This window comes from Triticum aestivum, chromosome 4A (genome assembly GCF_018294505.1).
Source record: "Triticum aestivum cultivar Chinese Spring chromosome 4A, IWGSC CS RefSeq v2.1, whole genome shotgun sequence".
Taxonomy (NCBI): domain Eukaryota; kingdom Viridiplantae; phylum Streptophyta; class Magnoliopsida; order Poales; family Poaceae; genus Triticum; species Triticum aestivum.
Genome location: NC_057803.1, coordinates 236,371,736 through 236,443,824, shown reverse-complemented (window position 1 = coordinate 236,443,824; position 72,089 = coordinate 236,371,736).

Here is a 72,089-nt window from a genome sequence, read left to right as displayed (position 1 = left end):
CTCCAACGTATCTATAATTTATGAAGTATTCATGCTATATTATAATTCTTGGGTGTTTTACAATCATTTTGTAGCAACTTAATATCATTTTTTGGGACTAACATATTGAACCAGTGCCCAGTGCTAGTTGCTATTTTTTGCTTGTTTTTTACATCGCAGGAAATCAATATCAAACGGAGTCTAAACATGGAGAAACTTTATGGAGATTTTTTTGGGACCATAAGGAACCAAATGGGCCAGAGCTGCACCTGGGGGGTGCCCCGAGGGGGGCACAACCCACCAGGGCGCGCCAGGGCCCCTTGGCGCACCCAGGTGGGTTGTGCCCACCTCGGTGGCCTCCCGTACCCCTTCTTTGCACTATAAATTCCCAAACATTCCGAAACCCTTCGGGCTTAACCTATATCAGAAGTTCCGCCGCCACAGGGCTCCGTAGCCACCGAAAACCAATCTAGACCCGTTCGGGCACCCTTCCGGAGGGGGGAATCATTTCTGGCGGCCATCGTCATCATCCCAGCGGCCACCATGATGAGGAGGGAGTAGTCCACCCTCGGGGCTGAGGGTTTGTACCAATAGCTACGTGATTAATCTCTCTCTCTCTCTCTCTCTCTCTCTCTCTCTCGTGATCTATATCATGGGCTTTGTTAATATAGTCGGATCATATGATGTTTCTCCCCTCTATACTCTTGTTGTGATGAATTGAATCTTTACCCCTTGAAGTTTTGTCTTGTCATATTGAATATTTAGATATGAGAACACATGATACATGTCTTGTAGTATGAATACTTGAGGTGACAATTGGGGTACCTTATTTAATCACTTGATATATTTTATGGCATTCAACTCGCGGATTCCCACGATGATATTGGGGTAATCTATGCATAGGGGTTGATGCACGTTTTTATTATCTTTTCTCCGACGAAAACTTTGGGGTCTCTTTATAGTTCTTTGTGTGGATTGAGTATTATGAATATGAATTTGCTTTGGTGTTATTCTAGTATGAACTCTAGGATAGATCGAACGGAAACAATAGCTTTGTGTTATTAGTACGAACTCTTGAATAGATTGAACGGAAAGAATAGCTTTGAGGTGGTTTAGTACCCTACAAACAATTTCTATCTTTGTTCTCCGCTATTAGGAACCTGGGAGTGTTTCTTTGTTGCACTTTGAGGGATAATCATATGATCCAACTATGTTAGCCCTGTTGGGAGATTTCACTAGTGAAAGTACGAACCCTAGGCCTTGGTTGTAAGCATTGAAACACCATTTTTGTGCCCGTTTAATATTTGCTACCTTGCTGTTTTTATTTATTCAGATTATAAAAATATATTTCTACCATCCATATAACACTTTTATCACCCTCTCTTTGCCGAACCAGTACACCTATACAATTTGCCATTGTATTGGGTGTGTTGGGGACAAAAGAGATTTCTTGTATTTGGTTGCAGGGTCGTTTGAGGGAGACCATCTTCATCCTTCACCTCTCATGTATTGATAAACCTTAGGTCATCCACTTGAGGGAAAATTGCTACTGTCCTACAAAACTCTAGGCTTGGAGGCCAACACGTGTCTACAAAAATAAAGTTGCGTAGTAGACATCAAGCTCTTTTCTGGCGCCGTTGCCGGGGAGGTGAGTTCTTGAAGGTATATCTTTAGATATTGCAATTGAATCTTTTAGTTTCGTATTTTATCACTGGTTTGGTTTATAAACGAAAACTACATAAAAAATGGAATTTAGGTTGCATCATATTATTTATCATTTTTATAATGTCTTTATTGAAAATGATGGTTCGGAAAATTGTGCTCAATTGTTAGAAGAAGAAGTCAATAAAATGCTTGGCACAAAAAATTTGAATGATGAGCATGATTGCAATGTTGTTAGTGTGAATTCCTTGAATATCTAAAATACTAATGATGATTGCACAAGTCACGACAAAAATATTTGTTATAAGTATGTCACTTTTTGTGGAGTGAATTGGGAGTGCCTTTGCACACCAAAAAGGGAAGATATATTTTGTAAGAAGCATAAATACTTAGAAACAAAAAGGTTGCAATAGAGGTTAGATGATTATGCTGAAAGATGTAATTTTTTCACCATCCTTGTGAACTTTGCAATGAACATGGTAATTTAAATCTTCAATGTAATTTATTTCATGATCAAATCGTGTCTAAAAATTGTGATAACTTGATTACCCTTGAGCATCATAAAGATCTTAGCCTTCTTTTGAGGTATGAAGAAATGAAATGTATAACTAAGGGTTTTCCAAATCCCGAGAGATTTCTTGGTTTTGATCTAGAGGAAATTTATATGTTTTGTACGGTAAATTGCATTGAGAATCCTTATATTGCCAACTATCTAAAGTCAAGAAAACAAATGGAATATGAAGAGAGTACTAGTGAAAGGTAAAATGTTTCCCAATACCCTCCTAGTGTTTATTATGATGAATCGGGTAACGGGGAGGAGCTTCCTATTCAATCAATCTCTTCAACAAGAAGCTTGAAAAAATTGATTAAACCCACACATGGTGTGGTGAAGAAGAAGAAAATAAGAAAGAACAGAGGTAAAAATGTATCTCTCCCAAATAATGTTTCTCCCATCACCGTCATGCCTCATGAAAGTGAATCAAATATGTTGATGGAGCATGATGATATTGATGGTGATTTTGTTATGCCTATTGCTTGTTGTGATGACTATGATTGGTAAGACAACAATGTCAATTATGATCTTGAAAATACTTTTAGCACTTGCTTGGAAGAATATGATAATAATGTTTGCTATACTATGGGTGCCATTCATGCTATTGATAAGAATGATTGTGATGATATGCAAAACCACAAGCTTGGGGATGCTATGTTTGATGAGTATGATATGTTTGAAGATTTATTTGGTGTAAATAATGCTTGTCCTAAGCTTGGGGATGCTTTGCTTAATGAATACGATCCTTTGATTCCTTCTACTTTCGATAAGAAAATTTATTATGATGATATCATGCCTCCTATTTATGATGATTAAATTGATGAAAGTGGGTTTGGAAGTGTCAACTTTAGGTAGTGGTGATCCCACTATTTTAGAGGGTGTTGAATCTTATTAAAATATTGATGAAAGTGGATTTGGAGAGGTCATGACTTTATTTAGTGATACATCCACTATTTTGGAAGAGGTTTCAATTGATTATGACAATGAAGTTGCTATCTATGATGATTATTATCATGACATCTATGCCATAAAGAGTGATATATCTTCTATGCTTGTGCATCATGAAAAGAGTGATGTATGTTATGGTTATATTGTTGAATTCATTCATGATGCCTCTGAAAATTATTATGAGAAAGGAACTTATGCCCTTACATATCTCAATAATATCAAGTTTCTTCTCTATGTGTTGATTGTTTTGAAGTTACACTTGTTTTGCCTTCCTATGCAAGTTGATTCTTCCCCATAAGTTGTTTGCTCACAAAATCCCTGTGCATAGGAAGTGGTTTAGACCTAAATGTGCTAGTCATATGCTTCATGATGCTCTCTTCATGTTTCAATTCTTATCTTTTATGCGAGGATCATCGAAATCATCATGCCTAGCTTAAAAGGCTTAAAAGAAAAGCGCTTGTTGGGAGACAACCCAACACTTCTACCTACTGTTTTTGTGAGTTCACATGATTAGGCTACTGTAGTAATCATGTTTTATTGTTTTTGTTTCAATAAAGCTCCAAATAAGACCTTTGGGATGGCCTACGGTGATAGTTGATTTGATCTTGCTGAAAAACAGAAACTTTTGCACTAAGGAAAACAATTCTCATTTTTCACAGAAGCGTGATAAAATGTTGATTCTTTTTTAGAATTTGTGGAGTAGCAGAAGTGTGGTTTGAGTACAGATTACTACAGACTGTTCTGTTTTTGACAGATTCTGTTTTCAATGGATCGTTTGCTTGTTTTCTAGTTTCTATGGCTTATATTGCTCAATATAAATTTTGGAAATGATATGATTCAGTAGGAATTTTGTGAGAACAATTATGAATCTTGTCTTTGGCAATACCAAAAGTGGAATGGTTTGCTCTTTATCATACTAACCTATCTCATAAAGTTCCGTTAAGTTTTGTGTGATTGAAGTTTTCATGTTTTGAGTGAGATATCGATATGAGGAGAATAAGGACTGACAAGAACCTAAGCTTGGGGATACCCAAGGCACCCCCGATGAAATATTCAAGGAAGATCCAAGCAACTAAGCTTGGGGATGCCCCGGAAGGCATCCCCTCTTTCGTCTCCAACATTACCTGTAACCTCACTTGGAGCTATGTTTTCATTCGTCACATGATATGTGTTTTTCTTGGAGCATCATTTATTTTGTTAGTATTTGCTTTCTGTTATTTATAATAATGTTTAGCATATTTTATTTCAATAAAAGTGGCAATGATAGCCTTTGCCATGCTTATTAGAAGTCTACATGTTGCTGTTTGAAAACAAAAAGTTTACCGTTGTTGCAAAAATTCCCTAGAAAAGTCAGAATATGATAAAAGGTTGAAACTTTTTGCAAAATGAGCTCTGAATATTTTTATTCAGTGTATTAAATTTTAACAACATTTGTATTTAGGGAAGTATTGATGCTCTTGCATTCTTTACAGACTGTACTGTTTTTGCAGATTGCTGTTATGGTTGCATTGTTTGCATATGTTTGCTTGTTTAGTGATCCTATTTGAGGATACAAGTATTAAATATGCAGAGGCATTTAGTATGCAATGTTGAATAATAATTTTAGTGATTTTCTACAGTAGAGAATAAGGTTTTTGCATTGGTTTATACTAACTTATCTCATGACTTCTTGTTGAGTTTTGTGTGGATGAAGTTTTTGAGATTTAGGAAAACCGCGATATGAAAGGAATTAAGGAGACACAAAATCTCAAGCTTGGGGATGCCCAAGGCACCCAAAGATAATATTTCAAGAAGTCTAAAGCATCTAAGCTTGGGAATGCCCCAGTAGGCATCCCGCCTTTCTTCTTCAACAATTATCGGTTAGTATCGGTTGAGCCTAAGTTTTTGCTTCTTCACATGATTTGTGCTATTGTTGGAATGTCATTTTTTTTGTTTTGCTTGATGTTTTAATAAAGTACTTGGATCTGAAAGTTTTTAAATAAAATAGATTCCTCAAATAGTTGCCACAGAGGCTAAGTGAGCGGCATTCACATCCCGTCAACAAAGTTGTTTTCTATGTCATTTACTCTTGTGCTTCACTTATATCCTACGAGTAAATTGTTGAATAAATTGAATTTCTTGAAGTTGAAATCATATCATGCCTAGTGGTAACTTCACATTGGGTTTAGAAAGTGAAATCTTTTGAGGCTTGACAATCACAATATTGGTCATACAAGCAATTCATGAATAATTAGTATAAGGAAGAGAACTTTCACATGCAAATACACTCTCATGGAAATCTTTTGTGATTGTGAGCCCCATCAAAATATTATATGCCAAAATTGTTGACGTTGGACAAGGAAGACAACGTAATGATTTATGTTCATATTCACATAGTAGTTATATTGTCATAGATCCTTCAACATGTGGTGCTTGCCCCCCATCTTCGCTAGCCAAAAATTCCGCACCAAGTAGAGATACTACTTGTGCATCCAAAAACCCTTAAACCCAAATCTTATTTTCAAGAGTCCACCATACCTACCTATATGCAACATTCTCTTTCTGTTCTAACCAAATTTGTATGTGCCATCTCTAATTTTCAAAATAAATTTCTCTTTTGTGTGCTCGTACCGCTCGCGAAGTGGTGAGGGGTGGCCAATATTTTCCATGCTAGATGTGTTATCCTCACGATGATTGTTTATTCACTTTTCATTGAAAAAGAGTAAGGCAAAGGTATTAGGGATGCCTAGTCCCAAAATGAAAAATGAATTTACTTTATGTTGTGAAATAATAAATTCCTTGGAAGGTGTTGGTATGGAGGGCACCCGTGGATACGGTTAGCCATGGAAAGTGAAAGTATGGTGTAAAAAGGAATACACTTTATTTTCTTTTTGTGAACCGCCTATGATATATCTAGCTTGGAAAGTGTTGGGAGCTCTAAGTCATTTTCATTGGTGGGAAAAGTATGCCTCTCAAAATGTTTTTATCTCTCAATTTTCGCTTTGAGCTCTGGCACCTCTACAAATCCCTACTTCCCTCTGCGAAGGGCCTATCTTTTACTTTTCAGTATTTACTTTTATGCAAAGAGTCAAATTTTTTCTCTCTATTCCTTTTTATTTTTCTCTTTTGGCAAGCATCATGTGGTGAGGGAAGATATAGGCACATATGTCCAGTTGAATATGGGTAGCATGAGTTATTATTGTTGATATCACCCTTGAGGTGAATACATTGGGAGGTGAAATTATAAGCACCTATCTTTCTATGTGTCCGGTTGAAACATTTTTCTCATGTGTACAAGGTGAGTGTTAGCAATCTAAGAAGACTATATGATGTTTGAGTATGTGGAGCTCTTACTTAAACTCCGTTGAATAAGTTGAATTGCAATTGCTTGGTGACTAAGAACAAAGGTTGTTGAGTTTCAAGAGAATTCATTGTTTGAACCTTAACATGTGAATTGGTGGCTACTATACCATAAGAAGTTTCATAAGAAAGAATTGATGTTATGATGCTAGGAACAGTGATTGAAATTATCGTTGATCAAACTTATGTACTTTGCTAGCATTCACACATCATAAATTATTTATTTTATCATTTACCTACTCGAGGACGAGTAGGAATTAAGCTTGGGGATGCTGATACGTCTCCAACGTATCTATAATTTATGAAGTATTCATGCTATTATATTATCATTCTTGGGTGTTTTACAATCATTTTATAGCAACTTTATATCATTTTTTGGGACTAACCTATTAACCCAGTGCCCAGTGCCAGTTGTTGTTTTTTTCTTGTTTTCTACATCGCATGAAATCAATAGAAAACGGAGTCTAAACACCGTGAAACTTTACGGAGATTTTTTTGGACCAGAAGAAACCCAATGGGCCAGACCTGCACCTAGGGAGTGCCCCGAGGGGGCACAATCCACCAGGACGTGCCAGGGGCCCCTGGCGCGCCCAGGTGGATTGTGCCCACCTCGGTGGCCTCTGGTACCCCTTCTTTGCACTATAAATTCCCAAATATTCCGAAACCATTCGGGGTTAACCTAGATCAGAAGTTCCGTCGCCGTAGGGCTCCATAGCCACCGAAAACCAATCTAGACCCGTTCGGGCACCCTGCAGGAGGGGGGAATCATCTTCGGCGGCCATCTTCATCATCCCGATGACCACCATGATGAGGAGGGAGTAGCCCACCCTCGAGGCCGAGGGTTTGTACCAATAGCTATGTGATTAATCTCTCTCTCTCTCTCGTGATCTATATCATGGGCTTTATTAATATAGTCGGATCATATGATGTTTCTCCCCTCTATACTCTTGTTGTGATGAATTGAATCTTTACCCTTTGAACTTTTGTCTTGTCAGATTGAATATTCAGAGATGAGAACACATGATATATGTCTTGCGGTGTGAATACTTGAGGTGACAATTGGGGTATCTTATTGATTCACTTGATATATGTTATGGCAATCAACTCGCGGATTCCCGCGGTGATATTGGGGTGATCTATGCATAGGGGTTGATGCACGTTTTATTATCTTTCTTCGAAGGAAACTTTGGTGTCTCTTTATAGTTCTTTGTGTGGATTGAGTATTAATATGAATTTTCTTTGGTGTTATTCTAGTACAAACTCTAGGATAGGTCGAATGGAAACAATAGCTTTGTGTTATTTTATTACTAACTCTTAAATAGATCGAACGGAAAGAATAGCTTTGAGGTGGTTTAGTACCCTACAAACAATTTCTATCTTTGTTCTCCGCTATTAGGAACATGTGAGTGATTCTTTGTTACACTTTGAGGCATAATCATATGATCCAACTATGTTAGCACTGTTGGGAGATTGCACTAGTGAAAGTACGGACCCTAGGCCTTGTTTTTAAGCATTGAAACACCGTTTTGTTCCTGTTTACTATTTTCTACCTTGCTGTTTTTATTTATTCAGATTAAAAAATATATTTTTAACACCCATATTACACTTCTATCACCATCTCTTCGCCGAACTAGTGCACCTATACAATTTTACATTGTATTGGGTGTGTTGGGGACACAAGAGATTTCTTGTATTTGGTTGTAGGGTCGTTTGAGAGATACCATCTTCATCGTACACCTCTCACGGATTGATAAAACTTAGGTCATCCACTTGAGGGAAAATTGCTACTATCCTACAAAACTCTGCGCTTGGAGGCCCAACACGTGTCTTCAAGAATAAAGTTGCCTAGTAGACATCACATGCCGAATTTCCTTAGTACATCCTTGAGGTATTTCTCTTGAGAAATGAAGATGCCATTGCGTTGTTGACGAATTTGAAGACCTAAGAATAATTTCAGTTCTCCCATCATAGACATTTGATATTCCTCACTCATCATATAGGCAAATTCGTCACTGTAACGTTGGTTAGTACAACCAAAGATAATATCATCAACATATATTTGGCACACGAATAATTCATCATCATAGGTTTTGGTGAAAAGAGTTGGGTAAAGTGAACCGGGTTTGAAGCCTTTATTCATGAGGAATTCCTTCAAAGTATCATACCATGCCCAAGGGGCCTGCTTGAGGCCATAGAGGGCCTTGTTGAGTCTAAAGACTTTGTCAAGATGCTTAGGATCTTCAAAACCTGGGGGAACATATAATTCTTCCTCAAGCTTACCATTGAGGAATGCACTTTTCACATCCATTTGATATAAGATGATATTATGATGATTAGCATAAGCAAGCAATATGCAAATTGCTTCAAGTCTAGCAACAGGTGCAAAAGTTTCATCGAAATCAATTCCTTCAACCTGTGTGTGGCCTTGAGCTACAAGACGAGCCTTGTTCCTCACCACTAGGCCATTTCGTATTGTTTGTTTTGGTAGATCCATTTGGTACCGATGATATTGTTCTTGAGTGGGTCTGGTCGCTTGAAAAGTTCCCAGACATTGTTGAGCTCGAATTGATGTAATTCCTCTTACATCACTTGAATCCACTCAGGCTCTAGAAATGCCTCATCAACTTTGGTGGGCTCTGTGATAGAGACAAAATCAAAGTGCCCACAAAATTTAGACAAATGTGAAGCTTTTGAGCATGTGAGAGGACCTAGTGCGTTGATATCGTTGATGATTCTCTCATTTGCACTTAATTTGCAACATGAGGATGAGCAGGTTAACGACTTTGAGTGGCTCAACATTTTCTTCAGAGCCATTTTCCTCAGATGCACTAGCATGATTTTCTTCACATCCTGGAATGACTTTTCAGCAGATTCTTCAGTAGGTATGACATCCTCAGCAGCCTTGAACTTGATGGATTCCTCAGGAGACATTTCATTTAGCATAGGAGGTAGGTTCTCTTCTTGTGAGTCATTAGTTTCATCGAACCGCACATCTACAGTTTCAATAACCATGTGGTGATAGGTGTTGAAGACTCTGTAGGTGTGCGATTCCTTTCCGTAACCAAGCATAAAACCTTCATGTGCTTTCAGTGCAAATTGGAATTGTGATGAGGATCTCTAATCCAACATTTAGCACCGAAGACTTTGAAATAGCTCACATTAGGGTTTCTTGTCAGTGAGGGGTTCATATGAGGTCTTCTTGAAGAATTTGTGAAGATATACCCTGTTGATGATGTGGCACGTAGTATCAATAGCCTCAGGCCAGAAGTGAGGAGGTGTCTTGTATTCATCAAGCATAGTGCGAGCTATCTCAACAAGAGTCATGTTCTTGCGCTCCATGACGCCATTCTGCGAGGAGTGTATGGGGCAGATAAGTCATGAGTAATACCAAGTTCATCAAGATAGTCATCAAGACCAGTATTCTTGAACTCGGTCTCATTGTCACTCCAGATGTGCTTGATCTTCATGCTTAAATTTGTCGAGGCCCTTGAGGAAAAACATTTGAAGAGTTCCTGCACTTCAGTTTTGTAAGTGATGATATGCACCCAGGTGTGACGATAATAGTCATTAACAATAACAAAGCTATATAGAGATGTTGCATTTGTTAGTGTGGCATAATGAGTAGGACCAAAGAGATCCATGTGAAGCAATTCAAAAGGACGAGTTGTAGTCATGATAGTCTTCGAGAGGTGCTTGGACTTGGTCATCTTTCCATCTTCACAAGCCCCGCAAAGATGGTCTTTGAAGAATTTGACACCCTCGATGCCAATGACGTGCTTCTTCATTGCGAGTGTATGTAAGTTCCTCATGCCAGCATGACCTAGTCATTGATGCCATAACCAGCCTTCTGAAGCTTTTGCAAGTAGACATGTGGCATGTTGTGGTCATGTAGAAAAATCAACAATATGCAAGTCTCCTCTTCTAAAGCCTTTGAAGACTTTGGAATTGTCAGATTCCACGAGCACAATGAAATGATATTTGCCAAAGACGACAACCATATCAAGATCACAAAGCATTGAGACAGACATGAGGTTGAATCCTAAGGACTCGACAAGCATGACTTTGTCCATTTGTTGATCCTTTGAGATCGCAACCCTACCTAGACCCAATACCTTGCTTTTGTCTTTGCCAGCGTAGGTGATATGCTTCAGACATGATGGATATAAAGCAGTGTCCATTAATAAGTTCTTATGACCGGTCATGTGATTTGTACATCCACTGTCGAGGATCCACTCAGTAGCTTTGGGTTGATCATCCTGCAGATGAATTATTGCATGTTACGAACCCATATACTTCATCAGTGAAGAATATGACAACAAATTCACCAGATAGAATTTCGTCAAGTAGTACAACGGATATAGCAGTATAGGGTCCTGGGAAATGAGTAATCATTTCATCATGATTAGCTTGCGTCCTTTCAAGCATATTCAGGTCTCAATTAAATTCTTCAGACGTTCAAGTTCGTATGGAGACCTGACCCTGCATAAAAGATTAGTTCTTTTCCACACCACCCACATCTGGAGGGCTGGCAAAGAGTTCATCATTCTACAAGCTCCATAAGAGAATGGTGGCATTGAAGCCAGTGCACTTTGTTTCATAGAAGAGGGGTTAGAGTATGCATATGAATAAGCAGAGAAATTCTTCAAGGAGTTATGAACATAATGATTTGAAGAATAATGCACATATTCACAACTGTTAGATTTTCCCTGCAAAATAGAAGCATTAGCGCATTCATATGAGGATTTGGATCCATGTGAGGAATTTTATCCATATGAGGAATCTGGTCTGTATGAGGACTTGGATCCATATGAAGCCTTTGGTCCATATGAAGAATTTGATTTGGGGTTCCTATTCTTCATAGGTGGTGTCATGAGGACATTCACCTGAAGACATTCAAGGCACCTTTTGGGAACCCAGATTTTCTTCATAGGAGGATCATTCCTGTAGTTAGTTCCAATATATCTAGCAAATAGTTCACCATTCTGATTTTTGAACAGTTTATAGTTGGAGTTAAATGACTCATTAGATGAATATGAAGATTCACATGTAAAGCCAGATAAAGTGGATGGATCTATGGGAGGTCCTTTTGCAGCAACCCATGAGGTTTTGGGAAACTGCTTAGGTTTCCGGTAGGTCCCATCAGCATTGAGTTTCCTCTCAAAGGCAATACCCTCTTTCCTAGGGTTCTTATTGAGGATCTGCTTTTTAAGCACATCACAAAGAGCCTGATGCCCTTTGAGGCTTTTGTACATGCCTGTCACATACAATTCCTTCAACCCTGCATTATCATCAGTGATACTTGTGGTATCCTCAGATGAGGAAGTTGTGACCACAGAGACAGTTGAAGAATTTGCAGCAATAGAAGCATCTGAACTTTCAGGTGAAAAATTAGCAGATTCACATTCAATGCATTTCAAACATGATGGAATGAATTCTTCCTGAGTGGAACTGGTCTGTTGAGAAAGCAATGAATCATTTTCATTCTGAAGATCTTCATGACTCACCCTTAGCTTCTCAAGATCTTGCTTTCTTTGACGAAATTCATAGGAAAGCTTCTCATGATTGGCTAAGAGACTATTATGATGACTTTGAAGGTTATCAAACTTAGACTGTAGTTGCTGAAGATTATCAGTTTGAGTTCGATCCATTTCCTCACCCAACAGGTCATCGCTTTTATCTAGCAGATTTTGAACCCTTTCCAAAGCTTTTTCTGTTTAGTGGTAATAGTAGCAAGCTTGGAATAGCTATGTCTGGAATCATCAGTAGAGTCAGATGAGGAATATTCGGGTACCTTTGCACCTTTTGCCATGAGGCATGGTGCTGAAGATGATGGTTCAGGTTCGAAAGTCATCGTTTTGAGTGATTCCTTGAACTCATCAAACCAGGGATCATGATGAGTTCGATGACCTTCATAGACGTCAGAGATTCGTTCCCAGATAAGCTTCGCATTGCAGAGTTGCATAATGAGCTAGAACTGATTTCTGGATAGGCAGGAGCAGATGATGTCCTTCGCCATAGTGTCCAACCATGTGTACATGCCAATGTCATCATCATGCACCATCTTGCATAGATCAGTAAGACCAATCTCAGTGATGGTCCACATGTCGCTGTTCATCGCCATGGGATGCTTCCTCATCATAGCCTTCTACTTGGGATAATCATGACCGTCAAAGATTGGGCATGACACTCACTTCATACCTGCGGTAGACATAACTAAAACTCGACATGGTTAAAACAAAATCACATAGAACAAGGGAGTACCTTGCTCTGATACCAATTGAAAGTGTGTTATATCGACTAGAGGGGGTGAATAGTGATTTTATGGATTCATCACTGAGGAAATTCTAAGTGAGGAATTTCCTAAGACCGAACTACAAGAAGTGGAATAAGGACTCAGGTGCATGCATAATAAAGAAGTAGCATAGTCATCATGATGAAATGAAACATACACAGAGCACGAGTAGCGTGAAAACAGGATAAGCAGGCTGAAGATAAGATGAGTGAAGAATTAGGATTGAGGAAATTGATAAAGTCTTCAGTCAAAGTCTTCAAACATTATAGTAAAAAAAGTCTTCAAACATTAACTATCAAGTTCATCAACACATGAATGAGGAAATGAAAGGCTTGAGGAAATAGAACCAGTAGCTCGATGAAGACAGTGATTTGGTAGACCAGTTCCAACTGTTGTGACAGTTATGCGTCTGGTTGTAGCGGCTAGGTATTTAAACCCGAGGATACACAGTCCTAGACACATAGTCCTCACCGTATTCTCCTTAAGCTAAAGTCATACAGACCTTGCCCAATCACTCGTGGTAAGTCTTCAGGTGACTTCCAAACCTTCACAAACTCAGTCACTCGGTGATCCACAATTCCTATTGAATGCTCTAGACCATGACGCCTAACCATCTGGAGGATACACAGTCCTCAAAGGTAACAAGTGTCGGTTCCACACAGCAACAATCTCTTCAGTGATGCTCAATCTCTTTGGGTTGTAGGTGTTTGGGTTTTCCTCACTGATGATTTTTGCTCAAAGTCCATAGAGGATGGGATGCTCTCAATGACAAGTGTCAGTTTCTGTCGGAGCAGCCAACTGATACGTCTCCAACGTATCTATAATTTATGAAGTATTCATGCTATTATATTATCATTCTAGGGTGTTTTACAATCATTCTATAGCAACTTTATATCAGTTTTTGGGACTAGCCTATGGACCCAGTGCCCAGTGCCAGTTGCTATTTTTGCTTGTTTTTTACATCGCAGGAAATAAATATCAAACGGAGTCTAAACACTGTGAAGCTTTACGGAGATTTTTTTTGGACTAGAAGGAACCCAATGGGCCAGATCTACACCTGGGGGTGCCCCGAGGGGGGCACAACTCACCAGGGCGCGCCAGGGCCCCCTGGCACGCCCAGGTGGGTTGTGTGATACGTCTCCAATGTATCTATAATTTTTGATTGCTCCACGCTATATTATCTACTGTTTTGGGCAATATTGAGCTTTATTGTCCACTTTTATATTATTTTTGGGACTAACCTATTAACCGGAGGCCCAGCCCAGATTTGCTGTTTTATGCCTATTTCAGTATTTCGAGGAAAAGAAATATCAGACGGAGTCGAAACGGAACGAAATCAACTGGAGAAGTTATTTTTGCAACGAAAGCCACCCGATGGACTTGGACCCCACGTCAAGGAAGGAAGGAGGAGCTCACGAGGGTAGGGGGCGTGCCAACCCCCTGCCTCGTGGGGCCCTCGTGGCTCCCCTGACGTGCTTCTTCTGCCTATGTAACTCCATATACCCTGAAACTTCCAGAACGCAACATAGATCGGGAGTTCCGCCGCCAGAAGCCTCCGTAGCCACCGAAAACCAATCTAGACCCGTTTCGGCACCCTTCTGGAGGGGGCAATCCTTCTCCGGTGGCCATCTTCATCATCCCGGTGCTCTCCATGACGAGGAGGGAGTAGTTCTCCCTCGGGGCTGAGGGTATGTACCAGTAGCTATGTGTTTGATCTCTCTCTCTCTCGTGTTCTTGATTTGGCACGATCTTGATGTATCGCGAGCTTTGCTATTATAGTTGGATCTTATCTTTCTCCTCCCCCTATTCTCTCTTGTAATGAATCGAGTTTCCCCTTTGAAGTAATCTTATCGGATTGAGTCTTTAAAGATTTGAGAACACTTGATGTATGTCTTGTCATGGATATCTATGGTGACAATGGGATATCACGTGATTCACTTTATGTATGTTTTGGTGACCAACTTGCGGGTTCCGCCCATGAACCTATGCATAGAGGTTGGCACACATTTTCGTCGTGATTCTCCTGTAGAAACTTTGGGGCACTCTTTGAGGTTCTATGTGTTGGTTGAATAGATGAATCTGAGAGTGTGTGATGCATATCGTATAAGCATACCCATGGATACTTTAGGTGACATTGGAGTATCTAGGTGACATTAGGGTTTTGGTTGATTTGTGTCTTAAGGTGTTATTCTAGTACGAACTCTAGGGCTGTTTGTGACACTTATAGGAATAGCCCAACGGATATATTGGAAAGAATAACTTTGAGGTGGTTTCGTACCCTACCATAATCTCTTCGTTCGTTCTCCGCTATTAGTGACTTTGGAGTGACTCTTTGTTGCATGTTGAGGGATAGTTATGTGATCCAATTATGTTAGTATTGTTGAGGGAACTTACACTAGCGAAAGTATGAACCCTAGGCCTTGTTTCCACACATTGCAATACCGTTTACGCTCACTTTTGTCACTTGCTACCTTGCTGTTTTTATTATTTTGGATTACAAATACCTTTTTCTACTATCCATATACCACTTGTTTCACCATCTCTTCGCCGAACTAGTGCACCTATACAATTTACCATTGTATCGGGTGTGTTGGGGACACAAGAGACTCTTTGTTATTTGGTTGCAGGGTTGCTTGGGAGAGAGACCATCTTCATCCTACGCCTCCTACGGATTGATAAACCTTAGGTCATCCACTTGAGGGAAATTTGCTACTGTCCTACAAATCTCTGCACTTGGAGGCCCAACAACGTCTACAAGAAGAAGGTTGTGTAGTAGACATCATTGTGCCCACCTAGGTGGCCTCCCGTACCCCTTCTTTGCACTATAAATTCCCAAATATTCCAAAACCCTTAGGGGTTAACCTAGATCAGAAGTTCCGCCGCCGCAGGGCTCCGTAGCCATCGAAAACCAATCTAGACCCGTTCGGGCACCCTGCCGGAGGGGGGAATCATCTCCGGCGGCCATCTTCATCATCCCAGCGGCCACTACGATGAGGAGGGAGTAGTCCACCCTCGGGGCTGAGGGTTTGTATGTTGGAAATATGCCCTAGAGGCAATAATAAATTAGTTATTATTATGTTTCCTTGTTCATGATAATCATTTATTATCCATGCTAGAATTGTATTGATAGGAAACTCATATACATGTGTGGATACATAGACAACACCATGTCCCTAGTAAGCCTCTAGTTGACTAGCTCATTGGTCAATAGATGGTTACGGTTTCCTGACCATGGACACTGGATGTCATTGATAACGGGATCACATCATTAGGAGAATGATGTGATGGACAAGACCCAATCCTAAGCCTAGCACAAGATCATGTAGTTCATATGCTAAAGCTTTTCTAATGTCAAGTATCATTTCCTTAGACCATGAGATTGTGCAACTCCCGGATACCGTAGGAGTGCTTTGGGTGTGCCAAACGTCACAACGTAACTGGGTGGAAATAAAGGTACACTACAGGTATCTCCGAAAGTGTCTGTTGGATTGGCATGAATCGAGACTGGGATTTGTCACTCCGTGTGACGGAGAGGTATCTCTGGGCCCACTCGGTAGGACATCATCATAATGTGCACAATGTGATCAAGGAGTTGATCACGGGATGATGTGTTACGGAACGAGTAAAGAGACTTGCTGGTAACGAGATTGAACAAGGTATCGGGATACCGACGATCGAATCTCGGGCAAGTATCGTACCGATAGACAAAGGGAATTGTATACGGGATTGATTAAGTCCTTGACATCGTGGTTCATCCGATGAGATCATCGTGGAGCATGTGGGAGCCAACATGGGTATCCAGATCCCGCTGTTGGTTATTGACCGGAGAACCTCTCGGTCATGTCTGCATGGTTCCCGAACCCATAGGGTCTACACACTTAAGGTTCGGTGACGCTAGGGTTATAGAGATATTAGTATGCGGTAACCCAAAAGTTGTTCGGAGTCTCGGATGAGATCCCGGACATCACGAGGAGTTCCGGAATGGTCCAGAGGTAAAGAATTATATATAGGAAGTGCTATTTCAGCCATCGGGACAAGTTTCGGGGTCACCGGTATTGTACCGGGACCACCGAAAGGGTCCCGGGGGTCCACCGGGTGGGGCCACCTGCCCCGGGGGGGCACATGGGCTGTAGGGGGTGCGCCTTGGCCTATATGGGCCAAGGGCACCAGCCCCAAGAGGCCCATGCGCCAAGAGAAGAGGGAAAGGAAGAGTCCTAAAGGGGGAAGGCACCTCCTAGGTGCCTTGGGGAGGATGGACTCCTCCCTTGGCCGCACCCTTCCTTGGAGGAAGGGCCAAGGCTGCGCCCCCCCTCTCCCTTGGCCCTATATATAGTGGGGGAAGGGAGGGCAGCAATACCTAAGCCCTGGCGCCTCCCTCTCCCTCCCATGACACATCTCCTTCCTCCCGCGGCGCTTGGCGAAGCCCTGTTGGAATCCCGCTACTTTCACCACCACGCCATCGTGCTGCTGGATCTCCATCAACCTCTCCTTCCCCCTTGCTGGATCAAGAAGGAGGAGACGTTGCTGCTCCGTACGTGTGTTGAACACGGAGGTGCCGTCTGTTCGGCGCTAGGATCATCGGTGATTTGGATCACGACGAGTACGACTCCATCAACCCCGTTCTCTTGAACGCTTCCGCGCGCGATCTACAAGGGTATGTAGATCCACTCCTCCCTCGTTGCTAGATGACTCCATAGATTGATCTTGGTGTTACGTAGAAAATTTTGAATTATTGCTACGTTCCCCAACAGTGGCATCATGAGCTAGGTCTATGCGTAGTTTCTATGCACGAGTAGAACACAAAGTAGTTGTGGGCGTTGATTTTGTTCAATATGCTTACCGTTACTAGTCCAATCTTGATTCGGTGGCATTGTGGGATGAAGTGGCCCGGACCAACCTTACACGTACGCTTACGTGAGAACGGTTCCACCGACTAACATGCACTAGTTGCATAAGGTGGCTGGCGGGTGTCTGTCTCTCCCACTTTAGTCGGATCGGATTCGATGAAAAGGGTCCTTATGAAGCGTAAATAGCAATTGGCATATCACATTGTGGCTTTTGCGTAGGTAAGATTTGTTCTTGCTAGAAACCCATAGCAGCCACGTAAAACATGCAAACAATAATTAGAGGACGTCTAACTTGTTTTTGCAGGGTATGCTATGTGATGTGATATGGCCAAAAGGATGTGATGAATGATATATGTGATGTATGAGATTGATCATGTTCTTGTAATAGGAATCACGACTTGCATGTCGATGAGTATGACAACCGGCAGGAGCCATAGGAGTTGTCTTTATTTATTTATGACCTGCGTGTTAACATAAACGTCATGTAATTACTTTACTTTATTGCTAACCGTTAGCCATAGTAGTAGAAGTAATAGTTGGCGAGCAACTTCATGGAGACACAATGATGGAGATCATGATGATGGAGATCATGGTGTCATGCCGGTGACAAGATGATCATGGAGCCCCAAGATGGAGATCAAAGGAGCTATATGATATTGGCCATATCATGTCACTATTATTTGATTGCATGTGATGTTTATCATGTTTTTGCATCTTGTTTACTTAGAACGACGGTAGTAAATAAGATGATCCCTCATAATAATTTCAAGAAAGTGTTCCCCCTAACTTTGCACCGTTGCAAAAGTTCGTCGTTTCGAAGCACCACGTGATGATCGGGTGTGATAGATTCTTACGTACGAATACAACGGGTGTTGACGAGCCTAGCATGTACAGACATGGCCTCGGAACACATGCAAAACACTTAGGTTGACTTGACGAGCCTAGCATGTACAGACATGGCCTCGGAACAAAAGAGACCGAAAGGTCGAGCATGAGTCGTATGGTAGATACGATCAACATGAATATGTTCACCGATGTTGACTAGTCCGTCTCACGTGATGATCGGACACGGCCTAGTTGACTCGGATCATGTAATCACTTAGATGACTAGAGGGATGTCTATCTGAGTGGGAGTTCATAAGATGAACTTAATTATCCTGAACATAGTCAAAAGGTCTTCGCAAATTATGTCGTAGCTCGCGCTTCAGTTCTACTGTTTAGTTATGTTCCTAGAGAAAATTTAGTTGAAAGTTGATAGTAGCAATTATGTGGACTAGGTCCGTAAACTAAGGATTGTCCTCATTGCTTCATAGAAGGCTTATGTCCTTAATGCACCGCTCAGTGTGTTGAACCTCGAACGTTGTCTGTGGATGTTGCGAACATCTGACATACACATTTTGATAACTACGTGACAGTTTAGTTAAATGGTTTAGAGTTGAGGCACCGAAGACGTTTTGAAACATCGCGAAACATATGAGATGTTTCAAGGGCTGAAATTGGGATTTCAGGCTCGTGCCCACGTCAAGAGGTATAAGACCTCCGATGATTTTCTTAACCAACAAACTAAGGGAGAAAAGCTCAATTGTTGAGCTTGTGCTTAGATTGTCTGAGTACAACAATCATTTGAATCAAGTGGGAGTTGATCTTCCAAATGAGATAGTGATGTTTCTCCGAAGTCATTACCACCAAGCTGCTAGAGCTTCGTGATGAACTATAATGTATCGGGGACATATATGATGATCCTTGAGATATTCGCGATGTTTGACACCACAAAAGTAGAAATCAAGAAGGAGCATCAATTGTTGATGGTTTGGGAAACCACTAGTTTCAAGGAGGGCAAGGGCAAAAAGGGATGCTTCATGAAACGGCAAATCAGTTGCTGCTCTAGTGAAGAAACCCAAGGTTGAACCCAAACTCGAGACTAAGTGCTTCTATAATAAGGGGAACAACCACTGGAGCAGAATTACCCTACATACTTGGTAGATGAGAAGGCTGGCAAGGTCGATAGAAGTATATTGGGTATACATTGTCTTGATGTGTACTTTACTAGTACTCCTAGTAGCACCAGGGTATTAGATACCGGTTCGGTTGCTAAGTGTGAGTAACTCGAAATAAAAGCTACGGAATAAACGGAGAGTAGCTAAAGGTGAGCTGACGATATGTGTTGGAAGTGTTTCCAATGTTGATATGATCAAGCATCGCACGCTCCCTCTACCATCGAGATTGGTGTTCGCGTTGACCATAGACATGATTGGATTGTGTCTAGTGCAATACGGTTATTCATTTAAGGAGAATAACGGTTACTCTGTTTATTTGAATAATACCTTCAATGGTCTTGCACCTAAAATGAATGGTTCGTTGAATCTCGATCATAGTGATACACATGTTCATGCCAAAAGATATAAGATAGTAATGATAGTACCACCTACTTGTGGCACTGCCACTTAAGTCATATCGGTATAAAACGCATGAAGAGGCTCCATGTTGATGGATCTTTGGACTCACTCATTTTTGAAAAGTTTGAGACATGCGAACCATGTCTATTGGTGTATATGCATAAAGAAACCCCATGCAAATGGACCGTTTGGACTCACTCGATTTTGAATCACTTGAGACATGCAAATCATACCACATGGGCAAGATGACTGAAAGCCTCATTTTCAGTAAAATGAAACTAGAAAGCAACTTGTTGAAGTAATACATCTTGATGTGTGCAATCCAATGAGTGCTGAGGCATGTAGTGGATATCATTATGTTCTTACTTCACAGATGATTTGAGTAGATGTTTAGTATATTTACTTGATGAATCACGAGTCTGAATTATTGAAAGGTTCAAGTAATTTCAGGGTGAAGTTGAAAGATCGTCGTGACAAGAGGATAAAATATCTATGATATGATCATAGAGATGAATATCTGAATTACGAGTTTGGCATAGAATTAAGACATTGTGGAAATTGTTTCACAAATAATACAGCCTAGAACACCATAGAGTGATGGTGTGTCCGAACATCATAACTGCACCCTATTGGATATGATGCATGCCATGATGTCTCTTATCGAATTACCACGATAGTTTATGGGTTAGGCATTAGAGACAACCACATTCACTTTAAATAGGGCACCACGTAATTCCGATGAGATGACACCGTATGAACTAATGTTTAGAGAAACCTAAGCTGTCATTTCTTAAAAGTTTGGGGCTGCGACGCTTATGTGAAAAAGTTTCAGGCTGATAAGCTCGAACCCAAAGCGGATAAATGCATCTTCATAGGACACCCAAAACAATTGGGTATACCTCCTATCTCAGAACCGAAAGCAATAAGGTATTGTTTCTAGAATCGGGTCCTTTCTCGAGGAAAAGTTTCTCTCGAAAGAATTGAGTGGGAGGATGGTGGAGACTTGATGAGGTTATTGAACCGTCTCTTCAACTAGTGTGTGGCAGGGCACAGGAAGTTGTTCCTGTGGCACCTACACCAATTGAAGTGGAAGCTTATGATAGTGATCATGAAACTTCAGATCAAGTCACTACCAAACCTCGTGGGATGACAAGGATGCGTACTACTTCAGAGTGGTACGTGATCCTGTCTTGGAAGTCATGTTGCTAGACAACAATGAACCTACGAGCCATGGAGAAGCGATGGTGGGCCCAGATTCCGATAAATGGCTCGAGGCCATAAAATCCGAGATAGGATCCATGTATGAAAACAAAGTGTAGACTCTGGAAGAACTACTTGATGGTCGTAAGGCTGTTAGGTACATATGGATTTTAAAAGAAAGACGGACAATGATGGTAAGTATCACCATTAAGAAAGCTCGACTTGTCGTTAAGATGTTTTCCGACAAGTTCAAGGAGTTGACTACGATGAGACTTTCTCACTCGTAGCGATGCTAAGAGTCTGTTGGAATTATATTAGCGATTACTGCATTATTTATGAAATCTTGCAGATAGGATGTCAAAACATTGTTTCCTCGACGATTTTCTTGAGGAAAGGTTGTATGTGATACAACCGGAAGGTTTTGACAATCCTGAAAGATGCTAATAAGTATGCAAAGCTCCAGCAATCCTTCTAAGGACTGGAGTAAGCATCTCAGAGTTGGAATGTACGCTTTGATGAGATGATCAAAGATTTTGGGTTTATATAAAGTTTATGAGAAACTTGTATTTCCAAAGAAGTGAGTGGGAGCACTATAGAATTTCTGATGAGTGTATGTTGTTGACATATTATGGATCAGAAATGATGTAGAATTTCTGGAAAGCATATAGGGTTATTTGGAAAGTGTTTTTCAATGGAAAGCCTGGATTAAGCTACTTGAACATTGAGCATCAAGATCTATAAGGATAGATCAAAACGCTTAATGGTACTTTCAAATGAGCACATACCTTGACATGATCTTGAAGGGGTTCAAGATGGATCAGTCAAAGAAGGAGTACTTGCCTGAGTTGTAAGGTATGAAGTTAAGACTTAAAGCTCGACCACGGCAGAAGAAAGAGAAAGGACGAATGTCGTCCCCTATGCTTTTGTCATAGGCTCTATACGGTATGCCATGATGAGTACCGCACCTGATGTGTGCCTTGCCACATATCTGGCAAGAGGGTACAAAGGTAATCTAGGAGTAGATCACCAGATAGCGGTCTAAATTATCCTTAGAGGAATAAGGATATGTTTCTCGGTTGTGGAGGTGATAAAGAGTTCGACGTAAAGAGTTACGTCGATGCAAGCTTAACACCTATCCGGATAGCTTTGAGTAGAGATACCGGATACGTATAATGGATCAACAATTTAGAATAGCTCCAAGTAGAACAATTATTTGAAATGGCTCCAAATATAGCATAGTAGCTGCATCTACAAGATGACATAGAGATTTGCGAAGTACATACGGATCTGAAAGATTCAGACCCGTTGACTATAACATCTCTCACAAGCATAACATGATCAAACCCAGAACTCATCGAGTGTTAATCACATGATAATATGAACTAGATTGTTGACTCTAGTAAACTCTTTGGGTGTTAGTCACATGGGGATGTGACCTTGAGTGTTAATCACATATCGATGTGAACTGGATTATTGACTCTAGTGCAAGTGGGAGACTGTTGGAAATATGCCCTAGAGGCAATAATAAATTAGTTATTATTATATTTCCTTGTTCATGATAATCTTTTATTATCCATGCTAGAATTGTATTGATAGGAAACTCATATACATGTGTGGATACATAGACAACACCATGTCCCTAGTAAGCCTCTAGTTGACTAGCTCGTTGATCAATAGATGGTTACGGTTTCCTGACCATGGACATTGGATGTCATTGATAACGGGATCACATCATTAGGAGAATGATGTGATGGACAAGACCCAATCCTAAGCCTAGCACAAGATCATATAGTTCGTATGCTAAAGCTTTTCTAATGTCAAGTATCATTTCCTTAGACCATGAGATTGTGCAACTCCCGGATACCGTAGGAGTGCTTTGGGTGTGCCAAACGTCACAACGTAACTGGGTGGCTATAAAGGTACACTACAGGTATCTCCGAAAGTGTCTGTTGGGTTGGCATGAATCGAGACTGGGATTTGTCACTCCGTGTGACGGAGAGGTATCTCTGGGCCCACTCGGTAGGACATCATCATAATGTGCACAATGTGATCAAGGAGTTGATCACAGGATGATGTGTTACGGAACGAGTAAAGAGACTTGCCGGTAACGAGATTGAACAAGGTATCGGGATACCGACGATCGAATCTCGGGCAAGTATCATACCGATAGACAAAGGGAATTGTATACGGGATTGATTAAGTCCTTGACATCGTGGTTCATCCGATGAGATCATCGTGGAGCATGTGGGAGCCAACATGGGTATCCAGATCCCGCTGTTGGTTATTGACCGGAGAACGTCTCGGTCATGTCTGCATGGTTCCCGAACCCGTAGGGTCTACACACTTAAGGTTTGGTGACGCTAGGGTTATAGAGATATTAGTATGTGGTAACCCGAAAGTTGTTCGGAGTCCTGGATGAGATCTCGAACGTCACGAGGAGTTCCGGAATGGTCCGGAGGTAAATAATTATATATAGGAAGTGCTATTTCGGCCACCGGGACAAGTTTCGGGGTCGCCGGTATTGTACCGGGACCACCGGAAGGGTCCCGGGGGTCCACCAGGTGGGGCCACCTGCCCCGGGGGGGCACATGGGCTGTAGGGGGTGCGCCTTGGCCTATATGGGCCAAGGGCACCAGCCCCAAGAGGCCCATGTGCCAAGAGAAGAGGGAAAGGAAGAGTCCTAAAGGGGGAAGGCACCTCCTAGGTGCCTTGGGGAGGATGGACTCCTCCCTTGGCCGCACCCTTCCTTGGAGGAAGGGCCAAGGCTGCGCCCCCCCTCTCCCTTGGCCCTATATATAGTGGGGGAAGGGAGCGCAACAATACCTAAGCCCTGGCGCCTCCCTCTCCCTCCCATGACACATCTCCTTCCTCCCGCAGCGCTTGGCGAAGCCCTGTTGGAATCCCACTACTTTCACCACCACGCCGTCGTGCTGCTGGATCTCCATCAACCTCTCCTTCCCCCTTGCTGGATCAAGAAGGAGGAGATGTCGCTGCTCGGTACGTGTGTTGAACGCGGAGGTGCCGTCCGTTCGGCGCTAGGATCATCGGTGATTTGGATCACGACGAGTACGACTCCATCAACCCCGTTCTCTTGAACGCTTCCGCGCGCGATCTACAAGGGTATGTCGATCCACTCCTCCCTCGTTGCTAGATGACTCCATAGATTGATCTTGGTGTTACGTAGAAAATTTTGAATTATTGCTACGTTCCCCAACATTGTACTAGTAGCTCTGTGATTAATCTCTCTCTCTCTCTCTCTCTCTCTCTCTCCCTCTCTCTCTCTCTCGTGATCTATTTCACGGGCTTTGTTAACATAGTCGGATCATATGATGGTTCTCCCCTCCATACTCTTGTTGTGATGAATTGAATCTTTACCCTTTGAAGTTTTGTCTTGTTGGATTGAGTATTTAGAGATAGAACACATGGCATATGTCTTGCAGTATGAATACTTGAGGTGACAATTGGGGTATCTTATTGATTCACTTGATAAATGTTATGGCATTCAACTCGCGGATTCCGGCGGTGATATTGTGGTAATCTTTGCATAGGGGTTGATGCACATTTTTATTATCTTTTCTCTGATGGAAACTTTGGGGTCGCTTTATAGTTCTTTTTGTGGATTGAGTATTTTGAATATGAATTTGCTTTGGTGTTATTCTAGTATGAACTCTAGGATAGATCAAACAGAAACAATAGCTTTGTGTTATTGTAGTACGAACTCTTGAATAGATTGAACAAAAAGAATAGCTTTGAGGTGGTTTAGTACCCTACAAACAATTTCTTTCTTTGTTCTTCGCTATTAGGATCTCGGGAGTGATTCTTTGTTGCACTTCGAGGGATAATCATATGACCCAACTATGTTAGCTCTGTTGGGAGATTGCACTAGTGAAAGTACGAACCCTAGGCCTTGTTTTTAAGCATTGAAACACCATTTTTGTGTGTAACATCCCAAATTTTCAATTTGGAATGGTATACATTAGCTCATCATTGCATATCATATTTTATTGCATTTTGGTTGATCCTAGAAATTCTACGCAACTCAAGGACCCTCGGAGAGAGTTGGGGATTTCGTTATTTTCACATTTGAGTTTTCTCAAAGTTTGAAAATAGGATCATTTGATTTGATTTATTTTATCTTCAATTATTTCGATCACAAAAATATGAGAGAGGGAATAAAATGACTTTCCCAAAATAAAGAAATATTGAGGATTTAATAATAAAATCAAATAAGATTTTATTTTGGTTTTATTTTCTATTTTATTTGAATTTAGGAAAAATGCGTGTTTTTCAAATTTTCATTTAGGCCCTAAATAAATGTTCATCCCATGCGGCTTGATTTTAGAAGCCAGGGAAAATTTATTTCGGGATTTTTGGAGTCCGTTTAGTATTTCTTTTGTTTGTTTTTCTGCGCGTAATTATTTTAAAAAAAGTGCCAACCGACTTAGAGCCGGTTTCGGCCTGGACTCCTCAGGTCAGGCTTTATATAGCGCCAACCCGGGTGCCCGATTAGCCCAAGCCACCGCCGCCCCGCAAACCCTAACCCTAGCCGCTGCGCCCCAGCCGCCGCCGCCACCGGACCTGCCTGCCGAGGTTGCCCCGCCGCCGTTTTTTTTAGAAAAACCATTCGGTTTTTCCGTCGGTTTTTTTAGATTCGTTTTTTTAGTTAGATCGGGTTTTTTCCTATTTAGTTTATTTAGCGAGTGTCCGCTCGTTCGTTCGTTTTAATGAACGCGTTCATCATTTAGATCCAGATAACGAACGTTCGTTCGTTAATCTGTTCGTCATTTTTCTTTTTCTCGGATTTTCTACGATTATTTCTGATCGCGATTTCTGATCCGATTTTCGTTTTAGTATAACTTTTCGCTCGTTTTTGGGAATCAGGCGATTCAAGCGCCTAGAGTTTCGTCTCGAAACCCTCTTTCCGTTTAACCAACTCAAACAAGTTTTTGCCTCTGTAAAATTTGACTTAGATCCAGAATAGTAAATGAAGCTTGTTTCTTTTGCCATTTGTCTTTTGTTGCTTCGTTCGATTTGATCCTTTTTGCCAACCGGAGTTCTTAAGTTGAACTATCTGGTTAGATCTCTTATTTGAGTTTTACCTGTGCATTAGATGAGTGCTTATTGTATGCTTGTTTGTTTGCGATAGAGTACCCGGAGTGCGCCGCTTGCTACTTCGAATCGCTAGGTTTTGCGGATCATCAGCAAGGCAAGTAACACTTTGATCATACCTCCTACTACCATTAGAATCCTCACACATTGCATGATTAGGATCTAATTAAATTGTGGGTTTTGGGGAGTAGATGAGGTAGTACCTATTACCTGTTTTATTATCAAACCTTTGGGAGTTACTTCTATGTTTGCTTATTATGCCATGCTATGCTAGTAGATGTGGATTGGGTGAGTGTATCCATGACAGATGTGAGATTGTTAAAAATTAATGGTCTATCTAAGGTGGCAACTTAAACACACATCTGGGTGGATTGAGGCACCTGGGTATTCCAGCGATTGCCTCTTTTCTTTTGGACCGCCACCTAGGCTCAAAGGGATCATGAGATTATTCATACTAGAAACATCTGTGTGCAGCCACAAGCTACTATGGGCTCTAGCATAGTTGACTAAGTCGTGCGAACTCTTACAGTGGTAGACTAGCAAATGTAGGGGATGTAGGTTGGTACGGTCTAGCCGTTCGTAAGGTGCAAGCGCTTCTGAAAGACTATGTCTCGGTCATCCGTTTCTCAAACACCATGTAGTGCGAGAATCTCAACGGAGGAGATCGAGTCTTGTGGGGAAAAGTGCGCAAACCTCTGCAGAGTGTATAAACTAATCATGGTTAGCCGTGTCCCCGGTTATGGACAACTTGAGTATCTAGTACTTGGATTATCATGTGAATCTCATCATGTTACTCTAATTAATTTTGTTGGGTTAATGATGATACTTAATTGGGATTGAGAGGGTGTCTACACTCTCAATGTTTAACAACTACCATGATAGTTAAATAAAATTTATTCCTTTGCAGTAGGGAAAAATTGGCTTTACGCAAAAACTGTAACCATAGAGCTTTCCACCAGCCAAATATGCATGTAGTATAGCCTTATTCTTTCATTGCTCTCTATGTGTTACTTTGCCAGCATATTCCATGTGCTGACCCCTTTCGGGCTGCAACGTTCATGTTGTAGACTTTTCAGACGACGCGTAAGGTGCCTTTAGGTCATGGTTCTATACTCAGTGATGTCGTTGGAGTTGATGGACTCACTTATCTTCCAAGCCTTCTGCTATTATTGTTTTTAGATGGCCTTAAGCCATATTTTATTTTAATAAGTTCTCTTTTGAGACATTTGATGTAATAAGTGTGTGATTGCTACTCTGTTATAAATCCTTCAAGTACTGTGCAGTGTTAGCATTACTGATCCAGGGATGACACTGGAGCACAGAGATTGGACCGTTTGAGGTCTGGTCGCTACAAGATGGTATCAGAGCACACGCTGACTGTAGGACACGACCACTAAGCTAAAGCGTTAGATCACTACTCACTCTTCTCATTCTGACTCCTCATCTTTTCTACTCTTTTAGGATGGCAGATGCAAGGAACAAGTTCACACAACCGGATGAAGATACACCCTTTGGACATCACTTGAAGGAAGTCACTAAGTACCTGAACATCGAAGTACGAAGCTTCGTTGGAACCTACAACGCCACTTTACCGGAAGAGGAGCGCTGGATGATTCAAGTTCAAGTTCCCGGAAGGACGTTCATGCCAGTCACTAAGCCCATAGAGTTTTCCTTTGATGCACCAACCTGGAGTCTAGGAAAGAGCATGGCAGCTCACATCACCATGGGACATATTGGAGAAGTTTACCGCAATGATCTCAAGGATACTATCTACCAGATTTGTGGGTGCCGAGATGAGCACTGGGAGATAACCAGCACCAAGAAGGAGTTAAACCAGCACATTCGACGTCAGGAGAACGAGATGTGCGCAGACATGATAGATCTGAAGAAGGCGAGGACAAGGATCAAGGAACTGGAGGAAGAACTCAAGGCTACACGTGAAGATTATGAAGAGGAAATCTAAGTACTAGTAGATAATAATGCCGTCCTAACAATGAAGATCAGAATATTTATGGGAGGCCCTACACCAGTAGAAGAAGACGAAGAACCCAAGGAGATTCGCCCGAAAGACTACATCATCATCGACGACACCGACTCGGATCCAGATGATAGTGATGATGACTATGTTGATGAAGCTGGAGCAGATATCATGGAGTCTACAACCGAAGAATATTTCTAGTAGACCACCCCAATAGTAGTAGTAGTCCACCATGTAAATATAGTAGTCCGAGCACTTTTGCGATAGTTAGACTGATTGTATGCCCTTGTTTGATTGAATGAAGTGAATTGTTTGCTTTTGCCTCATGTGCATATGGGTAGTGTTTTCTCTTTAGACCCCTCCCTATTCTTAAATCTCATCTTTTCTAAACCCATCAGATGCCTCCGAGACGTGACCCCGGATTTACCTTCCCACCGGAGCTCACTCAGTTGATCCAGTAGCAGAACACATTGATGCAGTTGCTAGTCCAGAATCAGAATCAGGGAAACAACAACAACAACAACAACCCACCACCACCACCTGTTGATCACTTAGCCCGTTTTCTTGGGCTGAATCCGCCGGTGTTCTCCAGTAGCACCGAGCCTATAGTAGCAGATGATTGGCTCCGCAAAACATCAAGGGAGTTGACCACGGCAGGATGCACAGATGCGGAAAAGGTGAAGTTTGCCGCACATCAGCTTGACGGACCCGCAGCATCATGGTGGGAGAACTTCACAGCCACTTTCCCTATTGACACTGTCACATGGGACCAGTTTCAGCAGGCTTTCCGTACTGCCCATGTTTCAACAGGAGCTATGGCCATGAAGAAGCGTGAGTTTCGCAACTTGCGCCAAGGAGGACGGACAGTTGGCCAGTATGTGGATGATTTTAGTAAGCTAGCACGTTATGCCCCAGATGACGTTGCTACGGATGCAGCTAAGTAGGAGAAGTTTCTGAAGGACCGAATGATGAGTTGAGCATGCAATTGATGGTAGCAACCTTCAACAACTACCGGGAGTTGGTAGATCATGCTCTTATGATTGAAGAGAAGCAGCAACAGATTGAGAACCGCAAGAGGAAGTATGGACAAGGGAAGTACAATCCTGGAGCTCAGCAGAAGCCACGTTTTACCCCTAGATTGGGAGGACATTTTCAGCATACCCATGGAGGAGGTAGCTCGCACAATCACAATGGCCCCAAGAATGGTAATGGGAATGGAGGAAGCAACGGCCAGAACCGTACCAACCCATCAACCCCAGCCAAGAGAGACCTGAGCCAAGTCACTTGCTTTAAGTGCTAGAAGACCGGACATTATGCAAATGAATCTCCTGAATCCCAGAATGGAAATGGCAATGGAAGCTCTGGGAAGAAGCCGAACCCTTTCAATAGGGGACAGGTGAACCACGTAAACATGGAGGAGGTTGAAGAGCAGCCGGATGTAGTAATAGGTAAGTTTTTGCTTAAGTCTTTTACTGCAATCGTCCTTTTTGATACTGGTGCATCGCATTCATACATCTCAAGGGGATTTATGGATAAGTATAAACTGCCAACCCAAGCCCTTAGGTCACCCATGTTAGTAACCTCACCTGGAGCAGAGTATATGGCTAGTCTATGGTGTGATCGGTTACCATTAAGGATTGGTAACTATGTATTTCCCTCAGACCTAATAGTATTGGAATCGCAAGGATTGGATGTGATATTAGGCATGGATTGGTTATCGAAGTATGAAGGGAACATTGAATGCGCCAGTAAGTTAATTTTGCTTACAACGCCAGAAGGAAGAAGGATCAAGTATGTATCCCGGCATGTGCCGAAGAGGACTCAAGTAAAATCCCTAACAGGAGTTGTGCAGGAGGAAGTACCAGTGGTGAAGGATTTCCCTGACGTATTTCCAGAGGAGTTGCCAGGCATGCCACCAGATAGAGATATTGAGTTTTTGATTGAGCTTTTGCCAGGCACAGGTCCAATATCTAAGAGACCATATAGGATGCCCGCAAAGGATTTGGAGGAAATTAAGAAGCAGATTAAGGAGTTATTGGATAAAGGTTATATTCGCCCAAGTTCTTCGCCTTGGGGATCGCCAGTACTTCTAGTGGAGAAAAAGGATGGATCGTTAAGGATGGTTGTTGATTATCGGGGATTGAATGAAGTAACAATCAAGAACAAGTACCCACTAGCAATGATTAATGATCTGTTTGATCGATTGCAAGGAGCTAAGGTATTTTCCAAGATCGATCTATGATCAGGATACCATCAGTTGAAGATCCGAGAACAGGATATACCTAAGACAGCTTTCACCACCAGGTATGGGCTGTACGAGTATACCGTTATGTCATTTGGCCTGACTAACGCACCGGCATATTTTATGAACATGGTGAACAAAGTGTTTATGTAGTTTTTGGATAAGTTCATCGTAGTGTTCATTGATGATATCCTAGTTTATTCTAAGAATGAAGAGGAGCATAAGGAGCATTTGCATTTGGTACTTGAGAAGCTCAGAGAACATCAGTTATATGCCAAGTTTAGCAAATGTGAATTTTGGTTGAAGGAAGTTGGATTCCTCAGACACGTTATATCCGGAGAAGGTATAGAAGTAGATCCCACCAAGGTTGACATTGTGACAAATTGGGAAGCCCCAACAACAGTTGGAGAGATCCAGAGTTTTCTTGGACTCGCAGGATACTACTGGAGATTCATTGAAAATTTCTCGAAGATTGCGAAGCCTGTGACGGAGTTGTTGAAGAAGGATACCAAGTTCAAATGGACTGAGGAATGTGAGGCCAATTTCCAGGAGTTGAAGAAACGTTTGGTTACATCACCTGTGTTGATTTTGCTGGATCATAGCAAAGATTATGAGGTGTATTGCGACACTTCACATCGAGGACTTGGAACAGTACTTATGCAGGAAGGAAGAGTTGTTTCATATGCCTCACGACAGCTTAAGCCTCATGAGTTGAATTATGCCACGCATGATTTGGAGTTAGCAGCCGTAGTGCATGCGTTGAAAACTTGGAGACATTTTCTCATTAGAAACCATTGTGACGCGTACACAGATCACAAGAGTTTGAAGTACATCTTCACGCAGAAGGAGTTGAATCTCAGGCAAAGGAGATGGTTGGAGCTCATCAAGGATTATGATATGAGATTGCATTATCATCCCGGAAAGGCTAACGTAGTAGCCGATGCGCTGAGTCGTAAAAGTCATCTCAACACCTTAATGACGGGAGATTTACCAAGGGAGTTAGCCGAAAATCTTCATGAGCTATGTTTGGAGATAGTTCCGAGAGGCTATGTAGTAGCATTAGAGATTCAGTCTACTTTGATGGATAAAATCAGAGAATCCCAGAAGACTGACAAGGAGGTTGCCGCTATAAAGGAGAAAATGAGCAAAGGAAAAGTTAAAGGATTTCATGAGGATGAGCACGATACCTTATGGTTTGAAGACCGTGTTTATGTGCCCAATGACCTAGAGATCAGGAAGTTAATTCTACAGGAGGCCCAGGATTTACCATATTCGATTCATCCAGGAAATACCAAGATGTATTTGGATTTGAAGGATACTTTTTAGTGGACCGGAATGAAGAAGGATATTGCGGAGTATGTAGCAGTTTGTGATGTATGTCAGAGAGTAAAGGCAGAGCATCAGAAGCCAGCGGGATTGCTACAGCCATTGCCAATACCCGAATGGAAGTGGGATAAGCTAGGCATGGATTTTATTACGGGTTTGACTCGAACTCATTCAGGCTATGACTCGATTTGGGTTGTAGTCGATCGTTTGACAAAGGTAGCTCATTTCATCCCAGTGAAGACTACCTACACCAGTGCTAAGTTGGCAAAGATATACATGACCAGGATCGTATGTCTGCATGGAGTTCCAAGGAGCATTTTATCAGATAGATGAACCCATTTTATCTCAAAATTTTGGAATTAGTTGCACGAAACTTTGGGTACCAGGCTAGAGTTCAGTACGGCTTTCCATCCGCAGACAGATGGACAAACCGAGAGAGTCAATCAGATTTTGGAGGATATGCTGAGAGCTTGTGCGCTAGATTATGGATCTAGTTGGGACGATAATTTGTCGTATGCAGAGTTCTCTTACAACAACAGTTATCAATCCAGTTTGAAGATGGCCCCTTTCGAAGCCATGTACGGAAGGAGGTGCAGGACCCCATTGTCGTGGGATGAATTTGGAGACCGCCAGTTGTTTGGACCGGATCTGATTAAGGAGTCCGAACAGAAGGTGAAATTGATTCGCGATATGCTCAAGGTAGCCCAGTCCAGGTAGAAGAGCTACGCAGATTCTAAATGCAAGGAGACAGTTTACGAAGTCGGAGACCGAGTTTACCTTCGAGTATCTCCACTTCGAGGAGTTAAGCGCTTTGGAGTTAAGGGAAAGTTAGTGCCACATTTTGTAGGACCATACAAAGTTTTGGAGCGTATGGGAGAAGTAGCCTACAAGTTGAAATTGCCCGAAGGATTGTCAGGAGTTCATGACGTATTCCACGTTTCATAGTTGAAGAAGTGCCACACAGAGATGGCTGATATACCACTGAGAGATACAGTGCCACTGGAAGCGATTCAGTTGGACAGTGATTTCACCTATGAGGAGAAACCAGTCAAGATTCTTGAGTATGCCAGCCGAGTCACCCACAATAAGGTCATCAAGTTTTGCAAAGTTCAGTGGAGCCACAACACGGAGTATGAAGCCACCTGGGAGCGAGAGGAAGATCTGATGAAGGACCACCCTCACCTATTTTCTAGCCAACCCGAATCTCGAGAGCGAGATTCATCTTAAGGGGGGTAGGTTTGTAACATCCCAAATTTTCAATTTGGAATGTTATACATTGGCTCATCATTGCACATCATATTTTATTGCATTTTGGTTGATCCTAGAAATTCTACGCAACTCAAGGACCCTCGGAGAGAGTTGGGGATTTCGTTATTCTCACATTTGAGTTTTCTCAAATTTTGAAAATAGGATCATTTGATTTTATTTATTTTATCTTCAATTATTTCTATCACAAAAATATGAGAGAGGGAATAAAATGACTTTCCCAAAATAAAGAAATATTGAGGATTTAATAATAAAATCAAATAAGATTTTATTTTGGTTTTATTTGCTATTTTATTCGAATTTAGGAAAAATGCGCGTTTTTCAAAATTGCATTTAGGCCCAAATAAATGTTCATCCTGTGCGGCTTGATTTTACAAGCCGGGGAAAATTTGTTTCCGCCGCCGCCGCAGCGTGCCGCCGCCGCCGGACCCGCCCGCCAAGGTTGCCCCGCTGTCGTTTTTTAGAAAAAACGTTCGGTTTTTCTGTCGGTTTTTCATCGGTTTTTTAGATTCGTTTTTTTAGTTAGATCAGTTTTTTTGGTTTAGTTTATTTAGCGAGCGTTCGCTTGTTCGTTCGTTTTAACGAACACATTCATCGTTTAGATCTAGATAACGAACGTTCGTTCATTAATCTGTTCGTCGTTTTTCTTTTTCTCAGATTTTCTGCAATTATTTCTTATCGCGATTTCTGATCTGATTTTTGTTTTAATATAACTTTTTGCTCGTTTTTCGGAATCAGGCGATTCAAGCACGTGGAGTTTTGTCTCAAAACCCTGTTTCCATTTAACCAACTCAAACAAGTTTTGCCTCTGTAAAATTTGACCTAGATCCAGAATAGTAAACGAAGCTTGTTTCTTTTGCCGTTTGTCTTTCGTCGCTTCGTTCGATTTGATCCTTTTTGCCAACCGGAGTTCTTAAGTTGAACTATCTGGTTAGATCTCTTATTTGAGTTTTACCTGTGCATTAGATGAGTGCTTATTGTATGCTTGTTTGTTTGCGATAGAGTACCCGGAGTGCGCCGCTTGTTACTTCGAATCGCTAGGTTTTGCGGATCATCAGCAAGGCAAGTAACACTTTGATCATACCTCCTACTACCCAGTTTTTATTGCATTAGATCAATCCTCACACATTGCATGATTATGATCTAATTAAATTGTGGGTTTTGGGGAGTAGATGAGGTAGTACCTATTACCTGTTTTATTATCAAACCTTTGGGAGTTACTTCTACGTTTTCTTATTATGCCATGCTATGCTAGTAGACGTGGATTGGGTGAGTGTATCCATGAAAGATGTGAGATTGTTAAAAATTAATGGTTTATCTAAGGTGGTAACTTAAACACACATCTGGGTGGATTGAGGCACCTGGGTATTCCAGCGATTGCCTGTTTTCTTTTGGACCGCCACCTAGGCTCAAAGGGATCATGAGATTATTCATACTAGAAACTTCCGTGTGCAGCCACAAGCTACTATGGCTCTAGCATAGTTGACTAAGTCGTGCGAACTCTTACAGTGGTAGACTAGCAGATGTAGGGGATGTAGGATGGTACGGTCTACCCGTTCATAAGGTGCAAGCACTTCTGAAAGACTATGTCTCAGTCATCCGTTTCTCAAACACCATGTAGTGCGAGAATCTCAACGGAGGAGATCGAGTCTTCTGGGAAAAAGTGTGAAAACCTCTGCAGAGCGTATAAACTAATCACTGTTAGATGTGTCCCCGGTTATGGACAACTTGAGTATCTAGTACTTGGATTATCATGTGAATCTCATCATCTTACTCTAACTAATTTTGTTGGGTTAATGATGATACTTAATTGGGATTGAGAGGGTGTCTACTCTCTCAATGTTTAACAACTACCATGATAGTTAAATAAAATTTATTCCTTTGCAGTAGGGAAAAATTGGCTTTACGCAAAACCTGTAACCATAGAGCTTTCCACCAGCCAAATATGCATGTAGTATAGCCTTATTCTTTCATTGCTCTCTATGTGTTACTTTGCCAGCATATTCCATGTGCTGACCCCTTTTGGGCTGCAACGTTCATGTTGTAGACTTTTCAGACGACGAGTAAGGTGCCTTTAGGTCATGGTTCTATACTCAGTGATGCCATTGGAGTTGATGGACTCACTTATCTTCCAAGCCTTCTGCTGTTATCGTTATTAGATGGCCTTAAGCCATATTTTATTGTAATAAGTTCTCTTTTGAGACATTCGATGTAATAAGTGTCTGATTGCTACTCTGTTATAAATCCTTCAAGTACTATGCGGTGTCAGCATTACTAATCCAGGGATGACACTGGAGCACAGAGATTGGACCGTTTGAGGTCTGGTCACTACAAGATGGTATCAGAGCACCCGTTTTCTATTTGCTACCTTTCTGTTTTTATTTATTCAGATTACAAAAATATATTTCTACCATCCATATTACACGTTTATCACCATCTCTTCGCCAAACTAGTGCACCTATACAATTTTCCATTGTATTTAGTGTGTTGGGGACACAAGAGATTTCTTGTATTTGGTTGCAGGGTTGTTTGAGAGAGACCATATTTATCCTACACCTCTCACGGATTGAAAAACCTTAGGTCATCCACTTGAGGGAAAATTGCTACTGTCCTACAAAACTCTACACTTGGAGGCCGAACACGTGTCTACAAGAATAAAGTTGCGTAGTAGACATCAAGCTCTTTCCTGGCGCCGTTGCCGGGGAGGTGAGTGCTTGAAGGTATATCTTTAGATCTTGCAATTGAATCTTTTAGTTTCTTGTTTTATCACTAGTTTGGTTTATAAAAGAAAACTACATAAAAATGGAATTTAGGTTGCATCATATTATTGATCATCTTTATAATGTCTTTCTTGAAAATGATGGTTCAGAAAATTGTGCTCAATGTTTAGAAGAAGAAGTCAATAAAATGCTTGTCACAAAATATTTGAATGATGAGCATGATTGCAATGTTGTTAGTGTGAATTCTTTGAATATCCAAAATACTAATGATGATTGCACAAGTCATGACAAAAATGTTTCTTATAAGTATGTAACTTTGTGTGGAGTGAATTGGGAGTGCCTTTGCACACCAAAAAGGGAAGATAGATTTTGTAAGAAGCATAAATATTTAGAAACAAAAAGGTTGCAAGAGAGATTAGACGATTGTGCTGAAAGATGTAATTTTTTTCGCCATCCTTGTGAATTTCGCAATGAATGTGGTCATTTAAATCTCCAATGTAATTTATTTCATGATCAAATCATGTCCAAAAATTGTGACAGCACTACAAAAAAAGACACTTCCATGATGATACTTGTTTGTCACAGTAGGTCGCATTTTCTGTCATGCATTTTGGGGGGACCCTGACTCATAAGTCGTGATCACCGAATGCACGTGTACAGTGATCCCAGAGATCAATGCTCATTGAACACACAGAAGCTGAATAACAAGAGTCTTACATCCATACATACCGTCTTACACGAATTATGACCATTATGGTCAAGTCTTACATAGATAAAGCCACAAGGGCTGAATACCAAATAAACTTAAGCAGCGGAAATCTTCATCGATAAGTAGAACCCATGACATCTGCCTTAACCCTACAGGCATTCTGACTGGGAAACGTCCTAGTTCGCATGTTCGTCTCCAAAGAAATCTTCATCGAACTCATGTTCTTCCATGCCTGGCCAATTAAATAACCAGTGGCAAGCCAATGAGTACTTTGAATGTACTCGCAAGCAACCCATGATTGGAACAAGGCACAATAATGCAATGATATAGCACTAAGTAGGTAGTTTGCAGAAAGCTAGTTTTGAGTGCAATGGCATGATCTATCAACATGTAAAGTATGCATCATGGGAGTACAGATATCCGTATGGACAAGTTGCGGATATCAACATAAGAAGAGTTGGACACCAATCCAACTTGATCATTGTGTCAAGCCATCTGACTTAACCCAAATAGTTTTATCGACACATACACACGGTTTGCAAAACTTTGGACGTAGTTTAAGCAGCACCGCCCAACTGTCCTTGACCGTGGACATAGCTATTCGAATAGTTTTACACTCTGCAGAGGTAGCACACATTACCCACAAGATCCAGGGAACTTCCGTGTCAGCCACGACCCGCGGTACCTCAAGTACACGGGGTAAGCACCCGATCACTATCTTTCCCTAGACGACACTAACATAGAATCCACTCGATTGGTAGTAACCCCCGTGCCCAACATTTCACATCTTAAAATTGTGGAGCCTTGCTCCCATATTCATCACATACCACAAGCACGGGGTACCAACGGTGTGTCCGGTGCCCTGTGAAAACAGTCATGGCCGCCCTACCTGGCACGACCCCATCCCGAGAGAGCGCAACAACGACTCTCCCATCACTAGTAATGCGGGCTCCAAGCTAGTATCGGCCTAGGTAACCAATAATGCCCTTTCCCATATAAGGGTAGAGTGGTTGCACATGTAAGGTTGGGACCGTCGACAAATCTTAAATCTAATCCGTTTTCGAAAACAACACACACACTTGCCTCGGTACACCACTTCTTCATCAAGTGGTTACCCATCTCATTATCACCCTCGGGCATAAGTGGCACCCGACGGGGTGTACAAAAAAAGTCTTTTGAAAATACTTTGTCTCCATCACCATGCATATACCCGTCCCATTTGCGTAGCATCTACTTTAGCATCCTATCTACTCCCACCTGCATAACCCTCATAGGAAGGTAGGGTCATGCACAATGCAAGTATCGATAAGGAGGAAATGAGGGCAACCCACCAAAGTGGCTACCATCTCATCATGATTCCGATGCAACAATAATAAGGTGCTATATGAAATGCAAAAAAGGGTTTCATAGACATGGTCAAAGGGCTGCTTGCCTGGCTCAGCAAAGTCTTCTTGCGTCTTCAAAGTTTTCTGGTCCAGCTCCTTCATCGGCAACGCAATCTATCGTCGCAAAATAATAACGAGACAAATAAGGCAATAATAAAACAGAAAAACCAAAGTGCTCAGAAAATGTCAACTCATTTTTGTTAAATACTAGGGTGAAAACTAAGAAGGGCAAAATTCCTAGTTTTGGTCTTGGAGTGGCAGAATAGGAGAAATGGATTTTCAGAGGGGTTTAAACATATTCAAATTTGAATTTGAATATGAACAATACATAGAAGTTGTTTGGGCATGAGTAAAAGTTAGACCATTAAATAGGTGGGATTTTTAGAAAAATATGGGAGTTGGAATTATTGCATTTGGATGAATATTTAATCTTGTGGATTTTTTTTGAAAAGTGACAAAAAAGGAAAAGGAAAACGGCCACTATGCAACTGGGCTAGAACAGCCGCAGTGCACAGGCCCAGAGGCGATTCGGCCCAGGCAAGCCGAGTGCCGCGCGCGCCAGGTTTGAACCTGACGGGCGAGGCCCAGGCACCAGTGAGAGAGAGGGAGGCGAGGGAGAGGAGAGGCTGACACGCGGGGCCCGCCTGTCATCCCTAACCATGCGACAGAGCGCCGGCGAGCTCATGGGCGACGTTTTCGGGCACGACGGGGTGAGCTGATGGCACCGTTGTACTCCTCGTCATGTCGCCATTCGGGTGGTGGCCTAGTTGGCGGCGGAGAGCAGTGGTTCGCCGGCGACGAGGTTCGCGACGGAGGAGCGTCGGGCGTCGATGGCTCCGGCCATTTACGACTGCAAAATGAGCGGAAAAGAGGGGGGAAACAGTCAGTGGGGTGCGGGGGTTCTAGATCGGGGCTTAGGAGCAGCGGGGAGAGCTTCTACCGTGCGGACGACGGCGAGCCGCCGCGGCGGAGCACGAGCTCGAGAGCTTCTGGAGAGGAGCAGGTGGCGTAGGGGTAATTAGGGGACTGAGAGAGCGAGTGGTGAGGAGGGTAGGGCTCGGGGAGGCCCTTAAATAGGCTAACAGCGGGGTGCCGTGGACCAGTGCGCCGGTGGGCTCTTGATCGTCGCCACAGGGCTCGGGAGGTGCTGGCGCCGTGTCTGGGGTGTTGCTGGGCGTGAACTACGCCGAGGGGAGCTAAGGGAGAGAGTGGGGTAAGGCCAGAGATGTCGCGCGTGTGAGGCCGCTCATTGGAGCTCTCAGGCGGCTGGTGCGCGTGTGAGCAGGGGCAGCACGAGGGAGGAGGAGGGGGGCCAGGCCATAGTGTGTTGCGGATGCCGAGGAGCATCGTCGGGCACGCTGGGGAGGCCTGACGTGGCTGGAGGTGCTTGGCAGGGGGCGGCTACAGTGCGGGAGCGCACTGTAGCGCGTTCCAGAGGGCCCAAATGGCATGCCATGGCATTTTTTTAGGCCAGGTGGGCGCGGCCAAATATGTCTGGTGGCTCTAGGGTGTAGTAAAGAAAGGGGGTGGGGCTTTGGATGCCCTGGGTGGCCACTAAGTGAGGAGGGAGGTTGAGGGAGAGAGGGAAATGGGCTGTCCAGAGAGAGAAAGTGGGGTTTTACCCCTCCAATAATTGAGCTATGTATTTGCCATTGTTACTGGAGCTGCAAGAGAACTAGGAGGGGCTGTGGTAAAACTTTGAGCCCATGGAGATTAGTGGAAGGGGTCAGAATGGTGTTTTTGGAAATGTGGCAGAAGGTGTTTGCTGCTTGTTTGCGTAAGCAAATGAACTCCATTTGGCATAAGACTCCACAGGGTGAAATGGAACATATAATTAGGGCCTTCCACCAAATTTGAGATCATTTGGGCAAACTTGCCAATGCAACTTTTGTAATCCCTAGAAATCAATAGAAATGGGTTTTTCAAGATCTAGTCATCCAAAACTATTCTCATTGATGAACCACTTGGTGTAGTTTCATCATTTGGGTATTTGAGAATGTCCACAAAGTTTGGGATCAAATGGAGAAAGTTGGCAATGTAGAGTTGTTCAAACTTGATTCTGGTCAGAGAGGGTTTTGGGGCATTTTGGTGAGCCAAAATGACCTTGATTGATATGAGGCTTTGCAAGGTGATCAAAATATGCATATGTGACTTTCTAGATTTTCCCTGGATTTTTATGAAAATATTTCCTGTAGAAATATTTCAAATCCTTGAAATGGGCATAAATGGTTTTCGGAGGTTTTGTCCAATATTTTGAACATGACCATGTGTTTGAAACTCTTATATATGGAAAATATATGTCCACTGAGTTTCCCTGATTTTTGTCAAATATTTTTGAAACAATAAAATATTTTTCCCTATTAAAGACCATTTCTGGCCTTAAGAAAAAGCTTTTAAATAAAATAGGAAGATAACTTTTAAAATTATATTTTTGTGGTTTATGGGAGTCCTATATCTAATATGATTCAAATATACCTTTTGAAAGATTTTTCACACCCCAAATCAAGTACTTGAAGTGCAAACCTCAATTCAGGGGGTTTTGGAAAACTAATTTTAGAAAATACTTTTTGGCCAAATAATTTTGTAAGAAAATACTATATTGCTCCATACACATGGCATGATCATTGGGTAGAAGCTTGGGGCAAGGAGATGAAGTATGTAAGGTGGAGTAGTTGACTTTAGAGAGCACTTGAAAAACACAAAGAGAAAACCAACTCAAAAAATAAAAGCCAAATAATGCAAAAGTTTTTGTCAAACCACACTTTATCATGATTTATTAGTTTAAGTGTTGTGGCTTGAAAATCAGGGTGTGATAGACCTACCCCCCTTACAAGAATCTCGTCCCCGAGATTCCCAAACTAGCCGTGGAAAGGAATAAAAACTGGACCTGGGGTAGTCTTCACGTCCTCATACTGCTTGTGCTTCCGAGTGGTGCTTCATTGAACCTTGAAATACTCAATGGCGTGTCTTCGTCTATGACATCCTGCTTGGTCCAAGTTGCAATTGGGGTCTCTCGCATAGGTCATATTGGACTGGAGGTCGATGGCTCGATGATCGATGTCCTTGTAGAGACCAGACTAGTTAGGAAGTTGGAAACATTTTCGGAGTGGTGTTGTGTGGAAAAATGTTGTGCATAGTGGGTGACTCAGGTGGTAACTCTAGCTGGTAGCTGTCTATTCTTCATCTTGCAGTGATCTTGGAGAGGGCCGATAAATCTTGGTGCGAGCTTCCCTTTGACATGGAAAAGCTTGGTTCCTTTGAGAGAAGTGGCTTGCAGATACACCCGGTCTTCGACGAGAAAGTTCACTCCTTGACGATAGTTCTTCCTCCTTGGCATGGCGGTCTTCACATGTTTCCTAACCAGCTGAATGATTCTTCTTCCATCTTCAGTTAGACGAGTAGGTCACCAAGTAAAAGTGACAACCAACGTGACCAAGTACTCCATGAAGTTTCTGTTCATGGGGTACATAAGGTAGGCTGGGGCATTGGTGGTGGTAACGGTTGAGTATGGCCCAAGGTGTTCTCGATCTAGAGTTAAGACCCATGGTCATGATACGACCATGTTCTAGCTTGGTAGGGCTTAAGGGTTTCAAGGATTCTAGGGTTCGAGTGAACATTTATCTTATCCTTGAGCACAATTCCTGAGATACTAATTGTCTATCTAGTCCCTCAAACAAATAACCTTATACCACCGAAAGCATTATTTCGTATAGGTCAAATCCAATCAGCACTCATGTGATCCATATTCTTGTGACTCCCGAGAGGAGGTCTAACAAAATCATATATGTCTACGATCCCCAAAGTCATATGTATGGCTACCCCTAAAAATCCATGGGCAGAGAATACAAGCTTCCAAGCGGGAATAAAACACAACAATCCAAGTGCTCATCCTATTCTTCTAAGGTCCATGTTAGTGTATCTCTATCCTAAGGAAACATGTCGTATGCCACTCCAAAATCTTGTTTCCTTCCTATGAATCAACTCCAACAACGCGTTAACTTCCATTAATCACTACATAATCCTTTAATTCTACAAGTCCTAGTGTCTATGGTGTTCCACATGATCTCCTAAAGTCCATATAATCCCCAAATACTTGAAAGGAATGTCTCGACTATATTAAGTCCACCAACTTCCATGGTCAAGTAAACTCCAAGGTCAAGCTTATATCAACTCCGACAACTAATCCAATCTCCTAGTTTATTGTCCTCCAAGAAACATGGTATCATGATCGAGATCATCATTCTAAATCCAATTTACTCAGAACCATGTAGACTTACTCACCACCTATACTCAACTAGGATCACCTATTTAAATCCAAATCTCATGTCCAACGAGTATTCCTACATGTTTCCCCCAAGTCATTTACGTGTTATTAACTGTCTCCTATCAATATCCCATGGCTAAGTTAAATCCATATACTTCCAAGAATTCCAGCTTGCGATCATAATTGTCCTACTAAATCCAGTTTACTCAAGGGTAAGGAAAGTTATGCTACTCCATAATCATGATCCCACCAAGTTCATCTGCGAACATGAAAGCCTCATAATCCACCAAATAGTCTCATATAATTCCTCAAAGTCATTGATATAAACTCATCAAGTCATTTGTCCTCTATTCCTATATCCTCAAACTGGTCTTCCCTATGGCATCATCAGTTCTGGTGCTATATAAGGATGATAATGTGCTTGTTCACTATGTCCGCTAGTTCCATAATGAACCCAGTGTTGTGCAAGGTTTACAGAGGCTTAACTGGTCCTCTTGCAATTATGTGGGTTAAGCACATGGTTAAGGACTCGAGCTGGGGTATCTCGTGAAGTCTCGAAGGGTCTATGGATGGGGTTTCCAGTCATGAGGGGTAATACTACGGGATTGCACCTGGTCGAGGAGGCTGTAGCAAAAGTCTTCAGTGTTAGTTGCTTGCCGAGGTGGAATCCTTAGTGCATTTTGTCTTGTTGGTCTTCATAGATGAGAGGGAGAAGTAGCATATAAGGGGGGATGCCTAAAGGGGGTTTTATGGTGCAAGTGTAAACAAAAAAGTGTCATAAAGGCCACACACAATTCCATTAAGACATGGTAGGTGATATAGTCGCGTACAAGCTGCCTAGGGAAAATGTGTGACTTATATCGAAACACAAATAAATAAAAACAAGCAACAAAGAACGTGGTTCCATTCGAACCATCACACTGACTTGACTACGCATATGGGGGTACACGACTCATCCTACCCCTAGGGGTTCTCGGACTTGGTAGTCGTGCTTGTGCCTCGTGCAGTCTTCGGAGTTTTCCTCAGGTGTTGCTACATCTCTTATTTTGACGAAACGATCTGGGTTGAGCATGTAGAATCTTCAACAACTTCACGCATGTTGAAGTGATGGGGTGAAGGTGGCTCCTCGTAGCTGGCGTTGACTTGGTCTCCCATTGTCTTCTTACTCATGGCGATCCTTTTTGCATTCTAAGGCATCGGTGGTTCCATGTGTCAATCCTTTATGCAATGACATTAAAAAGGCATAGTAGAGGTCCAATCGGTTGGACACATTGTTGACAATATCATCACCGAGAGCGGGGCATGAAGAGAACCGTCTTCCTGCTCACTATAGTGAGGCGGACCAAATGGCGAGGTTCCCATCCACCGGTGGTTGCCGACACAACAATGATAAGAACAGAGTTCCTCTACTAGCGATGTATATCATGATCTTGCATTTCCTATGCCCTGATCATCATAGGCTAAGGTCGCATCATCTTGGGGCAGTGTCAAGGGTGTCACCATCTTTGGGGTATTCATTCCTTGAGGATGTATCTTTTGTTGGTATCGTCTTGTCGAGGTGTCGCCAATCTTGTGTTCAGAAGATGTGGGTGAATGTCTGATAAGGCATCTTCCTTCTTGATTATCCACGAGGATTACAAGTAATCCACTGGCCAGGGGCATAAGGGTTCTAGCGACCAAAAGTTTTGAAGGGGAAGAGATCAATAAGGAAAGTATACCTTAGTTTTCGAAAAACTGAGAAGGGAAGAGAAGTATAGATAGTTTTGAAAATTGGTAATAGTTTTGAAAATAGTCTTAACCCTAACTAACGACCATGCTACCTAAGGCTTCCTACAGTCAGGATAGCTCTCATACCAGATCTGTGGGGACCCCGACTCATAAGTCGTGATCACCGAATTCACGTGTATAGTGATCCCAGAGATCAATGCTCACTGAACACACAGAAGCTGAATAACAAGAGTCTTACATCCATACATACCGTCTTACACGAATTATGACCATTATGGTCAAGTCTTACATAGATAAAGCCACAAGGGCTGAATACCAAATAAACTTAAGCAGCGGAAATCTTCGTCGATAAGTAGAACCCATGCCATGTGCTTTAACCCTACAAGCATTCTGACTGGGAAACGTCCTAGTTCCCATGTTTGTCTCCAAAGAACTCTTCATCGAACTCATGTTCTTCCATGCCTGGCCAATTAAATAACTAGTGTCAAGCCAATGAGTACTTTGAATTTACTCGCAAGCAACCCATGCTTGGAACAAGGCACAATAATGCAATGATATAGCACTAAGTAGGTAGTTTGCAGAAAGCTAGTTTTGAGTGCAATGACATGATCTATCAACATGTAAAGTATGCATCATGGGAGTACAGATATCCGTATGGACAAGTTGCGGATATCAACATAAGCAGAGTTGGACACCAATCCAACTTGATCATCGTGTCAAGCCATCTGACTTAACCCAAATAGTTTTATCAACACATACACACGGTTTGCAAAACTTTGGACGTAGTTTAAGCAGCACCGCCCAACTGTCCTTGACCGTGGACACGCTATTCGAATAGTTTTACACTCTGCAGAGGTAGCACACATTTCCCACAAGATCCAGGGAACTTCCGTGTCATCCACGACCCGCGGTACCTCAAGTACCCGGGGTAAGCACCCGATCACTATCTTTCCCTAGACGACACTAACATAGAATCCACTCGATTGGTAGTAAACCCCATGCCCAACATTTCACATCTTAAAATTGTGGAGCCTTGCTCCCATATTCATCACATACCACAAGCACGGGGTACCAACGGTGTGTCTGGTGCCCTGTGAAAACAGTCATGGCCGCCCTACCTGGCACGACCCCATCCCGAGAGAGCGCAACAACGACTCTCCCATCACTAGTAATGCATGCTCCAAGCTAGTATCGGCCTAGGTAATCAATAATGCCCTTTCCCATATAAGGGTAGAGTGGTTGCGCATGTAAGGTTGGGACAGTCGACAAATCTTAAATCTAATCCGTTTTCGAAAACAACACACACACTTTCCTCGGTACACCACTTCATCATCAAGTGGTTACCCATCTCATTATCACCCTCGGGCATAAGTGGCACCCGACGGGATTTTAGAAAAAAAGTCTTTTGAAAATACTTTGTCTCCATCACCATGCATATACCCGTCCCATTTGTGTAGCATCTACTTTAGCATCCTATCTACTCCCACCTGCATAACCCTCATAGGAAGGTAGGGTCATGCACAATGCAAGTATCAACAAGGAGGAAATGAGGGCAACCCACCAAAGTGGCTACCATCTCATCATGATTCCGATGCAAAAATAATAAGGTGCTATATGAAATGCATAAAAAGGGTTTCATAGACATGGTCAAAGGGCTGCTTGCCTGGCTCAGCAAAGTCTTCTTGGGTCTTCAAAGTTTTCTCGTCCAGCTCCTTCATCGGCAACGCAATCTATCGTCGCAAAATAATAACGAGACAAATAAGGCAATAATAAAACAGAAAAACCAAAGTGCTCAGAAAAATGTCAACTCATTTTTGTTAAATACTAGGGTGAAAACTAAGAAGGGCAAAATTCCTAGTTTTGGTCTTGGAGTGGCAGAATAGGAGAAATGGATTTTCAGAGGGGTTTAAACATATTCAAATTTGAATATGAACAATACATAAAAGTTGTTTGGGCATGAGTAAAAGTTAGACCATTAAATTGGTGGGATTTTTATAAAAATATGGGAGTTGGAATTATTGCATTTGGATGAATATTTAATCTTGTGGTTTTTTTGGAAAAGTGGCAGAAAAGGAACAGGAAAAAGGCCACTGTGCAACTGGGCCAGAACAGCCGCGGTGCATAGGCCCAGAGGCGATTCGGCTTAGGCAAGCCGAGAGGTGCGCGCGCCAGGTTTGAACCTGACGGGCGGGGCCCAGGTGCCAGTGAGAGAGAGGGAGGTGAGGGAGAGGAGAGGCTGACAGGCAGGGCCCGCCTGTCATCCCTAACCCTACGACAGAGGTCCGGCGAGCTCACCGGCGACGTTTTCGGGCATGGCGGGGTGAGCTGATGGCACCGTTGGACTCCTCATTGTGTCGCCGTTCAGGTGGTGCCCAAGTTGGCCGGAGGGGAGCAGTGGTTCGCCGCCGACGAGGTTCGTGGCGGAGGAGCGTCGGGCGTCGATGGTTCCGGCCATTTACGACTGCAAAACGAGAGGAAAAGAGGGGGGAAACGGTCGGTGGGGTGCAGGGGTTCCATATCGGGGCTTAGGAGCAGCAGGGAGACCTTCTATCGTGCGGACAACGGTGAGCCGCCGCGGCGGAGCTCGAGTTCGATCTCGAGCTCGAGAGCTTCTCGAGAGGAGCGGGTGGCGTAGGGGTGATTAGGGGAGTGAGAGAGCGAGTGGTGAGGAGAGTAGGGCTCGGGGAGGCCCTTAAATAGGCTAACGACGGGGTGCCATGGACCCGTGCGCCGGCGGGCTCCTGCTTGTCGCACAGGGCTCGGAAGGAGCTGGCGCCGTGTCTGGGGTGTTGCTGGGCATGGACTACGCCGAGGGGAGCTAAGGGAGAGAGCAGGGTAAGGCCAGAGATGCGGCGCGTGTGAGGCCGCTCATTGGAACTCTCGGGAGGCCGGCGCGCATGTGAGCAGGGGCAGCAGGAGGGAGAAGGAGGAGGGGGACTAGGCCGTAGTGTGTTGCGGACGCCGAGGAGCATCGTCGGGCGCGCTGGGGAGGCCTGAGGTGGCCGGAGGTGCTTGGTAGGGGGCGGCTACAGTGCGGGAGCACACTATAGCGCGTTCCAGAGCGCCCAAATGGCATGCCATGGCATTTTTTAGGCCAGGTGGGCGTGGCCAAATATGTCTTGTGGCTCTAGGGTGTAGTAAAGAAAGGGGGAGGGGCTTTGGATGCCCTGGGTGGCCACTAAGTGAGGAGGGAGGTTGAGGGAGAGAGGGAAATGGGCTGTCCAGAGAGAGAAAGTGGGGTTTTACCCCTCCAATAATTGAGCTGTGGATTTGCCATTGTCACTGGAGCTGCAAGGGGACTAGGAGGGGCTGTGGTAAAACTTTGAGCCTATGGAGATTAGTGGAAGGGGTCAGAATGTTGTTTTTGGAAATGTGGCAGAAGGTGTTTGTCGCTTGTTTGGGTAAGCAAATGAACTCCATTTGGCATAAGACTCCACAGGGTGAAATGGAACATATAATTAGGGCCTTCCACCAAATTTGAGCTCATTTGGGAAAAGTTGCCAATGCAACTTTTGTAATCCCTAGAAATCAACAGAAATGGGTTTTTCAAGATCTAGTCATCCAAAACTATTCTCCTTGATGAACCACTTGGTGTACTTTCATCATTTGGGTATTTGAGAATGTCCACAAAGTTTGGGATCAATGGAGAAAGTTGGAAATGTAGAGTTGTTCAAACTTGATTCTGGTGAGAGAGGGTTTTGGGGCATTTTGGTGAGCCAAAATGACCTTGATTGATATGAGGCTTTGCAAGGTGATCAAAATATGCATTTGTGACTTTCTGGATTTTCCCTGGATTTTTATGAAAATATTTCTTGTAGAAATATTTCAAATCCTTGAAATGGGCATAAATGGTTTTGGGAGGTTTTGTCCAATATTTTGAACATGACCATGTGTTTGAAACTCTTATATATGGAAAATATATGTCCACTGAGTTTCCCTGATTTTTGTCAAATATTTTTGGAACAATAAAATATTTTTCCCTATTAAAGACCATTTCTGGCCTTAAGAAAAAGCTTTTAAATCAAATAGGAAAATAACTTTTAAAATTATATTTGTGTGGTTTATGGGAGTCCTATATCTAATAGGATTCAAATATACCTTTTGAAAGATTTTTCACGCCCCAAATCAAGTACTTGAAGTGCAAACCTCAATTCAGGGGGTTTTGAAAACTAATTTTAGAAAATACTTTTTGGCCAAATTATTTTTGTAAGAAAATACTATATTGCTCTATACACCTGGCATGATCATTGGGCGGAAGCTTGGGGCAAGGAGATGAAGTATGTAAGGTGGAGTAGTTGACTTTAGAGAGCACTTGAAAAACACAAAGAGAAAACCAACTCAAAAAATAAAAGCCAAATAATGCAAAAGTTTTTGTCAAACCACACTTTATCATGATTTATTAGTTTAAGTGTTGTGGCATGAAAATCAGGGTGTGACACATGTACATTCATGACAATTTTATGACAGAATCAAGATAGTCATACCTGTGCTGTCGTAGAAGTGTTCCATGACATTACCAAAATTATCATCACGGAAGTGTCCACTTCCATGACGATAAATCAGCGTCATAGAAGTGCTTTCGTCAAGGGTGACCGACACATGGCATCCACCATAACAGGGCGCCGTTAAGCTATCGGGTCCGGTTTTGGATCCGATAACCCGCTAACAGCCACGACCAATGCTGATTTTCCACGTGTAAAATTCTCATTAGCTGACGGAACCACGTGTCAGCTCCACGTTAGCACGGGTGTCACTCATCGAATGGGTGAGATGCGCCTATGATATGTTGACACGTGGACCAGCCCAAAAGTGGCGTTTAAAGATTCAATGGGCCAGCCTAACTAAAGGCCCACAAGATTTAGCAGGCCATAATGGGCCGGCCTAGCTAAAGGCCCACAAGAGTTTGTGGACCATAATGGGCCGACCCAGCTAATGGCCCAACATTCTCAGTTAAGGCCCGTACGGCTAGTGTCAAATCGGCCCGTCAACGGCCCGTCCTAAACTTGTCATCATCGCGGCCGATGTTCACTTCTGGCCCATTAACAGTCTGCTAAGAATTTGGGCCGAATTACGGCCTGGTGTGTTTCTGACCTGTTAAAGGTCCTGCTTCTTTTGGGCCCATTTATAAGCCATTGAAACTTTCGGCCCATAAAAAACCGTGAAGGATATGGCTCATATTCGTCCAAGTCTGACTTTCGGCCTGTTAGGGCCGACTACAGATTTGGGCCAATTTCAGCCTGTTGTGACTTTCCGCTTGTTAACGTAGGACGAAATACATGGGCCATATGTGGCCCAACACCACATCGGGCCTACTAACGAGCCATATAAAAATGACACTAATCAAGCCCGACCGAACTTCCGGTCTCTTAAAGGCCCGTGTAGTAGGTTGGCGCATTTACGACCCATCTGAATTTCGGCCTGTGGACGATCCGCGTTGTAAATGGGCTACCATTTCGGCCTGCTAAGACCAGTGGGTTATTTGGCACAATCAGGGCCCAATCTTACTTTTGGCCTATTAAAGGCCCATGTATTTATGGGCTCGAGATATTTACACATGTAAACGGCCTATTATTACTGAGGGCCCAAATTATGTTTAGGCCTGTTAAAGGCCCACTATGGGCACAGACCTACCAAAAAATATGAAAGCTTATGTTGATTTAGGCCCAGATATTTTTAGTGGGTACATGCAAATTTCGGCCCATAATCGTTTTTAGCCCAATTGGAATGGGCCCGACGAATGTTGGCATGTTGGGCTCCTACGAAGCTTTCGCCCGAATACATTACTAAGATAAACCTACACTATACAAAAATAGCGTCGTAATTACTGCAACCTTTGGCAACATCATAAATGCTGTATCACAACAAAATAAATTCCAACCATACAACAAAAGGCCTGTTGGCATAAAGTTTACAGTCCTTGTAGATAAAAGCACCATCGGATGTATAGAAGCACAGATCATTTTACCTGAGTGCTTATGTTTCAGGCTGTAGAATATGATGGAGCAACACGATCTTCCCCTTTTTTCGCCATTGCTCTTGAACAACGAAGCAAATGTCTGATAGTCTCGTTTCAAAACCATTCATATCTTCACGACATTTGTCAACCACTATTTTTGTTTCCGACACAACCTCCATTAGGGATTGGACTTGTGTTTGGAGCATAGATATATCACTCTGTTTAGCCGGAAGATTTTGTTTAGTAGGCGATTTGGACGAGGTTACCTTGACAAACAATCCAGAATTACGCAGGAAGGTGCCTTTTGCACTGTTAGTGGAGAGATACCAACGCACTGCAGCAAGAGGTGACATTGTGCCTGTGGTAGCCTCGTCACCTTCAGGTGGTTGTAGCCGTTCAATCATTTGTTCCATAGCTTGTTGAAAGTTTGAACTTGTAGTTTAGTGTACCAGATAAGTTACTAATGAGACAAAAACACACAAAGTAGGTTTCACGTTTATACATAACTTATTTTGGTGAACTACTGTAATACATTAGCATGTATTGTAGTGCCAACTACATAATAAAGTCACTTTCGGAACATATGTCCATGTAGCATGCCTATTGTATTGTCTATTTCCTCACATTCGTTGGCATCTAAGGATAAAGAGACACGGTTTAAAGTAGGATGAACATAGTATGACATCATTCATATCATGGGCAAACAGATATAAAACAAACAAGCTATTGTATCATTGTGTGCACACGTGAACATCACAACTAGATTACATATCAAGACCAAAAGAATATCCTTCATCTCTTTTAAACCATGTAAGGTGAAATGATACGTTAAGACAACTATGTATAAAAGTGAGCAGAGTAACTAACATTGGTTGCAAACCAAGCAGTTAAATGAACACATCACAGTACCAATCATTTCAAAGGCGGGAGGAGTAAGTACTTACAACAGCAGGCTGAACTGGTGTGCTCATGCCCTTCATCTTGCTAGTGTGGCAATCCTTGAAGATTTGCACTACATTCGGTTCAGGTTCTTTTTGGTCCGCACAGGTTTTCCTCTGTATTTGGAACAAGTCAATATAGATACGATAATATGGAACAGAAAAAAGAAGGAACTAGCATCTATTTATAAGAGCCTCGCAGTGTGCAATATAGCTACAAGGTACTATTGTCTGTTGAAATTTCACTTTAGAACGGTTGGTCTTCTTCTTCAAATAGTTAGCCTAGAAGAAGATACACTTGTAAGGCACATACATAAATACAAGTTCAATATGTGGTCTGATCAAATACATATACCCTACCTCATACTTTGGATGAGACGAGTGTTTAACAAGGGTTGTCGAGTCTTCATTTGTAATGTATTCCACTGGAGATGTTTGGGCGATTTCATTGTTAGCCTTGCCTTCAAAGTGAGATTTTCTAAGGTGGTACCGATACTGTCGCAGAGCGAACTGAAAAACATGAGTGCATGCTTGTTTAGTTGCATCATCTTTTGGATCCAACTTGAACCTCATCTGTTGAAAAAAGAATATGAATATTATTAGGAGGAAGCTAGAAAGTATGGCACAAAACAAGACAATATTACAAATTGAGATGAATAACATTACTTACGGATAAATGGTCAAGGAAAGTGTTAAACTGGGTATTTTCTTTCTCATTCCTGTACTGGATCCACATTGGGAGGATACGTGCATGACACCTAACGACAATGGCTGCCTCTGATACTAACTTGGTTGACTCTGTAGCATCATGTGGCCTTTTTAAACACGCCTCAAAATGGATCTCCATTCTTCCTCCTTTAGATTTTGTTAATCTGTCAAGCATTATCCCTAATGTCTGTTTTCGCTTGCGTCGTGGTGCTAGTTCAACAACGAATATGGAAAGTGTTAGTGCACATCAAACTGTGAGAGTACATATAAAGGAGCATGCAACTGCAACTTGACTCGGTCAGGTACCGTCTTGGTGTTGATGCTCATGAGGTTCATCTGATCTTGCCAAGTCCTATTGCGTCAGCAGTGCTTCGGAAGTAGTGTTAGGCATGAATGTAGCTTGGGAACTGGCCAGTTCTAGAGCAAACGAACGAGTAACTCATTGAGATGCTAGTAAAGTTGAAGCGGATGCTACACCTGGTGGAGCAGGGGATACTGTGTTTGTAGATTTAGCCGGTGGACTTGGACCTTCTACTGCACTATAAGTACCAGCAGAATCTCGAGGGCAGATCCTTTTCCGTTTCACCCGACGAGTAACACTTTCCCTACTATATTCTTTTCCTTGCTCTTTTTGACTTTTCCATGTCAAGGCATACCCACAACACAAAAGAATAAAATTGCTCTTCACAACTCATTGATGCATGATACAGACAAGCAATACTTTGATGTAAGACGACCGTATGAGGATGGAATATGTCAAAAAACAGGACGGCGTGACATATTCACAGCTACAATGTGTAAACTAAGCGGAAGGATTTTCAATAAAATAGAAGTAATGCAAGCTAGACACCATGTGAAATATGCAACCAATATCACTCTGCCTAGTTAAAAGTGTCTTGTCATAAGTAGCATTTCAAAAAATTAGAAGCAGTACAACATAGAAATCAATGCAAGATGCAACCACTATCAAACTGCCATGTTAAAAGCTTCCAATCATGAGTGACTGATGCGGGATACAGAACAGCAGTACTTTGATGTAAGAACATGGTATGATTGATAGATGCAGTGTATTCTAGACATAGCAAGGCATGTCATATGAACATGTATAACGTATAAACTCAGCAGGTGCAATTTAATAAAAATATAAGAAATATAGGCTAGACAACATATGCAACATGAAACCAATTATCACACTGTCAACTTAGAGCAAGCACCTGTGATGGTGGAGTACGGGATATGAACTCATCATGTAGACTTGGGACTTCAACTTCATTAGTAGTAGAAGTGGAAAATCTAGAGAGTCTCTGTTTGTGTCGGTCCGGAGGACCACCAACATCCCCTAACTTACTCTTTTCCTTCCTATTTTCTGATATTGCCTTATGAAGTCAAAACTAAAAGAAGATGAATAAAATTAGCTCTGCATAACTGGTTGATGCAGGATACAGACGAACACTACTTTGATGTAAGGCAAGCATAGGATAGGAGGATGGAATATATACAAAAAAAAGACATCATTGCACATTTAGACGTACGATACGAGGATGGAATATGTATGAAAAATAGTAAGCAGAATGCATTTCAACAAAATTAGAAGAAATGAAAGCTAGGCACCATATGAACATGCAACCAATATCACTCTATCAGGTAAAAAGTGTCTCGTCGTAAGTGCCATTTCAAGAAATTAGAAGCAGTACAAGCTAGAAGACAACATAACATGCAACCTACATCACACTCCCAAGTTAAATGTGTCTTATGGGTAAGTGATCATTGCAGGTATAAGTTGTAAGCTATGCATATGCAATTCAACAAAATTAGAAGCAATACAAACTAGACATCATACGGAACACGCAACCACATATAACAGTTCCAAGTTAGAGCAAGCACCTGTGATGGTGGAGTAGGGGAGATGTTCTCATCATCTACATGTATGTTCTAGAAACAGGAACATGTGTCATATTCACATGCATTATGTGTAAAGTAAGCAGATGCAATTCAACAAAGTTAGAAGCAATACAAGCTAGACATCATACGCAACATGCAACCACATATAACAGTGCCAATTTAGAGAAAGCACCTGTGATGGTGGAGTAGGGGAGATGTGCTCATCATCTACACAGCTACGTTGACTGTCTAGCCTTGCGTTGTCTTGCGAATCTTGTTGGGAGGATGGCAGAGTAGAATCTGTAGAGACCCTCTGTTTCAGTTGCTCGGAAGGACCACCATCATCCAATGCCTTACCAATTTCCTTCCGATTTATTGATTTTTCATTGTGAGGTCAAACCGACAAAAAAAGGAATAAAATTCGCTTTTCAAAACTCATTCATGCATGATAGTGATAAACACTACTCTCATGAAAGGCAAAGTCATGATATGAGGATGGAATACGTAAGAAAAACTGGACGACTTGACATATTCACACCTATGATGTGGTAACTAAGCATAAGGCACTTCAACAAATTAGAAGCACTGCAAGCTAGACACCATACGGAAGGTGCAATCAATATCACTCTGCCAAGTTAAAACTGTCTTGTCATAGGTGGCGTTCATCAAACTAGAAGCACTACACGCTAGAAATCATATTCAAGACGCAAACCAATATCACACTGCCAACTTAAATGTGTACCATCATATGTGACTGACGTAGGATACGCAAGAAGAGTAGTTTCATGTAAGAACATGGTGTGATAGACAGATATAGTATGTACCAAAAACAGGAAAGCATGTCATATTCGCACGTATCATGTGTAAGCTAAGTAGATGCAGTTTACACTAATTAGGAGCAATACAAGCTAGACACCATATGCAACATGCAACCAGATATCACACTGCCAAGTTAGAGCAAGCACCTTGGATGGTGGAGTAGGGGAGCAGAGACTTGGAACTTTTAATGCACTAGAAGTACAAGGAGAATTCGTACAGATGCTCCATTTACGTTGATGTAGAGGACCACCAGCATCTCCTTCCTTACTCTTTTCCTTCCTATTTTTTGATTTTGCCTTGTCAAGTCAAACCCACAAGAAAAAGGAATAAAATTTGCTCTTCAGAACTCATTGATGCATGATACCGACGAACACTACTTTCATGTAAGATAGCCGCATGATAGGAGGATGGAATATGTATGAAAAACAGGACGGCATGACATATTGACATGTATGATGTATAAAGTGTAAACTAAGCACAAGGTGTTTGAACTTGTTAGAAGCAATGCAAGCTAGAAACCATATGAAAGATGAAACCAGTATCACTCTGCCAAATTAAAAGGGTGGCCTAACAAATGTATTTGACCAAATTAGAAGCAATACATAGCAACATGCTAGAAATAATATGCAATATGCAACGAATAAAGGTGTCTCATCGTAAGTGATTGATGCATGATACAGAAGAGAGGTAGTTTCATGTAAGAACATGGTTAACACATAGATGTAGTGTGTACCAAAAATAGGAAGGCATTTCATATTCACAGGTACAATGTGTAAACTAAGCAGATGCAATTGACCCTAATTAGAAGCATTACAAGCTAGACACCGTATGCAACATGCAACCACATATCACACCGCGAAGTTAGAGCAAGCACCTACGATGGTGGTGTAGTGGAAGTGCGGTCTTCAAGTACGGAGCTACATTCAATATCTTCATTTAGGCTTGATGTTTCTTGAGAATCATGTGGAGAGGATAAAACTGCACTCTTTATAAGAGTAGCGCGTCTCATACTAACCCACGGGCATGACTGTCTCATCATAAGCGATAGATGCAGGATACACAAGAACAATAGTTTGATGTAAGAACATGGTGTGATAGGAAGATGTAGTATGTATCAAAAACAGGAAGGCGTGCCACATTCACATGTATAATGTGTAAGCTAAGGAGATGCAATTTAACAAATTAGTAGCAATACAAGCTAGGCAGCATATGCAACATGCAACCAGATATCACACTAGCATGTTAGAGCAAGCACCTGGGGTTGTGGAGTAGGGAGATGAGATTTGGAACTTGCACTGCAGTAGGAGTAGCAGGAGAATCTGTAGAGATCATCTGTTTCGGTTGCTCCCTAGGACCACCATCATTCTGTGCCTTCGTCCTTTTAGATTTTGCCTTGTCAAGTAAACACACAAGAAAAAGGAATGAAATTCACACTTTCAAATTCGTCGATGCATGATAGTGACGAACACAACTTTTATGTATGGCAACCACATTGTAGGAGGATGGAATATGTACGAAAAACGCTAAGTAGAAGGCATTTCGACAAATTGGAAGCAGTGCAATCTAAACACCATATGAAAGATCCGACCAAATTCACTCTACCAAGTTAGATGTGTCTCATTATAAGTGCCACTTCAACAATTTAGAGGCAATACATGTTTGAAATGATATGCAAGATGCAACCAATAATACACTGTCAACTTGAAGGTGTCTCGTCAGAAGTGATTGATGAGGGTAAAACAAGAAAAGTAGTTTGATTAAGAACATGGCTAATAGAAAGACGCAATATGTACCAAAAATAGGAACACATGTCATATTCACAGGTATAATGTGTTAACTAAGCAGATGCAATTTACCCTAATTAGAAGCATTACAAGGTAGACACCATATGCAACATGCAACCACATATCACACTGTCAAGTAAGAGCAAGCACCTATGATGGTGGCGTGGGGGAATTGCGGTCATCAACTAGAGAGCTACGTTGACTATCTTCATTTAGCCTTGTTGTTTCTTGAGAATCATGTGGGGAGGATGACACTGCACTCCTTAAACGAGTAGCGCGTCTCATAGTAACCCACTGGGGTGACTGTCTCGTCATAAGTGATTGATGAGGGATACAAAAGAGCATTAGTTTGATGTATGAACATGGTTAATAGACATATGTAGTATGTATCAAAAACAGGAAGGCATGTCATTATCAAAGGTATAATGTGTAAAGTAAGTTGATGCAATTTAACCAAATTGGAAGCAATACAAGCTAGACACCATATGCAACAAGCAACCACATTTGACAGCGCGAAGTTAAAGCAAGCACCTAGGATGGTTGTGTGTGGTAATCGAGATCATCAACTGCAGAGCTATGTTTACTATCTCCATCTGCTAGCACTGCACCCTTTAGAGCGCCGAGACGCTTAGTGCTTATCTTTGAATTACACTGGAGTGACTTCTGTCTTTTCTTTTTTGTATTCATCAACACTACGTCAGAGTCTAAAATACCCATGCATAAAAAACAATAGTGTGAGTACGGGTGAAGTGTATGCACAAGAAGTATAGTGTAAAGGTAGCATATAGCAAGTCGGTGAGAAATAAATGACATGAGACATATGATAGCTCTACAACATGCATGGCACACGAAATTACTAGATTATATGATTTTGAAATATGAGCATAGGGCTGGCTGGGAAATGCAGATGCTCCTCGAGCACACCACAAGGTGTGGTCCTTGGACTGAAAACAAATAGGTTAGTCCTTTTTTCTGCACCATCCGATGTACAAAGAACGGGCAGATCGCCTTCATCTACCTCCAGTCAGTGTTACGATCTTCCTCAAAATGCCAGCGACCACTGGCCTGGTCCCCTTCCTCCGCCCTCCCCTCGACCTCACTGCACCGTCGTGCTTGGCACCGCCCCCGGCCATCCCTTCAAGCCCCGTGATAATCCCAAGTGCAAGGAATCATCATAGCAATTTCCAAAGGTGGAAGTGATGAGTATGGAGTGTCGAACCCACAAGGAGCTAAAGGTAAGATCAATATTCTCTCAAGCCCTATCTGCCACTGATACGACTCAACATACACCGAACGTTTGGTTCCAACTAGCAACGAGAAATAAAACTAGGTTGTGGGTATGAAGAGGATAACTTTGTATGATATTGGAGAGCTAAAATATAAAAGTAGGTGATGTTATCATGAAGTTAGAATATATTACTAAATATTATAAATAGTGAGTGTGGAATAATGGTGGATCGGTGTGCGGAATTGTCCTAGGCAATCGTTAACAAGACCGGTAATCACTATTGCAGTTTCATATGAGGGAGAGCATAAGCTAACATACTTTCTCTACTTGGATCATATGCACTTATGATTGGAACTCTAGCAAGCATCCGCAACTACTAAAGATCATTAAGGTAAAACCCAACCATAGCATTAAAGCATCAAGTCCTCTTTATTCCCATACGCAACAACCCCCTTACTCGGGTTTCTGTTTCAGTCACTCACCAACCCACTATAAGCAAATCATGAACGTATTGCAACACCCTACAGCGGGAATCCCTTACGCTTGCGCGACACGGAGGGCACCATAGGACAACACCAAAGTAAAACATACAACTCATACCAATCTAGATCATCAGTTAACCAAAGACAAAGGATATCTACTCAAAACATCATAGGATGGTAACACATCATTGGATCATAATATGTGGCATAAAGCACCATGTTCAAGTAGGGATTACAGCGGGGTGCGGGAGAGTGGACCTCGTAAAAGAGATGAGGGTGATGATGATGATGATCGTGATGTTGATGAAGACGATCACCGTGGCGATGATTCCCCTCCCGATGGCACTCTGATGCCACCGAGAGACAGGAGGAGAGGTTCTCCCCCTTGTGCTTGCTCCTCCATGGCCTCCCCCCTAGATGGGGAGAGGTTCTCCCTCTGGTCCTTGGCCTTCATGGTGATGATGGCCCCTCTGGGATCCTCCTCCATGCCCTCTGGTGATGACGGCCCCCTCCAGCAGGGTGCCAGAGAGGGCCTAGATTGGTTTTTGATGGCTACAGAGGCTTCTGGCGGTGGAACTCCTGATCTAGGTTAATTTTCCGAGGTTTCTGTATTTATAGGAATTTTTGGCGTCGGTCTGACGTCGAGGAGGTGTCCGAGGCGTCCACGAGGCAGGACTACACGCCTGGGTGGGGGGCGCCCCCACCCTCGTGGACGCCCCGGGACTCTCCTGGCCCAACTCTTTTACTCCGGGGTGTTCTTTTGGTCCATAAAAAATCATCAAAAATTGGCACGTCAATTGGAATCTGTTTGATATTCCTTTTCTGTAAAACTCAAAAACAAGAAAAAACAGAAACTGACACTGGGCACTAGGTTAATAGGTTAGTCCCCAAAATCATATAAAATAGCATATAAATGCATATAAAACATCCAAGGTTGATAATATAATAGCATGAATACTTCATAAATTATAGATACGTTGGAGACGTATCAGCATCCCCAAGCTTAATTGCTGCTCATCCTCGAGTAGGTAAATGATAAAAGAAATAATTTATGAAGTGTGAATGCTAGCAAGTGCATAAGTTTCACCAATGATAGTTTCAATCACTTTTTATAACATCATTATATATCATAACAGTAGCTCATCTTCATAAAACTTCTCATGATCAATTAACAAGCTATTCACATGTTAAAGTATAGATCATAAACTTTCTTGAAACTAACAAACTATATTCTCAGTTATCAAACAATTACAATCCACCTTATTTTTAGGAAGGGTCTATGTCAGAGATTTGGTTTAGCAAACTTCACATACTCAACTATCATTTAATCTTTCACAATTGCTAACACTCACATGATATTTATGGGTTCAAAGTTTTAATCGGACACAGAGAAAGATAGGGGCTTATAGATTCGCCTCCCAACCTTTTACCTCAAGGGTAATGTCAAGAATAATAGTTCATGATAACTTACATCCGATTGGATATATATACATATACATATATATATATATATATATATATATATATATATATCAGGATCTTTCCAACACAATGTGCTTGCCAAAGGATAAAATGTAAAAAGGAAAGGTGAAGATCACCATGACTCTTGCATAAGGTAGAAGATAAAAGTAAAAGATAGGCCCTTCGCAGAGGGAAGCAGAAGTTGTCATGCGCTTTTATGGTTGGATGCACAAAATCTTAATGCAAAAGAACGTCACTTTATATTGCCACTTGTGATATGGACCTTTATTATGCAGTCCGTTGCTTTTATTTCTTCCACATCACAAGATAGTATAAAGCTTATTTTCTCCACATTAATAGATAAATACATATTTAGAGGGCAATTTTTATTGCATGCACCGATGACAACTTACTTGAAGGATCTTACTTAATCAATAGGTAGGTATGGTGGACTCTCATGGCAAAACTGGTTTAAGGAATGTTTGGAAGCAGAAGTAGTATCTCTACTTGGTGCAAAGAATTTGGCTAGCATGAGGGGGAAAAGCAAGCTCAACATGTTGGATGATCCAAGACAATATACTTCATTTCGGATATAAGAAAACACGACCCATTATGTTGTCTTCCTTGTCCGACATCAATGTTTTAGCATGTCATATTTAAATGAGTGCTCACAATTACAAAAGATGTCCAAGATAGTATATTTATATGTGAAATCTCTCTTCCTTCAATATTCTTTCATGAATTGTTCAAGTGACCAATTCTACGTTTGCTAACTTTCAATAAGTTTACTAACTATACTTATTCTATGTGAAGTCATTACTACCCATGGTATAAGCATATGAAACATATATAAATTGAGATTTATGATATTCAATTCATTCAACCATTTACTCATAGGATATATGTGAAGCACATGAGTAATGACAAACTCCTCCAAAAAGATATGAGTGAAGGACACCGAGTAGTCAAATAATTAACTAGCCATGGGAGGATTCTTTTTCATTTAAGATTTCAGATCCAATGATTTTATTCAAACAGCAAGTAAAATTGAAAATACGCTCCAAGCAAAACACATATCATGTGACGAATAAAAATATAGCTTCGAGTAAGGTATACCGATAGTTTTGAAGACGAAAGAGGGGATGCCTTCCAGGGCATCCCCAAGCTTAGGTGCTTGAGTCTTCCTTGAATATTACCTTCGGGTGCCTTGGTCATCCCCAAGCTTAGGGTCTTTCCACTCCTTATGCTCCTCATATCGATATCTCACCCAAAGCTTGAAAACTTCAATCACACAAAACTTAACGGAACTTCGTGAGATAGGTTAGTATGATAAAGAGTAAACCATTCACCTTGGTACTATCAAAGACAAAGATCATAATTGTTCTCACACAATGCCGACTGTACCCTATCATTTCTATAATTTACATTGAGGAATATAAGTCATAGAAACTAGAAAACTAGCAAACTATGGAATGAAAACAGAATCTGTCAGAAACAGAACAGTCTGTAATGATCTGAACACTAACCATACTTATTCTACACAAATAATTATGAAATAAATTGGTGGACGTGAGGAATTAGTCTATTAATCTTCTGAAAAAAGAATCAGCACCAAATCGCTCTTCTGTAAAAAATGGCAGCTAATCTCGTGAGTGCAAAGTTTCTATTTTTTTTACAGCAAGATCACATTAACTTTCACCCAAGTCTTCCCAAAGGTCTTACTTGGCACTTTATTGAAACAAAAGCTATAAAACATGATTACTACAGTAGATTAATCATGTAAACACACAAAAACAGTAAGGGTAAATATTGGGTTGTCTCCCAACAAGCGCTTTTCTTTAATGCCTTTTAGCTAGGCATGATGATCTCAATGATGCTCACATAAAAGATAAGAATTGAAGCATAAAGAGAGCATCATGAAGAATATGACTAGAAAATTTAAACCTAACCCACTTCCTATGCCTAGGGATTTTGTGAGTACACAACTTATGGGAACAAGAATCAACTAGCATAGGAAGGAAAAACAAGGATAACTTCAAAACTTTAAGCACATAGAGAGGAAACTTGATATTATTGCAACTCCTACAAGCATATATTCCTCCCTCATAATAATTTTCAGTAGAATCATGAATGAATTCAACAACATAACCATCACATAAAGCATTCTTTTCATGATCTACAAGCATAGAATTTTTTCTACTATCCACATAAGCAAAATTCTTCTCATTCGGAATAGCGGGATCACTAGTTCCTAGAGTTGTCACTCTTCCAAACCCGCTTTACATGATAGTGTTATTCATACTCCAAAAGATATAAGTGAAGTTCATGGAGCATTCTACAATTAATATAAACTAACCAATGTCCAAGCTCAAAATGTATAAGTGAAGCACACGAAGCATTTTATAAAACCATACTCAAAAGATTTAAGTGAAGCACAAAGAGCAATTCTATAAGATCATACTTAAAAGATATAAGTGAAGCACATGAAGCGTTCTATAAATCAATGAAGGGCTATCTAGTACTAGCATGGTTCATAAAGGAAGAACAAAAAACACAAAGGACACAAATCATGTGAACGAAACAAAAACCGAGGTATACTGATAATTGTTGAAGAAGAAAGATGGGATGCTAACCGGGGCATCCCCAAGCTTAGATGCTTGAGTATCCTTAGAATATTTACTTGGCGTGCCTTGGTCATCCCCAAGATTGAGCTCTTGCCTCTCTTTATTCTTCTCACATCGGTAACTCCTCGTTCTTCGAACACTTCATCCACACACAAAAACTTAACAAAAACTTTGTGAGATCCGTTAGTATAATAAAGCAAATCACTACCTTTAGGTACTGTTTCAAACTCATTACAATTTCATATTAGAACTATATCTACTGTATTCCAACTTCACCATGGTTCATACCCCCTGATACTACCCATAGATTCATCAAAATATGCAAACAACACACGAAAAACAGAATTTGTCTAAAACAGGACAGTCTGTAGTAATCTGAAGGTTTAGTAAACTTCTGTAACTCCAAACATTATGAAATAAATTTGAAAAATTGAAAAATTGATACAGAATTAATGTTCAAAAAGTTTCAGACCCATTTGACTTTCCAGTAAAAAAATGTAAAATCACGCGCTACAGCCAAAGTTTCTGTTTTTGTTCTACACATAGTAAACAAGCAATCTAATCATTCTAAAACCAAAGCTTGGCACATTATTTTTATAATACAATCAATAGACATAAGGGGATAATTATTTACAGAGAAACTTCCATGAAAAATTCTACATTGTTTCCGTGAGCATGAACACGAGTGCTCAAGGTCGACCCTCACTTCTTCAATGCATAACTTTCCAATCACTTCTCTTTTTGAAAAACGTTTTAGGCATAAGAGGCAAGTAATTTTTTTTTGTATTTTCATTCTTTTAAATTTTTTTGTATGTTTCACCCGCAACTAAACATAAACAAAAAAGGGAAAACAAAATCTACTTAGTGAACAAAGCAAACAAGCACACGCGAGAATATCAACCCCACGCTATTGCATCCCCGGCAACGGCGCCAGAAAAGAGCTTGATAATCCCCAAGTGCAAGGAATGATCGTAGCAATTTCCAAAGGTGGAAGTGATAAGTATGGAGTGTCGAACCCACAAGGAGCTAAAGGTAAGATCGATATTCTCTCAAGCCCTATCTGCCACTGATAAGACTCTACGTACACCGAACGTTTGCTTCCAACTAGCAACGAGAAATAAAACAAGGTTGCGGGTATGAAGAGGATAACTTTGTATGATATCGGAGAGATAAAATATAAAAGTAGCTGCTGTTATCATGAATTTAGAATATATTACTAAATATTATAAATAGAGAGTGTGGAATAATGGTGGATCGGTGTGCGGAATTGTCCTAGGCAATCGTTAACAAGACCGGTAATCACTATTGCAGTTTCATATGAGGGAGAGGCATAAGCTAACATACTTTCTCTACTTGGATCATATGCACTTATGATTGGAACTCTAGCAAGCATCCGCAACTACTAAAGATCATTAAGGTAAAACCCAACCATAGCATTAAAGCATCAAGTCCTCTTTATTCCCATACACAACAACCCCCTTACTCGGGTTTGTGTTTCAGTCACTCACCAACCCACTATAAGCGAATCATGAATGTATTGCAACACCCTACAGCGAGAATCCCTCATGCTTGCGCGATACGGAGGGCACCATTGGACAACACCAAAGTAAAACATACAACTCATACCAATCTAGATCATCAATCAACCCAAAGACAAAGGATATCTACTCCAAACATCATAGGATGGCAACACATCATTGGATCATAATATGTGGCATAAAGCACCATGTTCAAGTAGGGATTACAGTGGGGTGCGGGAGAGTGGACCGCGTAAAAGAGATGAGGGTGATGATGATGATGGTGATGTTGATGAAGACGATCACCGCGGCGATGATTCCCCTCCCGATGGCACTCTGATGCCACCGAGAGAGAGGAGGAGAGCTTCTCCCCCTTGTGCTTGCTCCTCCATGGCCTCCCCCTAGATGGGGAGAGGCTCTCCCTCTGGTCCTTGGCCTTCATGGTGATGATGGCCCCTCCGGGATCCTCCTCCATGCTCTCCGGTGATGACGGCCCCCTCCGGCAGGGTGCCAGAGAGGGCCTAGATTGGTTTTCGGTGGTTACGGAGGCTTCTGGCGGCAGAACTCCCGATCTAGGTTAATTTTCCAAGGTTTCTGTACTTATAGGATTTTTTTGGCGTTTGTCTCACGTCAAGGAGGTGGCCGAGGCGTCCACAAGGCAGGACCACATGCCTGGGGGTGGGCGCGCCCCCCACCCTCGTGGACGCCCCGGGACTGTCCTGGCCCGACTCTTTTTCTCTGGGGTCTTCTTTTGGTCCATAAAAAATCGTCAAAAATTGGCACGTCAATTGGACTCCCTTTGATATTTCTTTTCTGTAAAACTCAAAAACAAGAAAAAAAACAGAAACTGGCACTGGGCATTAGGTTAATAGGTTAGTCCCAAAAATCATATAAAATAGCACATAAATGCATACAAAACATCCATGGTTGATAATATAATAGCATGAATACTTCATAAATTATAGATATATTGGAGACGTATCACCCCGCCGACCTCCAGATCAGGCACAAGCAGCTCCTGCGCCCCAGACCCCTATGATAGACACTGATGCGCCGCTTCCCCAGCGAACAGGCAGACTAGGTGCTCCGTGCGTCTAAGCAGGTGCTACTTCTTTTAATTGCGATTCGACTGACCCTGAATTGAAATCCAGGCGGGCTACTGACCTCTAGCAAAGGTGAAATAGTAAACGGGAGGAAACCTGGTGCGTTTAGTATCTCGAAGAAGATGAAGTACGAAGGGCTCAACTAGTTTCTTTCGTGGGATGAATACGGTGTGAGCAGAGTGTTGGGGAACACCGTATTTCAAAAAAATTCCTACGATCATGCAAGATCTATCTAGGGATGCATAGCAACGAGAGGGGAGAGTATGTCTACGTACCCTTGTAGACCGAAAGCGGCATTAAGAAACGCAGTTGATGTAGTAGAACGTCTTCTCGATCCAACCGATCAAGTACCGAACGCACGACACCTCCGCGATATGCACACGTTCAACTCGGTGAAGTCCCTCGTACTCTTGATACAGTTGAGGCCGAGGGAGAGTTTCGTCAGCATGACGGCGCGTTGATGGTGATGATGAAGTTACCGACGCAGGGCTTCGCCTAAGCACTACTACAATATGGTCAACCCCCCTACCAATTCGGACTGGGTTTGGGGGGGGGGCGCCCCCACCTCTTGGCCGCCTTCTCTCTCTTCCACTAAAGCCCATGTAGGCCCATTAAGCCCCTGGGGTGTTCCGGTAATCCCCTAGTACTCCGGTATATGCCCGAACTCATCTGAAACCATTATGGTGTCCAAACATAACCTTCCAATATATCAATCTTCATGTCTCGACCATTTCGAGACTGCTCATCATGTCCGTGATCACATCTGGGACTCCGAACTACCTTCGGTACATCAAAACACATAAACTCATAATACCGATCGTCATCGAACGTTAAGCGTGTGGACCCTACGGGTTTGAGAACTATGTAGACATGACAAAGACACATCTCCGGTCAATAACCAATAGCGGAACCTGGATGCTCATATTGGTTCCTACATATTCTACGAAGATCTTTATCGGTCAGCCCGCATAACAAGATACGTTGTTCCCTTTGTCATCGGTATGTTACTTTCCCGAGATTCGATCGTTGGTATCATCATACCTAGTTCAATCTTGTTACCGGCAAGTCTATTTACTCGTTCCATAATGCAACATCCTGCAACTAACTCATTAGTCACATTGCTTGCATGGCTTATAGTGACGTGCATTACCGAGAGGGCCCAAAGATACCTCTGCGACAATCGGAGTGACAAATCCTAATCTCAATCTATGCCAACTCAACAAACACCTTCGAAGACACCTGTAGAGCATCTTTATAATCACCCAGTTACGTTGTGACATTTGATAGCACACTAAGTGTTCCTCCGGTATTCGGGAGTTGCATAATCTCATAGTCATAGGAACATGTATAAGTTATGGAGAAAGCAATAGCAATAAACTAAACGATCATAGTGCTAAGCTAATGGATGGGTCAAGTCAATCACATCATTCTCTAATGATGTGATCCCGTTCATCAAATGAAAAGTCATGTCTATGGTTAGGAAACTTAACCATCTTTGATTAACGAGCTAGTCAATGTAGAGGCATACTAGTGACACTATGTTTGTCTATGTATTCACATATGTACTAAGTTTCTGGCTAATACAATTCTAGCATGAATAATAAACATTTATCATGATATAAGGAAATATAAATAACAACTTTATTATTGCCTCTAGGGCATATTGGCTTCAGTCTCCCACTTGCACTAGAGTCAATAATCTAGATTACATTGTAATGATTCTAACACCCATGGAGTCTTGGTGCTGATCATGTTTTGCTCGTGAGAGAGGATTAGTCAATGGGTCTGCAACATTCAGATCCGTATGTATCTTGTAAATCTCTATGTCACCCTCCTTGACTTCATCCTAGATGGAATTGAAGCGTCTCTTGATGTCTTTGGTTCTCTTGTGAAATATGGATTCCTTTACCAAGGCAATTGCACCAGTATTGTCACAAAAGATTTTCATTGGACCCGATGCACTAGGTATGACACCTGGATCAGATATGAACACCTTCATCTAGACTCCATCATTTGCTGCTTCCGAAGCAGCTATGTATTCCGCTTCACACATAGATCCCGCCATGACGCTTTGCTCAGAAGCGCACCAAGTAACAGCTCCACTATTCAATAAAAATATGTATCCGGTTTGTGACTTAGAGTCATCCGGATCAGTGTCAAAGCTCCCATCGACGTAACCGTTTACGACGAGCTCTTTGTCACCTCCATAAACGATAAACATATCCTTATCCTTTTCAGGTATTTCAGAATGTTCTTGACCGCTGTCTAGTGATCCACTCCTAGATTACTTTGGTACCTCCCTGCTAAACTAATAGCAAGCCACACACCAGGTCTGGTATACAACATTGCATACATGATAGAACCTATGGCCAAAGCATAGGGAATGACTTTCATTTTCTCTCTATCTTCTGCAGTGGTCGGGCATTGAGTCTGACTCAACTTCACACCTCGTAACACAAGCAAGAACCCTTTCTTTGCTTGATCCATTTTGAACTTCTTCAAAACTTTATCAAGGTATGTGCTTTGTGAAAGTCCAATTAAGCGTCTTGATCTATCTCTATAGATCTTGATGCCTAATATATAAGCAGCTTCACCGAGGTCTTTCATTGAAAAATTCTTATTCAAGTATCCTTTTATGCTATTCAGAAAGTTAGTATCATTTCCAATCAACAATATGTCATCCACATATAATATTAAATATGCTATAGAGCTCCCGCTCACTTTCTTGTGAATAAAGGCTTCTCCAAAAGTCTGTAAACAATATGCTTTGATCACACTATCAAAGCGTATATTCCAACTCCGAGATTCTTGCACCAGTCCATAAATGGATCGCCGGAGCTTACACACTTTGTTAGCACCTTTTGGATCGACAAAACCTTCTGGTTGCATCATATACAACTCTTCTTTAAGATATCCATCAAGGATTGCAGTTTTGACATCCATTTACCAAATTTCATAATCATAAAATGCGGCAATTGCTAACATGATTCGGACGGACTTAAGCATCGCTACGAGTGAGAATGTCTCATCGTAGTCAACTCCTTGAACTTTTTCAAAAACCTTTCGCAACAAGTCGAGCTTTGTAGACAGTAATATTACCGTCAGCGTCAGTCTTCTTCTTGAAGATCCATTTATTCTCTATGGCTTGCGGATCATCGGGCAAGTCAACCAAAGTCCACACTTTGTTCTCATACATGGATCCCATCTCAGATTTCATGGCCTCAAGCCATTTTGCGGAATCTGGGCTCATCATCGCTTCCTCATAGTTCGTAGGTTCGTCATGGTTAAGTTACATGACCTCTAGAACAGGATTATCGTACCTCTCTAGTGTGGATCTTACTCTGGTTGAGCTACAAGGTTCGGTAGTAACTTGATTAGAAGTTTCATGATCATCATCATTAGCTTCCTCACGAATTGGTGTAGGAATCATTGGAACTGATTTCTGTGATGGACTACTTTCCAATAGGGGAGCAGGTACAATTACCTCATCAAGTTCTACTTTCGTCCCACTCACTTCTTTCGAGCGAAACTCCTTCTCTAGAAAGGATCCATTCTTGGCAACAAATATCTTGCCTTCGGATCTATGATAGAAGGTGTACCCAACAGTCTCCTTTGGGTATCCTATGAAGACACATTTCTCCGATTTGGGTTCGAGCTTATCAGGTTGAAGCTTTTTGAAATAAGCATCACAACTCCAAACTTTAAGAAATGACAACATGGGTTTCTAGCCAAACCACAGTTCATAAGGGGTCGTCTCAACGGATTTCGATGGTGCCCTATTTAACATGAATGCAGTCGTCTCTAAAGCATAACCCCAAAACAATAGTGGTAAATCAGTAAGAGACATCATAGATCTCACCATATCTAATAAAGTACAGTTACGACGTTCAGACACACCATTACGCTGTGGTGTTCTAGGTGGCATGAGTTGCGAAACTATTCTGCATTGTTTCAAATGAAGACCAAACTCGTAACTCAAATATTCTCCTCCACGATCAGATCGTAGAAACTTTATTTTCTTGTTATGATGATTTTCCACTTCACTCTGAAATTCTTTGAACTTTTCAAATGTTTCAGACTTATGTTTCATCAAGTAGATATACCCATATCTTCTCAAATCATCTGTGAAGGTCAGAAAATAACGATACCCGCCACGAGCATCAACACTCATCGGACTGCATACATTAGTATGTATTAATTCTAATAAGTCTGTTGCTCATTCCATTGTTCCGGAGAACGGAGTCTTAGTCATCTTGCCTATGAGGCATGGTTCGCAAGCATCAAGTGATTCATAATCAAGTGATTCCAAAAGCCCATCAGTATGGAGTTTCTTCACGCGCTTTACACCAATATGACCTAAACGGCAGTGCTACAAATAAGTTGCACTATCATTATTAAACTTATATCTTTTGGCTTCGATATTATGAATATGTGTATCACTACTGTCAAGATTTAGTAAAAATAGACCACTCATCAAGGGTGCATGACCATAAAAGATATTACTCATATAAATAGAACAATCATTATTCTCTGATTTAAATGAATAGCCGTCTCGCATCAACCAAGATCCAGATATAATGTTCATGCTTAACACTGGCACCAAATAACAATTATTCAGGTCTAAAACTAATCCCGAAGGTAGATGTAGAGGTAGCGTGTCAACGGAGATCACATCGACTTTGGAACCATTTCCCACGCGCATCGTCACCTCGTCCTTAGCCAATCTTCGCTTAATCCGTAGCCCTTGTTTCGAGTTGCAAATATTAGCAATAGAACCAGTATCAAATACCCAGGCGCTACTCTGAGCATTAGTAAGGTACACATCAATAAAATGTATATCAAATATACCTTTCACTTTGCCATCCTTCTTATCCGCCAAATACTTAGGGCAGTTCCATTTCCAGTGACCATTCCCTTTGCAGTAGAAGCACTCAGTCTCAGGCTTAGGTCCAGACTTAGCCTTCTTCACTTGAGCAGCAACTTGCTTGCCGTTCTTCTTGAAGTTCCCCTTCTTCCCTTTGCCCTTCTTCTTGAAACTGGTGGTCTTGACCATCAACACTTGGTGCTCCTTCTTGATTTCTACCTCCGCAACCTTTAGCATCGCGAAGAGCTCGGGAATTGTCTTATCCATCCCTTGCATATTATAGTTCATCATGAAGCTTTTGTAGCTTGGTGGCAGTGATTGAAGAACTCTGTCAATGGCACTATCAACCAGAATATTAACTCCTAGCTGAGTCAAGTGATCGTGGTACCCAGACATTCTGAGTATATGTTCACTGACATAACTATTCTCCTCCATTCTGCAGCTGTAGAACTTATTGGAGACTTCATATCTCTCAATCCGAGCATTTGCTTGAAATATTAACTTCAACTCCCGGAACATCTCATATGCTCCATGACGTTCAAAATGTCGTTGATGTCCCGGTTCTAAACCGTAAAGCATGGCACACTAAACTATCGAGTAGTCATCAGCTTTGCTCTGCCAGGTGTTCATAACATCTGGCGTTGCTCCTACAGCGGGTTTGGCACCTAGCGGTGCTTCCAGGACGTAATTCTTCTGTGCAGCAATGAGGATAATCCTCATGTTACGGACCCAGTCCGTGTAGTTGCTACCATCATCTTTCAACTTAGCTTTCTCTAGGAACGCATTAATTCAACGGAACAACAACACGAGCCATTTATCTACAACAACATAGACATGCAAAATACTATCAGGTACTAAGTTCATGATAAATTAAAGTTCAATTAATCATATTACTTAAGAACTCCCACTTAGACATCCCTCTAATCATCCAAGTGATCACGTGATCCACATCAACTAAACCATGTCCGATCATCATGTGAGATGGAGTAGTTTTCAATGGTGAACATCACTATGTTGATCATATCTACTATATGATTCACTCTTGACCTTTCGGTCTCAGTGTTCCGAGGCCATATCTGCATATGGTAGGCTCGTCAAGTTTAACCCGAGTATTCTGTGTGTGCAAAACTAGCTTGCACCCGTTGTATTAGAACGTAGAGCTTATCACACCCGATCATCACTTGGTGTCTCGGCACGACGAACTGTAGCAATGGTGCATACTTAGGGAGAACACTTATACCTTGAAATTTAGTGAGAGATCATCTTATAATGCTACCGTCGTACTAAGCACAATAAGATGCATAAAGGATAAACATCACATGCAATCAATATAAGTGATATGATATGGCCATCATCATCTTGTGCCTTTGATCTCCATCTCCAAAGCCCCGTCATGATCACCATCTTCACCGGCTTGACACCTTGATCTCCATTGTAGCATCGTTGTCGTCTCGCCAACTGTTGCTTCTACGACTATCGCTACCGCTTAGTGATAAAGTAAAGCAATTACATGCCGATTGCACTTCATACAATAAAGCGACAACCATATGGCCCCTGCCAGTTGCCGATAAATGTGTTACAAAACATGATCATCTCATACAAAAATTTATATAATCACGTCTTTGACCATATCACATCACAACATGCCCTGCAAAAACAAGTTAGACGTCATCTACTTTGTTGTTGCAAGTTTTATGTGGCTGCTATGGGCTTAGCAAGAACCGTTTGTACCTACACATCAAAAACCACAACACGGTATAGTGATTGCTTTTTGATCTTCAGAAAGAACCCTGTTCATTGAATCTGATTCAACTAAAGTTGGACAATTTGACACCCGCCAGCCACCTATGTGCAAAGCATGCCGGTAGAACCAGTCTCATGAACGCGGTCATGTAATGTTGGTCCGGGACGCTTCATCCAACAATACCGCCGAATCAAGAAACAACTAGTGACGGCAAGAAATATGTATATAGCCACGCCCACAACTCCTTTGTGTTCTTCTCGTGCATATAACATCTACACATAGACCTGGCTCAGATGCCACTATTGGGGAACACAGTATTTCAAAAAAATTCCTACGATCATGCAAGATCTATCTAGGGATGCATAGCAACAAGAGGGGAGAGTATGTCTACGTACCCTCGTAGATCGAAAGCGGAAGCGTTAAGAAACACAGTTGATGTAGTCAAACGTCTTCGCGATCCAACCGATCAAGTACCGAATGCATGGAACCTCCGCGATCGGCACACGTTCAGCTCGGTGACGTCCCTCGTACTCTTGATCCAGTTAAGGCCGAGGGAGAGTTTCGTCAGCACGATGGTGTTTTGATGGTGATGATTAAGTTACCGACGCAGGGCATCGCCTAAGCACTACGACAATATGACCGAGGTGTATTTCTGTAGAGGGGGGCACCGCACATGGCTAACACAATTGTCAACTTGTGTCTATGGGGTGCCCACTCCCCCGTATATGAAGGAGGGGAGCAGGGGGCTGGCCGGCCCACATGGTGCGCCCTCAAGGGGGATTCCTACTCCTACTAGGAGTAGGTTTCCCCCCTGTCCTAGTCCTAATAGGAGGGGGAAGGAAGGACAAGAGGAGAAGAAGGAAAGAGGGGCCTGACCCCCCTCCCAATTTGGATTGGGCTTGGGGGGCGTGCCCCCACCTCTTGGCCGCCTCCTCTCTCTTCCACTAAATCCCATGTAGGCCCATTAAGCCCCCGGGGGGTTCCGGTAACCCCCCCCCCCCCCCCCCCCCCGATACTCCGGTACATGCCCGAACTCA